Here is a 72089-nt window from a genome sequence, read left to right on the forward strand (position 1 = left end):
TACTGCTTTCTTGTCCTCGGGGGCAGGCCATTCCAGTATGGCAGATACCTTTTGCGGGTCCATAGCAATGCCATCCGCAGAGATAATGAGTCCCAGAAATTGGATAACCTGTTTTTCTAACTCACATTTCTCCGCCTTTGCGTAAAGACGGTGTTGGCGAAGTCTGTCCAGTACCTTTTTTACATGGTTTCTGTGTAGGTCGAGAGAACTGGAAAATACAAGGATATCATCCAAGTATACGATGATAAACAAATCAAGATAGTCCCGAAATATATCATTAACAAGATGTTGGAATGTGGCTGGGGCTATACAAAGACCGAATGGCATGACCAGATATTCGAAATGCCCAAAGCGCATTCGAAGCGCGGTTTTCCATTCATCTCCTTCACGAATTCTGACTAGGTTGTAGGCACCCCTCAAATCAAGTTTGGAGAACACCTTTGCCCCTCGTAACCTCTGGAAAAGTTTGGGAATTAGGGGAAGAGGATAACGATTCTTGACAGTTATCTTATTGAGATCGCGGTAATCCACACAGGGCCTAAGGGTATGGTCCTTTTTCTCAACAAAGAATATGCACGCTCCTGCGGGTGAAGTGGAGGGTTGGATGAATCCTTTTTCCAGGCTTTCATTAATGTAGTTACGGAGAGTCTCTAATTCGAGCTCAGAGAGAGGGTGGATCCGACCAAAAGGTATTTCAGCCCCTGGCAACAGTTCAATGGGGCAATCGTATGTACGATGGGGAGGAAGAGAATCAGCGCTCTTTGTATTGAAAACATCCAGGTATTCGTGGTAAACTGTGGGTACCAGTTTCAAGACTTCGGGGTCCGGGTGGATACCAAGGAGAGAGGTAACAGTAGGAGACTCCTCAGGAACACAGTGTGCCCGGCAGTAGGGAGAAGAGAAGGAAATCTCACCCGTGAGCCAATTGATGCTAGGGTTATGGGCCTTTAGCCAGGGTATACCAAGAATGACAGGAAACATGGGTGATGTTATAACATCCAGGCAAAGGAATTCTTAATGACCAGAGGAGGAAGAGCAGAAAATTGGAGCCGTCTCTTATGTCACTGGACCAGACTTGATACCAGAGCCATCAGCCAGGGGAACAACAAACCCTTGTTTCTTGGTACAGAGAGGTAGATTGTGTTGGGCTGCAAATGTCACATCCACAAAACAGCTACAGGCCCCAGAGTCTATAATAGCAGGAACAGAGATAGTCTTTTCAGGAAGTTTCAGATGGCAAAGCAAGGTGAGATGTGTTTGATTAGTCCCGGGTGGACAGTGGCATAGCGTGGGTTGTCAGCACCAGGGGCAAGGCAAGTAATTTGCGCCCCCTAACCTGCGGGATTTTAGCACTTGAGTCTCTTCCACTAGATTAGTTAAAGAAACCCTTACCCCCTAAGCACTTTAGAGCAGGCCAGGGCTCCCATAGATCCCCTTTAGAGCAGGCCAGGGTACCCATAGATCACCTTTTAGAGCAGGGTCTCCATAGATCCCCCTTTAGAGAATGGTCCCCATATAATCTATGGGGATATTTCTCTAAAGTGGGGAATCTATGGAGACCCTGCTCTAAAAGGGGATCTATGGGGACCCTGGCCTGCTCTAAAGGGGATCTATGGGGGCCCTGGCCTGCTCTAAAGGGGATCTATGGGGATCCTGCTCTAAAGGGGGGAATCTATGGCATAGATCCCCTTTAGAGCAGGGTCCCTATAGATCCCCCTTTAGAGCAGGCCTGGGCAGGTCCCCCATGGATCCTCCTTTACAGCAGGCCAGGGTGAGGTGAGGTCCCCCATATAGATCCCCTCTTACAACAGGCCAGGGTGAGGTCCCCCATATAGATCCCCCCTTACAGCAGACCAGGGTGAGGTCCCCCATATAGACCCCCCTTACAGCAGGCCAGGGTGAGGTCCCCCATATAGATCCCCCCTTACAGCAAGCCAGGGTGAGGTGAGGTCCCATCCCCCATATAGATCACCCCCTTTACAGTAGGCCAGGGTGAGGGGGATCTATATGGGGGACCCCGGACCTCACCTCACCCTGGCCTGCTGTAAGGGGGAGATCTATATGGGGGAAGGGACCTTTCCTCACCCTGGCCTGCTGTAAGGGGGAATCTATATGGAGGACCTCACCTCACCCTGGCCTGCTTTAAGGGGGGGGATCTATATGGGGGACCTCACCTCACCCTGGCCTGCTGTAAGGGGGGATCTATATGGGGGACCTGGTCCCCCATATAGATCCCCCCTTACAGCAGGCCAGGGTGAGGTCCCCCATATAGATCCCAGGTCCCCCATATAGATCCCCCTTAAAGCAGGCCAGGGTGAGGTGAGGTCCTCCATATAGATCCCCCCTTACAGCAGACCAGGGTGAGGTCCCCCATATAGATCCCCCTTACAGCAGGCCAGGGTGAGGTCCCCCATATAGATCTTCCCTTACAGCAGGCCAGGGTGAGGTCCCCCATATAGATCCCCCCTTACAGCAAGCCAGGGTGAGGTGAGGTCCCATCCCCCATATAGATCACCCCCTTTACAGTAGGCCAGGGTGAGGGGGATCTATATGGAGGACCCCGGACCTCACCTCACCCTGGCCTGCTGTAAGGGGGAGATCTATATGGGGGACGGGACCTTTCCTCAGGCCGTGAGGTCCGGACCCTGGCCTGCTGTAGGGGGGGATCTATATGGGGGACCCCAGAGTGACCTCACCTCACCCTGGCCTACTGTAAGGGGGGATCTATATGGGGGATCATGTCCCCCATATAGATCCCCCCTTACAGCAGGCGAGGGTGAGGTGAGGTCCCATCCCCCATTTAGATCCCCCCCCTTACAGCAGGCCAGGTTCCCCATAAAATAGATCCCCTCTCTGAGGATCCTCTATGAGTAGCGCTACATAATCATATGGCTCCATTTAAATACATTCTTCTGTGCCTTTTATGTCCACTGTCCACATATAGTTGCATACTATTCAGTGTTCTTCTTCTCACACACACACTCAGTCAGTCAGTCTAGTCACTACTAGCACTACACAGCCAGCCCACTGAGCCCAGTACTACTCCAGTCAGTCCTGACTCCTGTCACTCGTGACTCCTACCTTTTTTTTCACCGGCTGTCCCGAACCCGATCACAGCAGCAGGCTAGGTTTTCTCCTCCAGGTCCTCCTAGGTTTTCCTCCTGCAGCGTCACCACTGGCTCTCTCCTCTCTGGCCTGTGTCTCCTGCCACCGCTGCCAGCTTCTTCTGCTGCTGCCTGGGCTGGTCTGGTGTGGTTCTCTCTCGCGCTCAGCGCTGCGCTGGGCGGCCGCTGCACTGTCCCTCCCCCAGATAGTCCCTCGCTCTCCGCACCGCACGCCTGGCACCCCCCCCTCCACAGTGGGCGGCGACCCGGCGGCTCGGATCGGATTTGCACAGCCAGCACTGCAGTGAGAGTGAGCCAGGCAGGAGCAGAGAGCTGCGAGTGCGAGATCGCCCCCCCCAGATGTTGCGCCAGGTGCGGCTGCCCCCCCCTGCACCCCCCACGCTACGCCACTGCGGGTGGATGCATCATAGAAATCCAGTTAGAGGAGGTTCTGCAAGGCCTCACAGGAGAAGTCTGAATGTGGTGACCGGCATCGCCAAAGTAGAGGCAGAGATTGGAGCGATACCGTCGAAGACGTTCCGATGTGGACAGAGGGGATCTCTGGAAACTCTTTCATGAAGGGTAGTGAGGTACCTCTGGGGGGTTAACAGTAATGAGAGGAGTATCAGCCTCAAACTTCAGGCGGACCAAAGGAGCCTTGTTAGTTAGCCTCTCACGTAGCCTCCGGTCAATCTGGATGACAAGGTTCACCAGGTCTTCTAAGGCCGTTGGTACCCCCACCCTGGCAAGTTCATCCTTTAGGGCATCAGAGAAACCAAGAGGGAACTGATGATGGAGGGCCGAATGGTTCCACAGAGTATCGGCACTCCATACACGGAAATCTGTCACATAATCCTCCACAGGCCTTAGGCCTTGCTTTAACTTGCTAAACTTGCTTGCTTTGATTCAGCAGTCAGATGACAAAAAGGATCTGCGTATAGCTTGGACATGGCAGAAAAAAAAGAGTCCATGGTTGTCAAGGCTGGATCGTGTTGTTCCCGAAGATGGAAAGCCCAGGATTGGGGCTCATCCTGAAGGAGCGAGATAATGAACCCCACCTTGGTATCTTGTGAAGAGAAGGTTCGAGGCAACAGGGAAAAGTATAGTTCACAAGAATTACGAAAAGTCCAAAATTTTCTTCGATTTCCAGAAAAACGTTCAGGAATGGGAACCCGAGGTTCCGGGTTGAAATCCGCCGCACAGGATGTGCTGGGCTCCGTCAGAGAAGAGTCATTTTTGTGGGCCGATAATTGATCTTCGATGCAATCCAATTTTCCTTGCAGGCTTTGTACCATGTGGGATAGTGCAGAGATCGGCAAACGTTCTCTAGTGGAGAGACCTCCCTTTCAGACTCCATAGTTGGCTGACTGATACTGTCACGTACCTGGGAGGAGTCTGAGTTGACGAGGTCGGCCTCTCTTATATCTCTGGCCCAGACCCAACTGAAGGTGAGACAGAGGGTGTCAAAGGCCAGGAGGGACACGAGTGCCTGTGGTTGTTGATGGATCAGGATAGGCTGCTTGTCCGGATCCTGGAAACTGGAACATGCAATGCTGTATGGAACATGTGCAGCAGATAGCCAGGCAAGCACACGGGTAGTTCTGAGAGACAAGGTTTGAGACAGAGTCAGAGTAGTAGGAAAGCCAGGGTAATCAACAGGCGGTGCAACAGGGTACCAAATCGTAAGCAGAGCCAAAGTCAGGGACGGAGCCGGGTCAGGTTTAGCAGAGAAGCAGAAGCAGAATCCAAGTCCAAGTTCAGAACAAGCCATGTCAGCAACAGGGAAGCATACAGGTATCATCAGGTCACAGGAAACAGCTGAAGATCAGTCAGCACAGGAAACAGGAATGAACTTCCTTTAAATAGCCTGTCTGGCACCACGCCCATTAGTCATTCTTCTGGGAATAGCCTGTGCACGGCCACGCCCCAGACGTCTCACAGGGATTCCCTGACAATGTGTGAGTTACATACACCTTTTGATATCATATTTTCTATTCCGCTATTCAATCTACACCCTTGGGGTAAAAACAATTAAATTGCGGGATAGTCTGTATCGGTACGTGTGAGATACACATTTCCAATTTTTGGGGCGCATCTCATACCGCCGAGGATTGCAGGGTGCTTCAGTGTGCCTCCTGCCTGTTCCGAACTCCTCCTACTCCTCATCCTGCCTTTGGGGGTACAAAAAATATTAATCGGGGCCTAGTCTGGGTCATACGTGTGAGATACATACACCTTTTGATATCATATTTTCTATTCCGCTATTCAATCTATACCCTTGCGGTAAAAACAATTAAATTGCGGGATAGTCTGTATCGGTACGTGTGAGATACACATTTCCAATTTTTGGGGTGCGTCTCATACCGCCGAGGATTGCAGGGTGCTTCAGTGTGCCTCCTGCCTGTTCCGAACTCCTCCTACTCCTCATCCTGCCTTTGGGGGTACAAAAAATAGTAATCGGGGCCTAGTCTGGGTCTGTACGTGTGAGATACATACACCTTTTGATATCATATTTTCTATTCCGCTATTCAATCTACACCCTTCGGGTAAAAACAATTAAATTGCGGGATAGTCTGTATCGGTACGTGTGAGATAAATCTTCCAAATTTTGGGGGCGTATCTTCCACCGCTGAGGATTGCAGGGTGCTTCAGTTTGCCTCCTGTTCGGACCTCCTCCTACTCCTCATCCTGCCTTTAGGGTACAAAAAATTGTAATCAGGCCTAGTCTGTGTTTGTACGTGTGAGATACACCGTTTTATAAAATTTTTCCTATTCCGCTATTCAATATACACCCTTTTGGAGTATATTCTTCTGGGAATAGCCTGTGCACGGCCACGCCCCAGACGTCTCACAGGGATTCCCTGACAATGTGTGAGTTACATACACCTTTTGATATCATATTTTCTATTCCGCTATTCAATCTACACCCTTGGGGTAAAAACAATTAAATTGCGGGATAGTCTGTATCGGTACGTGTGAGATACACATTTCCAATTTTTGGGGCGCATCTCATACCGCCGAGGATTGCAGGGTGCTTCAGTGTGCCTCCTGCCTGTTCCGAACTCCTCCTACTCCTCATCCTGCCTTTGGGGGTACAAAAAATAGTAATCGGGGCCTAGTCTGGGTCATACGTGTGAGATACATACACCTTTTGATATCATATTTTTTATTCCGCTATTTAATCTACACCCTTGGGGTAAAAACAATTAAATTGCGGGATAGTCTGTATCGGTACGTGTGAGATACACCTTTCCAATTTTTGGGGCGCATCTCATACCGCCGAGGATTGCAGGGTGCTTCAGTGTGCCTCCTGCCTGTTCCGAACTCCTCCTACTCCTCATCCTGCCTTTGGGGGTACAAAAAATAGTAATCGGGGCCTAGTCTGGGTCTGTACGTGTGAGATACATACACCTTTTGATATCATATTTTCTATTCCGCTATTCAATCTACACCCTTGGGGTAAAAACAATTAAATTGCGGGATAGTCTGTATCGGTACGTGTGAGATACACCTTTCCAATTTTTGGGGTGCGTCTCATACCGCCGAGGATTGCAGGGTGCTTCAGTGTGCCTCCTGCCTGTTCCGAACTCCTCCTACTCCTCATCCTGCCTTTGGGGGTACAAAAAATAGTAATCGGGGCCTAGTCTGGGTCTGTACGTGTGAGATACATACACCTTTTGATATCATATTTTCTATTCCGCTATTCAATCTACACCCTTGGGGTAAAAACAATTAAATTGCGGGATAGTCTGTATCGGTACGTGTGAGATAAACCTTCCAAATTTTGGGGGCGTATCTTCCACCGCTGAGGATTGCAGGGTGCTTCAGTTTGCCTCCTGTTCGGACCTCCTCCTACTCCTCATCCTGCCTTTAGGGTACAAAAAATTGTAATCGGGGCCTAGTCTGTGTTTGTACGTGTGAGATACACCGTTTTGTAAAATGTTTTCTATTCCGCTATTCAATATACACCCTGTTTGAGTGTAAAAAATTAAATTACGGCATAGTCTGTATCGGTACATGTGAGATACACCTCTTTAAATTTGTTTGGCGCATCTCCTTCCACCGCCGAGGATTGCAGGGCGCTTCAGTTTGCCTCTTGTTCCGAACTCCTCCTACTCCTCTTCCTCATCCTGCCTTTAGGGTACAAAAAATTGTAATCGGGGCCTAGTCTGTGTTTGTACGTGTGAGATACACCGTTTTATACATTTTTTCCTATTCCGCTATGCAATATACACCCTTTTGGAGTGTAAAAAATTAAATTACGGTATAGTCTGTATCGGTACGTGTGAGATACACCTTTTAAATTTGTTTGGCGTATCTCCTTCCACCGCCAAGGATTGCAGGGCGCTTCAGTTTGCCTCCTGTTCCGAACTCCTCATACTTCTCTTCCTCATCCTCCCTTTAGGGTACAAAAAATTGTAATCGGGGCCTAGTCTGTGTTTGTACGTGTGAGATACACTGTTTTTTATCCTTTTTTCTATTCCGCTATTCAATATACACCCTTTTGGGGTAAAAAAAATTAAATTGCGGCATAGTTTGCATATTTGACTGTGAGATACACCGTGCGATACTGTTGTTGTTTTGTTCCGCTATTCAATAAACACCTTTCTAGGGCAAGATCATAAATTACAGAAATATGAGGAGACCGTCAAATAGGGGCCGTGGCCTGGGTCTTGGTGCTGCTGGTAGAGCTCCTGTTGCATGGAGAGGACGTGGTCGATCTGTGCCAGCTACACGCACAAGTGAAACACCTTCCTCAAGTGTGAGTAGGCGACAGAACCTGCAGCAGTATTTGGTAGGGCATCATGCGCCTCTAGAAGTGATGAGGCCAGAACAAGTAGAGGCGATAGTAGATTGGTTTGCTGCTGACAGTGCCTCCAGTTCCTTCACATTGTCTCCCACCCAGTCTACAGCAGAAAGGTCAGAGTTGGCACCTGCAGCCAATGTCCAACCGTCTTTCACCTCACCCCCTTGCAAATCAGGCAAGCAGTCTGAGCCCCAAGTCATGCAGCAGTCTCTTCTTCTTTTTGATGACTCTGTCAGCAGGGTTTCCCAGGGCCATCCACCTAGCCCTGCCCCAGAAGTGGAAGAGATTGAGTGCAGCGATGCCCAACCACTTATTTCTAAAGATGAGTACATGGAAGGACCATCGCAGCACGTCTCCGATGATGACGAAACGCAGGTACAACTGCTGCGGCACTCAGAATTGTGGAGACTGACAAGGAGGGCAGGGGTGAAGACTGTGTGGAAGATGATGTGGAGGACGATGAGTTCCTCGACCCCACATGGAATGAAGGTCATGCAGGTGACCTGAGTAGTTTGGAGGAAGAGGCGGTGGTTGCACAGAGCCACCAGCACAGCAGAAGAGGGAGCAGGGTGCAGAAGCGGAGCGGCCGTGCCCTAGACACTACGCCTGCTACTGCCCAACGCAGCAAGGGAACGAGCGCACCAAAGCCAGCTCAAAGGAGTTCTCTAGCGTGGAAGTTCTTCAGAAAATGTGCTGATGACAGGACACGAGTGGTTTGCACCCTGTACAATCAGAGCCTGAAGCGAGGCATAAACCTTCTCAACCTGAGCACAACCTGCATGATCAGGCATCTAAGTGAAAAGCACGAGCTGCAGTGGAGTAGACACCTTCAAAACCAAGAAAGGTCTCTGGCTCCTCCTGCTTCCTCTTCTGCTGCAGTCTCGCCCTCTCCATCCACCTCTGTAGTGATACCGGCACCTGCCACCCTGCAAACAGACGATCTGTCAGCAACACCACCACCTGGGTCACCAACCATCTCCACAATGTCCCGTGAAAGCGTTCAGCTTTCCATCTCCCAAGCACTTCAGAGGAAGAGGAAGTACCCCCCTACCCACCCGCGATCCCTGGCCCTGAATGCCAGAATTTCAAAATTCTTGGCCTTTGAAATGCTGTCATTCCGTCTGGTGGAGACGCACAGTTTTAAAAGGCTTATGTCGGTGGCTGTCCCACAGTACGTCATGCCCAGCCGCCACTACTTTTCCAGGCAAGCCATCCCTTCCCTGCACAACCAAGTGGGGGAAAAAATCAGGTGTGCACTGCGCAACGCCATCTGTGCCAAGGTCCACCTAACTACCTATATGTGGACCAGTAAGCACGGTCAGGGGCGTTATATCTCCCTAACGGCACACTGGGTAAATGCAGTGGCGGATGGGCCTGAGGTGGATAGCAATTTGGCGCATGTCCTTCCACCACCGAGGATTGCAGGGCGCTTCAGTTTGCCTCCTGTTCCTAACTCCTCCTACTCCGCTTCCTCATCCTCTACCGCCTCCTCATCCGGTCAGCGTAACACCTTCACCACCAAAATCAGCACAGCCAGGGGTAAACGACAGCAGGCAGTTTTAAAACTTGCCTGTTTGGGGGAAAAAAACACACACCGCGCAGGAGTTGTGGAGGAGCATGGAACAGCAGACAAATGAGTGGTTGCTGCCAGCGAGCCTCAAGCCCGGCCTGGTGGTGTGCGATAACGGGCGAAATCTCATAGCAGCTCTGGGCCTAGCCGGTTTGACGCACATCCCTTGCCTGGCGCATGTGCTGAATTTGGTGGTGTAGAGGTTCCTTAAAAATTACCCCGATATGTCAGAGCTGCTGCAGAAAGTGTGGGCCGTCTGTGCGCACTTTCTGCGTTCTCACCCTGCTGCTGCTCGCCTGTCAGCGCTGCAGCGTAACTTCGGCCTTCCCGCTCACCGCCTCATATGTGATGTGCCCACAAGGTGGAACTCCACCTTGCACATGCTGGAAAGACTGTGCGAGCAGCAGCAGGCCATAGTGGAGTTTCAGCTGCAGCACGCACGTGTGAGTCGCTCTGCGGAACAGCACCACTTCACCACCAATAACTGGGCCTCCATGCGAGACCTGTGTGCCTTGTTGCGCTGTTTTGAGTACTCCACCAACATGGCCAGTGCCGATGACGCCGTTGTCAGCTTAACTATCCCACTTCTATGCCTCCTTCAAAAAACTATTCGGGCAATGATGGAAGAGGATGTGGCACAGGATGAGGAGGAGGAGGATGAAGAGGTAACATTTCCAAGGCTTTCAGGGCAGTCATTCGCAAGTGGCTCCGAGGGTGGGTTCCTGCACCCACAAACGCCAGGGACACAATTGTCCAGCAGGGGCACAGTTCTGGAGGATGAGGAGGATGAGGAGGAGGAGATGGAGGAGGAGATGGAACCATGTTCACAGCAGGGTGGCACCCAGGCCAGCTCATGGCCATCACTGGTGCATGGCTGGGGGGATACAAAGGACACAGACGATACACCTCCCACAGAGGACAGCCTTTCGTTGCCTCTGGGCAGCCTGGCACACATGAGCGATTACATGCTGCAGTGTCTCCACAACGAGTTGCCCACATTCTAACTTGTGCTGATTACTGGGTGGCCACGCTGCTGGATCCCCGTTACAAGGACAACGTACCGTCCTTAATTCACTCACTGGAGCGCGATCGCAAGATGCGCGAGTACAAGCGCATGCTGGTAGACGCGATGCCGCTGGCATTCCCACCTGACAGCGGGGCCACAGTGGAAGCACAAGGCCAAGGCAGAGGAGGAGGAGGAAGAGGTCGCCAACGCAACCAGGGCACTGCCAGCACCTCAGAAGGCAGGGTTAGCATGGCCGAAATGTGGAAAAGCTTTGTCAGCACGCCACAACAAACAGCAGCACCAGCAGCTCATATGGAACGTCTTAGCAGGAGGCAGCATTTCACCAACATGGTGGAGCAGTATGTGTGCACACACCTACATGTAGTGAATGATGGGTCTGCCCCCTTCAACTTCTGGGTCTCCAAATTGGGCACATGACCTGAGCTTGCCCTTTACGCCCTGCAGCCAGTGTATCATCTGAACGTGTATTTAGCACGGCTGGGGGCGTTATCACAGACAAGCGCAGCCGCCTGTCCAGAGACAATGTGGACAAGCTCACGTTCATTAAAATGAACCAGGCATGGATCCCACAGGACTTTTCCGTACCTTGTGCAGAATAGAGATGGATACCGACCTTACCCAGCCATTGTTCTATTTTTGCTCTTTCTCACTCTTTTGGGGTGTACCCTCATTTAAAATGACTGAAAAAAAGCAGTGTTGGCTACCTCGTCCTCCTCCACCGCCACTTCCACCTACACCGCCCATAGGTGTGCGCAGCCTATTGCATTAGGGTGTGCACCCCAAAGTTTAAATACACATGCATGTGTTTGCCTACATGTATATGGCCTAGGTACATTACTCTCCCTGCTGGCAAAGTGAAATAGAAGTGTGTGGCACTTCTCTTATGGCAGAGCAGGACAGAGGGAGATCTTTCCCATCTCCTCACTGGCAAACAGAGTGATAATGCTAATGTGCCCTAGGTGATTAGGGTATGCCCAGGCACACCTGGCACACCCTGTGCGCACGCCTATGACACCGCCACATCCACCACCACCTCAACCTCCCTCCTACTCCATATGGGCCTTGTCCTTCACAGATGAAGAACATTGTTTTATTTTTCAGGGTTTTTTTTTGTTGTTTTAAGTTATTTCCCTATCCACATTTGTTTGCAGAGCACTTGCCATGCTCTTAACTACGTTTTGGTGCCATTTGCAGTACTCTAGCCCTTTCCATTGGTGTTTTAGAGCCATTTTAGTGCCTGAAAGTTCGGGTCCCCATTGACTTCAATGTGGTTCAGTGTCCGGGTAAAGTTCGGAAAAAGTCCGGGACACGGACCCGGACTTTTTTTTCAAGTTTGGCCGAACCCGCCGAACACGGACATCCAGGTGTTCGCTCAACTCTAGTGATGATTTACCTTCTTAAAGAAGTTTTATAATCCTCTCCTTTATTTCAACTGACATCTCACGTGTTGGAGCCATGATTAATGTCAATCAAGATGTGCAAGCCCTCTTTTTTTAACTGCGGACCAATTAGCAGATGTAAACTGATGCAGATGTTTGTTTTAGAACTGCAAAGTACATGGTAATTACATAATATTTTCCTTAGCATTTTTAGTGATTCCATTCTTTTTTCCTCTATTTGATTTGCAAAAACAGCTGCAATTGACTACAGTTTTCTTTCTTTTTTCTTTTTTTCCCTTTTTTTTAAGTGTTTCTTAAAGCCAGAAGGTTGGAGTGTTAAATGAAAATAGTTTTGAGGCATGTCTGTGATTAGTTTTTTTCTCTACACAATTTTGAAAACAATTGAATGAACATTTGAATGAACATTTTCCAAGAGTGGTAATTTCATACTTTTTGCCAGGGGTTGTAGCACTTACCAGATAGCAAGGATAACTTGCCACAAATTTGTGGCAGTGTTGAATTGCAAGTCTGTTAACTTGCTACACATTTTAACTGCAAGTTGTACCCTTGCAGAGCACTTAAAACACAACTTCTAATTGACTCTTTTCCAACTTGTAGCAAATTTGTGTGGAAAGTCTCTAGCAAGAGCAACGTTGCAGTGGTGAGTCTACAGCAAGAGCTTTGCAAATCTACAGCATGAAAATTCAGCCACAGTGACCCCTGTGGTGGGATGACTATTGCACAACATAACTGAACCAGAACTTGCAGCAGACTTGCAGAATATTTGCAAAGAAATGTGATCTGGAGTCATGTAATGCCAACTTGCTTCAATTGTATAACAAACTTGTGAATCCTGGCAAGTCTAGCAATAGCTTAGCAAGTCATTTTCATACTTTCAGCACAATTGCTTGCCATCTGGGTTATGGCTGCTATGCTGCCATCTAGAGTTTGTAGTTAGAAACGCTTCCCTCGCAGAAATGGATGTAGGTAAAAAATAGAAAGAACAATAAACTTTTTAGTTAAAATGTTTGGAGTCCTGTTTCCTACAGGAATCAATGACCAATTATAATGTAAGCATAGTGATTTTTACTGTATTCATTTAGCATATTTGTAGCACTTTGTGTGCATTTTATTGTATTCCTGTAACTTTAAACAGTTTGTATATGCATTTATTTTTGGTAAAGGCATATACTGCTGAATGGTTTCCTTGACTTTACTGCAGGAATTAGACAAACAGTAAGAATTAGCCAAACACATGGTGAGCAGACCTCGGTATTTAATGCACAATACCTCATCTGAGCTATATTTATCTGCTTTGCATCAGTCTGAAAATGGGGGTTCTTCCCACATCTGTCTGTTTACTAAAAGAGTATAGAAAGAGCAAGAGGGCACATCATGCCTAAAATGTTGTGCCAACTGGTCATTGCACTAGCATGAACAAAACACAGCATTACAAACAGAAGCTTCAAGTCACTCTATTACTCTAATATAGTAGAAAACAACTGCACCTAGAGCTTTTAATCAATCTCCCGTCTCCACCAGAACGCCAGGCCTTTATGCCCAGACAAAGCTTTGACACTTTCTGGCAGTGTGTAAGTTTCCCTGCCGGTCTCCCTTTGCATTTCTATTGGCTCATCGCTATGACAGGCCACCTCACTGGTCAAAAAGAATGTGTGTGCGACAGGAGAAGTTCAAGAAGATTTGATAACTCCAGGAAGTGCCAAACCTTTACTAGATCAGAACGGCTAGAATTCTAGTGGCTTGGAGGACAAAAGCTCTTAATACTTATAGTTTTTTTTTTCATGTTAAAATAAAAGTCACTATATATGCATTATGAGTGGCAGGAGAAAGTATACATGACCTTTGCCTTGATTCTGGGCATGAGGATGGAGTGCTCCAGCAAAGTGCATGATGAAAAAACTTGTTTAGTTTAGATGCGATAATCTAGTTATTTAGCTTTGTTAAACTCGGTTGATTTGTTCAATTCGTATTCGGGATTCGTATTCAGAATTCTTATTAGGAATTTATTTTATGTCTTTTTAGAATTTTCTTAAAATTTACCGATTTCTTTTTTTTAAATTTGAAACATTCGAATCGATAAATTTTTAATTGGTCGAATCGAAAATGTTTTTTTTTTTCGATTTGAATGTGGCAAAGGGAACAAACAAAAGAAAAATCTTCATTAAATGATTACATTATATTATTTTACACTGTATTTGTGCCTGATATTCTCTGTGGTAGTCCACACATTTATGGTCACACTTGTTACTGACAACAGCATTATTTCTAAATGGTACTCTAATAATACAGAGTCTTTGATTTCAGAAATATGTTTACAGTTCAAATTCGACTGGAATTTGATGCAAAATTAGATTAGAATTTCAATTTGAATTTCCAAAATTCGGACACATTTAGATGCTAGAAAGTTTAAACTCTAGAGACATTGCCCATACCCACATCCAAAAATGTAAGAAACTGAAAGAAGAAAACATAGGCAAATAACCACGTGGTCCTAGAATCCAACCATGATCATGCCTAGTTGTAGGACTTTAAAGGGTCTGAGACTGTCAGTAAATACGGTAAGCATAATAAAAGAATACAATTTTGAAACCTCGGTTCAAACTGCCAACTGCCAAAACCGAGGCAGTGGTCTATATGGCCAATTGCCAATGTTGCGCATTTTATGTTGGTAAGACCAAGAGGAAATTTGCCAAGAGAGTACAGGACCATCTTTACTTTTTGGATGCAGGTCTTCTATACACACCAATATGTAAACATGTGGGTCTCCACCATGGTTATGATCCTAGTTTCATTTGCTTCTCGGTTCTTGAAGTCATCCCCAGGAATCCTCGTACAGGTGACTTTGACAACCGTATTTTACAACAAGAGGCAAAATGGATAAATAATTTGCAAGCGACATCCTGGCCTGGTCTTAATACCGCTATGTCCTTCAAACCCTTTTTGTAGGTATGTTGTATTCTGGTATACCATTCTCAGTCAGATGGACAACGTCCTTTTTCTTTTTCCCTTCCTCTCCCTTTTCTTTAGTTTTTTTCTCCAGATGTTAATGCTAATTTCAATAATGTTTTTGCTCCTGTTCTGTATTAAATATATTAAAGATTTAATTGTATGTTTTTTATGTGTTTTTGCATATATTATGTTTTGTGATGGCTTCTACTAGGTGTGCTTTACCCGATGAGTCATGTACCTACATGGTTGTAGACTCAGGCGCAAAGCAGGGACAGGGCTTTGGAGCTTCCTGACCTGTGTCCCTTCCAGATCCATTTGTGATTGGGACTGCGAGGCACCTCGATTAGTGAGTCAACACTCGGGCTCGTCTGGTCGCTGTTGCGTGCGCAGCCGTATTGCGCCCGCACCGGAAGTGACGTAGGAGGCTGGCGGTGGCCAGTCACTTCCGGTGGGACCGGCTTTTCAGTGGTGAGCGTGCAGAGGATGCTGGCAGTCGGCTCCTCTATGCCTGCCACTGGACATGGATAGTATACAAACGGCAGGTAAGATTTTTGGATAAGGATGGATACTTATTCCCATATACCCCTTTAAAATTGGTATTTTTTCTATTGAGCACAGTTGGACACTTGATTTTTTAAGTGCCTGGACTTATGGCATTGTCAATCCCACCACCCCCTCCCCCCCCTCAGTATGGTGGCAATAAGGAATGGGTGAGGATTGGACTTCTATACAAGTAGCTTATCCCCTGCAATGTATTTCACTTTTTGGGATTTATTCCCCAGCCCCCGTCCATTTCAATCATGAACAGAGTTGTCTCTAGTATGCGGGGATAATTATTTTTATATCTATTGTTATTTTTACATCTATACTTACTTTTGCATATCCCTGGTCAAATTTAAAGCAACATCTCATGTTTTTTCATTCATCCACATGCTGTGTTTTTTTCCTGGAATCCACCGTCTTTTAGATTCATAGCATCTGCTGCCTGCTTGTTTTTGCTGTTCCATTGAGGCAAGGTCCAGTCTGGTCCAATATGCCTGTCCCTATGGTGGGTGCTATGCGCTTCCTATGGATGACAGTTTGGGGATCATGATATCTATATTGGAGATGAAGCACACCCGGTTGAATCACCACTTGTTCTATGTTCTCAAAGTATGAAGTATGGTGAGCAGGTATTTACATTTTTGTAGGTATGGTGATGTTTCCCATATACTATTTATATTGTATATTTATACTCATTGTGATTTTTTTCTTGTTCTTTCCAAGTCTGTAAAGATGAGATAGCCGCCTTTTCTGTGGTTCCTGACGAAGCAGCTATTGGGTTACACCAATTTGCGAAACGCGTTAAACGGGCTGTTTATACTACACTTTACAGTTCATACAGTTTACAATGATGATGTACTTTTTAATATTACTTTACTGGTGTTCATTGTTTTTAAACAATTCATACTTGAATAAAAAATGTAATTCTTTTATTATGCTTACCGTTTTTACTGACTGTCTCAGACCCTTTAAAGTCCTACAACTAAGCATGATCATGGTTGGAATCTAGGACCACGTGGTTATTTGCCTATGTTTTCTTCTTTCAGTTTCGGGCAAATTTAGTTTTGTTATTTGGAGCATTCAGTAAACTCTGTATACTGTAATTCGGGTATTCAGATACAGTACAGTATATTCGAATCTCCGAATAACGGAAAATGTGTCCAAATATTTATTCGAACAAAACGAACCGCACATGTGTAGTTATTTTGTCTGGTTCTAATTCTTTGCACTTTCAAGGTACAATGCAAGCAAACTTGTGCTGTGGTCACCTGCAGCTAGGTGCTAAGCAATCCTCCACATGACAGTTTGCCATCAAGAGCATGGTCAGGATATAAGCAGTCATCTGAAAATCAGTTTTTGCTGTCTTATCTCTGTTCTCTTAACTCTCTCAATTCAAGTTTGCTCTAGTGCAATTCCTAAGTCCTGTTGCTCTTCAGATTCTCTTGCTGGGTTCTCCCATACTCTAGACTGATCCGTATTGTCCACACACCTCATTTTGACCTCAGGTGTCCTGTCCACCTGCAAGGTGGGGCTAAACACACTCACACATCATTGCATGTCTTGGTTGGTTGAGCTTCCTTTTTAGGGGAAACTTGTTCCAATATCACAATGACCATTGTTGTTTGGCTTGTGCAATTTATTGGATTTAGTTTTGTTGCTGACCTGTCTACTACTTTGCCTGCCCTGACATTGATTTGGTTTCTGACTATATGCTTGTCTACACTCTGTGAAACTTTAGGCACAGTATTACTGTTCTGTCAAGTTCTTGAACTAGTTAAAGTGAAACTCTAGTGTTTTTTAACTATCCTTCAGTAATGGAGGGTATCCTCTCTCCAGTTCTACGCATTCTTTGCTTTAATGATTCCTCTTAGCCCTACTGTGCCAACCTAAAGAGTGCTGTATATTGCTAGTTGTGTCATGGAGTGTCACAGTCTCCTCCTGTGCCACCTGGCTGTCATTAGTATGAACCCCTATAGTTTTCAGGACTCCAGGAGTGATATAATTACACCAGTGTGGCTATCCCAGCACCCAATGTGGGGACAACCATGCCTATTAGCATAGTAGTTCCTGAGCAGCATGCATATTAGTTTAATGTGACTTGTTTGTACTGCTTCTCTCCATTCATGGCCTATGGAGCAGAGTTAGAGGAGTCTGGTGACCACTGCTTTTAAGGCATAGATACCTGTGGGTACGTTTATGAAGTGTCCTTGATAAGTGGGTGCTATAGATAAAGAGGGGTTCAGCTTTGGGTAAAAGCCTTAAATACTGCCCATAGCTTACAGTTCATCTGTGACAAGAGCTGCTAACCACATAAATAATAAAATGAGCGGGACATTCACCATGTGAACTTTCTATTGCTCTGGTCTTCAATTTTTATCAAACACATCTTATGTTTATGCTCTGTTTTGGTTCTGGCTGGGTGCCTTCACTGGGATGTTATGTTATTTTGGGACAGGGTGTGTCTATTTTTTATTGTTATTTTAAATTTACCAGGAGTACAACTACATGTTTGTACAGGTTACAGAAACATAGGCATTACTGCACAGTGCAAAAATCACATACATACAATATTGTATACTGGTATTCTGAGTGAGTATCAGGGAATACCTGTTAGCTAGCTAGCTTGGACGCTGGCCTGTTCCTTGGCTCACAGCTATGCATGTAGAGTCATGGCTGGGTTAGTTGACATCCTTCTTCTCCCTGGCTCCAGTTTGGCCCCCTGGCGCTTGAGTTCCCAGTGGCTGGAGGATGAGGTGGTGCAGGGGGAGTGTAGGGAGGGTATAGTGAATTTCTGGAACACGAATATGGGTACTGCTGACCCCTCTGGGAGGTGTTAAAGGCTACGCTGCGGGGCACCTTTGCGGCAATCAGGAGGAGGGTGCTATGCTGGAAGCAGAATCTGCCTATATTGCTACACTTGGCCCTGATACACAGGTATCCTGGCTTTTTAAACATAGAGAGTATGTGCTTCGCCTGCTGGACCTCACTAAAAAATGAATGCTCCATGTAACACAAAAAATATTTAAGCATGGTGACAAAGCAGGTCGCCTACTGGCATATTTGACCAGACCACATCGCACCTCTATGTTTATCCCTAGAATACTAACTTACTAGGGCCAGATTAGTGATGTTCAACTGGACATAACAGAAGCCTTTCTGACATTCTATTAAGATCTATATACTACTAGAGTCCAATACAATGAGGAGCAGCTGAGCAGCTACATGTCACAAGTGTCTCTGTTATGCACTTATAATGAAGCCCTTGAGGCAGGAATTCTTCCCTCTACCATGCGTGATGCCTTAATTATCTTACTTCTAAAGCCACGTAAAGATCCTCTTAAATGTGAATCTTTTCGTCCCATTTCCCTTGTTGACACCAAAATACTAGCCAAAATATTAGCTGGCCATTTGAATAAGGTGGTTGCGGAATTGGTACGAAGCGACCAGGGAGGTTTCATCCCTGGCCGTTCCACTAGAATGAGTATAAGGAGACTGTTTCATAATTTGCAGTATCCACATGACTGTCCTTCCACTCGTGTTATAGCCTCTTTAGACACTAGCAAAGCCTTTGATAGTGTGGAATGGCCATATCTGTTTAGTGTGTTACAGCTGTATGGCTTTGGTCCCCGTATTCTGGGGTGGATACGACTCCTATAAACATCCCCAGTAGCCCGTATCCGGGTTAATTTCCAAATATACGATTCCTTTCCAATGGCCAGGGGCACTAGGCAAGGTTGCCCATTGTCGCCCCTTCTATTTGCACTGGCAATGGAACCACTTGCAATACGGGTACGTAACTCCCCCTTGATTAAAGGCTCCCCATTGGACCCATAGAAGAAAACATTTCACTATATGCTGATGATACACTGTTCTACTTGGCTGATCCTTATGACTCTCCTAATAATCTGCTGCTTGAAATTAACACATTTGGTGATTACTCTGGCTTTCGGGTGAATTGGCACAAGTCTATACTTTTTCCACTAGATTGGTATGCAAGATTCACAAAATTCATCTGGACTCCAGACTACAGGTTGTATCCTCATTTAGATACCTGGGAGTTGTGATCTAGTTGCCTTTATCCTCATACATTAGCAATAACTTGTGCAAACCAAGCGGTGGATGAATCTGCCTTTGGACCTCATGGGAAGGGCCAATGTCATCAAGATGATTTACCTCCCTAAACTTCTTTATGTTATGGCCAACTCACCATGTAAAATTCCCAAATTAATTTTTAAACGTATTGACACAATCTGCACAGCATTCCTGTGGAGTGGCCGTTCACCCAGAGTGGCAATGGAGACACTGCGACTCCCTGCCTGGCTGGTGGGACTAGCATTCCCTAACTTTTACCTATACTATTTGACATGCCAGTTGGTCCCCATTCATGATTGGCTGCACCCAGATTCAACCAATGTCTGTACTACTACAGAGGGGGCTATTGCCTCCTCTATGTAAACTCTCCATAATATTATATATAGGGGGTGTACTTTGGATTTTCCGGATATGTCACTGCTAAATACATCCCTATCCCTACAATTTCCAAAGACTCATGGTCCACAACCCCCAATAGTCCATTAGGCCCATTTCACACTATCCGTCCGTCGGATGGATTCCGTTTTTCTCAGCGGGGGATCGATCCGCCGATCCCCCGCTGAGCAGGAGGATGACAACTGTGTCTCCATGCTGTGTGCGGAGACACAGCTGTCAGTTCGCCATGCATCTCTATGGGGGAAATCGGATGGGAACGGACCGTCGGTCCATTCTCATCCGATCCCATCCGATCTGATCCGCTGGACAGATGGAAAATAGGGTTTGACGGATCAGATCAGATCGGATGTCAGCGGACATTTCTCTGCTGACATCCGATCCCCCATAGAGATGCATGGGGGGACCGTTCAGATCCGCCAAAAAAAAACGGACAGGCGGATCTGAACGGTCCGCCTGTGTGAAAGGGGCCTTATGGTTTAATCCCAAACTCAGAGAGTTATATGTTTTGCCCGACCCACAGCGGTGGTATTCTAGGGGAGTTAAATACCTGTGCCACCTATATACCTCACCAGGGTTCAAATCCTTTCACCAGATGCGCACAGACTTTGATTTACCCGACACGTATCTCTTCTATTATTATCAACTTAGACATGCAGTGAATGCGCAGTTTGGTTCATTGGAGAACCCTATTTAGATCCCTCCCATGGAGAAAATGCTGAGACACGCTGACCCTGCTAGGGTTTTTTCTACGTATTATGCTGCTCTTATTGGTGATTCTAACTCTAGATTTCAAACTGCGCAGGCTAAATGGGTATATGTGGATATACTCCTTACAGATTCAGACTGGTCTGAATTCTGTGATAGATATGGTACTTCAGTGAAATCCTCTAGAGATTGCATTATACAACTTAAAATTTTCAACCATTCACATCTCACTCCTGCTAGACTTTTTAAGATGGTTTATCGCATTTGGCCGAGTGTTTTAGGGGTTGCAGTCGGGATGCTGACTTTTTCCATTTCTTCTGGACGTGTCCTTTGGTCCAGGAGTTCTGGAGAGACATAAACTCCTTTATTTCATCTGCACTGGGCCTGTGAAACATTGTGAACCCTAAAAACTGTCTGCTGGGTATCTTTGGGGATCTGGCCATCCCTTCTAGTGCTAAGAGATTGCTCCGTATTCTTTACTTTTATGCAAAGAAGTCCCTACTATTATCATGGAAGGGATCGATATCTTTAACAAGATCTCTGTGGTTAAAACTGGTCAATGACTCACTTCCGCTATATAAGCTTACCTTTGAGAATAGGAAAATAAATAAAACATTTCACAAAATGTGGGATCGTTGGACTGCCTGTCCTCTGACCCTTACTCCTGAATTGCCACGAGTATAAAAATTTGTTTATACATCACTACCTAATCCTATACATCACACTCGGACAAATGGCATTCTTGCTTATGGTGAAACTGTAGGTGAAGTTGTGTACATTCTATGTAATCACTGACTGTAAACTGCACATAGGATAACCTTGCAGAGAGGAGCATAGAAAAATTGTTTATTGATGGGGTTGTTTTTTTTTTTTTTTTTTTTTGAGTGTTGTTGTTTGTTTGTACATTGCACACTGCATTGTGCTAGTGTTGAGTAATCTGTTTTATAAAATTAATAAACATATCTTTATAGAAAATGGCTGGGTGTGCGCCTACTTGCAGGACTGTGCACTTTTGTGCATGTGCTTCATGGTGCGTGCACACCCAGTGTCAGTTGTTGGGGCATACCACATATTTAAAGTACAGTCTGAAGCAATGTCAGTGCTGACTGGCCTTCAGTAAATTCCCTAGGACCTGAGGTGTGCTATGTATGATTCTTCATTACCAACCTGGATCACTCCTGACCTGCCTGTGAATCTTTCTCTGTACCACTGGATGGAATCTGCTTATCCAGTTCCTGAACTTGGCTTTGTCTCTGACTCCAATTCTGCCTATGATTTGGTGCTTGACAGCTCAATTTCTGCTGACCCTGGACTGCTCTGTGACTGTCATGTACCTGGAGATGGAGCCTGATGTGAAGAGGAAGGTGATCTCCTACACTTGCAACCTAGTACCCCTAATAAAGTAAACAGGAGGCACAGAAGCTTCGAGTGGCACGAGTGCCTAGAAGTTTAGGTGGTGAAGGCTGCAGATGAAAGGTCTGTGCGTACTTGGACACAGGCTGGATCATGATGCAGGGCAGCAGGTACTTGGCAGGCTGGCGGGTGGCAGACAGCAGGTACTTGGCAGGCTGGCTGGTCACAGGCAGCAGGCGCTTGGCAGGCTGGCTGGGCACAGGCAGCAGGCACTTGGCAGGCTGGCAGGTCACAGGCTGCAGGTGCTTGGCAGGCTGGCAGGTAGCAGACAGAAGGTATAAGGATGGCTAGACATAGAGCAGGGTCAGGCAAGCTGGGTCAGTCACTATCAGGCATTTCGGGAACAAAGCAGTAGGCAGCAGAGTGGTCAGGTTCAGGCTGGAGTTGGCAACGACCATTAGACAGACAGAGGGATCAAGCAGAGACGTGGTTCAAGCCAGGGTCGGTTCAGGCAGAGTACAAGTGTGGTCAGACGGCTCAGAACGCCAAAAGAAATTAAACAGAAGGAACAGGTAGCAGGTAGCAGAATGTTGTAGACCATAAGGAAAGGTCCTAGTGCAGCAGAGGTGTTTATATAGCCCACTTGGCGCCGCTTTAGTGGCGAGTGTGCATGCCGGTGTGTGCATGTGCGGGTCATGCTAACGGAAGTTCTCTGTCCATGGGTTTGGCTAATAGGTTTTCTCCGTCTGTGGATTTGGCTAACAGAAATTCTCCATCTGCACATAACTATATACCTGGGCATATTTCTTCTTCCCTGACAGTGACTTTACTACTGCCTCTGACTTAGTCTTACCAGGTGCTTTCCCTGGTCTACTCAGATCTGGCTGCAGATTTCTGCGTGTGTTCTCGCTGTCTGCCTTCTAGTGTTGCCAACGTGCCCTGCTGTCCAAACCTACCACCAAGCGAAATTTCCTCCCTAAAGGGTACCTCCACTTTTGTTGAGAATAAAATATTCCCCTCTGGGTATGTGCAAGGATTTTAACAAACTTTGTTGCAGATTCCTACCTTTTGTTATTCTGAAGAAATGCCTGTGTGTTTGTCTGTGTCCATGTGATAAGTGAATCTAATGGGAGTGGTTTCAAAATTTTTCAACCAGCTGCTGCAGCTACAGGGCTCTAATAAGGACAATTGCATGGTCTGCATCCCTTTAGACGTCTTTTCCTATTGGGAGTATCTCACCAAAAATGAAATTTTTGTTGAAGGGGACCCCTCAAATCTGACTTGTATCTTAGTGCAGACTTCTGGGAAAATCAGTGAGCCAATCATACAAGCAGGAAATTATGTTTCTGGGGGGCATTCTGTACACCATCTTTGTACAGAACGCCTCCAGGTAGCCATATTGCATTGCACTTTACTGAAAATGACAGAGCTGCAGATTGAAAAGGAAAGGTCATTTTTAATGACATTCAAATACAATATAACTTAGTCGCAATTGTATAAACTATATTATTATTATTTTTTTGCTATTTTTTTTCCCCTGACAAAAGTAGAGGTAGCACTGTCCCCTTAGGGCTTTCTGTATGATGACTTGTTGAGCCTCCTCTGATTACCAGTACACAGTCTCTTAGGGAACTGTTCACACATCCATCCTTATTCCCGATGGCTCATCACTCAATAAACAGTCCACGGGTATTGGTTTTTAGTGTTTATTTTAAAACTTGGATGGGAGAAGGGAATAGTGGGATACTCCAACTGTAACTATTCACAATGGATAAAGACAACTCTCACTTGGCCTCACCAGTTCTCTTGTAGAAGCAGTCACACTGCCTAATCCATACTGCCACATGTATGGTAAGGGTTAAGTCTCCCTATTCTCTCTCCAGCAATAGACTTGGTGAATCTACATTATCTTCGGGACACTCATTAGCATCCCCTTTACTGACATCTGTCCACTGACTCTTCTAGCTGCAGGGGTGGCCCCCCTCAGGTCAGGTCCCCTGACACAGATCTGTAATCACTGTACTGCAGAATCAGATCCTCCAGTTTCTCCCCTCTCAGTCAGCTTCCCAGGACCCCTGGGTTCAGTTCCTCTCTAGCCCTCAGGTGGACTACCTGAGACCGCATGGCACCTCTACAGAGGAGGAAGCAGCTGCCCCCTCCCTCCGGGACTCCGCTATCCAGCCAAAAGACCCCGAGCACATGGGCTCCTGGCTTTTATACAGTATCCCAGCATGCACAGAGGCACTTTTCCTTAGCCATTTCACCAGGGCTGTATCAAAAGCCTGTGCATTCATTTGTCAGGTTTCCTCCCACTGTCCAATATGCCTCCCTATTGGACCAGTGTGAAACACTGCGACAGAATGAGTTGCACCTGAGCACAATGAGCAGACCTTACTAACAGATCTGGCTCTCTTGTAGGCAGAGAAAAATATCAAGTTACCTGCAGTCTGTCAGGTTTATTGGGGTGATTAAATAATAGAAAAAAAAATGGATTTAAAAAGCCATGTATATTCCATCTTATGCATATAGATTTTGAACAGTGCAGCATCCATTTTGTTAGGAGTTCATGGAAAGTTCATGTTCTTTTACAAATTGCTTTACAGTGTCTTAAGTTCTACAGAAAATCTTTGTCTATCTATGTAATCGTAAATAAGTGGTACATGGACATCTCATCAGATAAGACATAATGGTAGTACCAGTCTGTCTGTAAGTATTTTCACAATGGACAATAGCCCAGTGTACTTAAATCAGAAATTTAAAAACGATATAAGTTTTAAAGATACGTTATATCATGTGTAAAGAAATATGAGTAATAATTATACGTATATATTTAGGAATGTTATATCACATTTTGGTTTTATATTCTTGCTACAGTAATAATCTTACTTAGAGTGAATACTAATTACCTAATTTTAGAGAAGTTTGTGTTTAAGTTTTTATGGCCATATAGATCCTACAAGCCAGACGCAATGTCTGAAGTGTTTGACAGAATCCAAATAATTAATGGACTTTCACTAGCCAAGAGGTCAAAGGTCATCAGATAGTAATAGTGGTCTAATTATTTTGTATGTTGAATCTAATGAACAGTACAATACTGCCCCCTTTGGAGATGCTACTAAATGCAGTCTCGGGGTAACTCAGTATTTTCCAATATAAATATATATATTGTATTAAAAAACTAATTATTGAAATGGCATTACCAGATCCAATAATTGCCAAGATGAGTGATGGAGATATAGATGGACATTTATGTATGTACTGAGAGTATGGACAAGTTTATATATTGCTTTGATGATTACTCTTAAATATAAAGAAATGATCATTTACCGTATTTTTCGCCGTATAAGACTCACTTTTTCTTCCCCAAAACTGGGGGGGAAAAGTTGGTGCGTCTTATATGGCAAATACACATTTTGCCTGCCAGTGGCGGAGCCAGAAGTTCAGTGAAGGAGTCCTTGCCATGCCCCGCTCGCGCCTCACGCTCTGTCATAAGCGTGATTAGGTGCCCTGCAGCGCTACCGGTAGTTATCCTCACTCACTGTGACTGTCTGAGCCGAGCGACCCGCACGATCGTTCTGTTCGGCTCCTGCTCCCCCGGCCCCGGCTCCCCCCCCCGTGACGCTGTGTCAGAAGGAGCCGATGGCTTCGTTCTGACACTGTGAATCTCCGAAAAGGGTGGACCCGAGGCACAGAGAAGTGCGCCTCGAGCCCGCCCATTTGTGTGACAGTAGCGAATGAAAATTCGCTACTGTCTCACGGATCCTCCTCCTCATTGGCCGAGGAGGAGGCGGGACGCGGGAGGACTCGAAGAGACGCGGGGACTGAAGAGGAAGCCGCCGCTAAAACAGGTAAGTCAATTGCACTGTGGCTTGGTACGCTGTTCACTCTGCATTCTGGGCACTCCGCATTGAAAGGGGGCAGGCTGTGGGCACTCCGCATTGAAAGGGGGCACTCTGCATTGAAAGGGGGCAGGCTGTGGGCACTCCGCATTGAAAGGGGGCAGGCTGTGGGCACTCCGCATTGAAAGGGGGCACTCCTCATTGAAAGGGGGCAGGCTGTGGGCACTCCGCATTGAAAGGGGGCAGGCTGTGGGCACTCCGCATTGAAAGGGGGCAGGCTGTGGGCACTCCGCATTGAAAGGGGGGCACGCTGTGGGCACTCCGCATTGAAAGGGGGCAGGCTGTGGGCACTCCGCATTGAAAGGGGGGCACGCTGTGGGCACTCCGCATTGAAAGGGTGCACTCCGCATTGAAAGGGGGCAGGCTGTGGGCACTCCGCATTGAAAGGGGGCACTCCTCATTGAAAGGGGGCAGGCTGTGGGCACTCCGCATTGAAAGGGGGCACTCCTCATTGAAAGGGGGCAGGCTGGGGGCACTCTGCATTGAAAGGGGGCAGGCTGTGGGCACTCCGCATTGAAAGAGGGCAGGCTGTGGGCACTCCGCATTGAAAGGGGGCACTCCGCATTGAAAGGGGGCAGGCTGTGGGCACTCCGCATTGAAAGGGGGCAGGCTGTGGGCACTCCGCATTGAAAGGGGGCAGGCTGTGGGCACTCTGCATTGAAAGGGGGCAGGCTGTAGGCACTCCGCATTGAAAGGGGGCACTCCGCATTGAAAGGGGGCAGGCTGTGGGCACTCTGCATTGAAAGGGGGCAGGCTGTGGGCACTCCGCATTGAAAGGGGGGCACGCTGTGGGCACTCCGCATTGAAAGGGGGCACGCTGTGGGCACTCCGCATTGAAAGGGTTGACATAAAATTGTTCTTAAACTGCTGTTAACTTTATACAGTTGATATAAAATATTTTACTACAGTATTTGGTTCAGAATCTTTTTTTTTCTAGATTTTCCTCCTTTAAAATTGGGTGCGTCTTATACGCCGGTGCGTCTTATACGGCGAAAAATACGGTAATTTTATTATCCAAAGTATTGGGTTAATTAATATGGAGGCGTGACTATGACCTCACCAGTTAATGGGTAGAATATCCCAACCAATGGGGATAATGTTCCTCCCTCTGGGTTTAACTTATGGTAATTTTAATAGTCCTTTGTTCAATACCATATAAAAAGGAGAACCCAGATGTGAGACATTACACATTACATACTGACAACACCCATTACACCTACAACATACACACTACTACATCCATCTATATACTCATCTAAACAAACTCCATCTTGCTCCATCATTTATCTGAAACTTTGAGGGACGCCAAACGAAACTCCTCCCTAACTGGCCACCATTTTAAGAAGGCAGCCATTTTTGGACTCTGGTAACGACCATTTGAAGCTAGCAGCCATCTTAAGTGTGGTAAATATACCTTGCTGTGCTATTTGATTTTATTCAATATTGTTTATTTCCTTCCTTATATGTTTTATATTGCATATTTAAGGGAAACAAGATTACAATCCCAGCCGTATAAACCATGGTAGATTTTTCTCTAAAAAGCTGATCTGTGTTTTTATACATTTTTATTCATATCAAATTCAGCGCATTATTGCGATTTTAGTCTCTCGTTTTGCATAGCTTATTTTCGCTCCATCTGCAGTGGAGGGACTGTCGGCTGCGCCATTCGCAGACATTTGTGGTCTGATTATTTAGAATACTTACCTATGGTTTATGCTATACCTGGGGAAAAGGTAATCTTGCTTTCATTTTGTTTTATTTTTACTTTCATCATTAAGCTAAATATCACATTGCATTTATTGTTTGAAGTTTGTATTTTATGTAAAGTTATCCCTTTATGTTACCTCCATTTTGATCATATATTGTGAATACATGTCTTGTGAATAAACATTCTTATATATATATTCCATACTGTTGACTGTTTTCACTAAGATTGGTATATGCTTTTAAAAAGAAATTAATCAATTAAAAAGAATTCGCTACATATTGATTTGTGGAAATAAGTTAAGATTCTCCTACCTCACAGATCTTTGCTTATTGACATAAATAGACACTGTTATATTCAGAGCAGTATAAATATTCTGACAAGTCCTTCTGGTAAGCAGACAGGACTCAAAACTATACGTTCTTTCTAGCACCTACCTAGGAGGGTGCTATATAGAGTTACCCTTTAACTTCTGCTGGTGCTTCTTGTGTTGCCATCGACTACTTGCCAGATACTCCTGTCTGCACACCCTTCTGGTAACTCCCATTTAGCATTATCAGGCACTTGCATTCAGCCTTTTCCACAGCACACCTGTCTCACTTTCAGGAGCACTTGGGCTATTTATATAAGGCTGGTAGCCATAATAATTTCAGTCTCCTATCTAGTACATGGCAGTGAACATGCTTCTGTACCAAAGAGGTGGTCTCTTCTCTGCTGTGTCTTAGTCTCTGCATCAACTAGGAGGTACATTGAGTGTAAGTGCATGTATGTGGTTGGCATCCAGCAACACGTTGGCGCAATTCCAGTAGATTTCAAAATTTTTATATGTGGAGGGAAAGAGGTAAATGTGTGCATCTAGATGAGGTTGGGTGGTAAAGGATGGGCAAGGGGGTGTGTATTAAAAGCAGATTTAATTGGGCGAAAGGGGTCCAAGCAAGGGGAAAGGTAGAATGGTGTAAAATTTGTGGTGGTAGAATAACTGGATTATGATAAGAGAAGAGGGAGGCAGTAGTGGTCAGGGTTCGTAAACAGTAGTGGAATATCATACAACTTTTCTAGAGCAAGGTTAAAAAAGGGGGTCTGAATCTGATTACTCAGTTTGCCTCTTATGTCAGCATATCTTTGTAATGAATAGAGCCCAAAATTCTATTCATTCCATCCACTCACTAAATGTAGCAAAATTGGAAATTGAAGCTCCACACCACTGCTAAGAATTCTAGATACAAGAAAAGACGGGTATGGGGGGGGGGGGGGGGCAATCTAATCCAATACAATCCGCATTTTGGGAGTCCAGGAGTTCCTCCTTCATCAGGGCTTGATTGACAACAATGTAAATAGATTAGAAATTAACTGGACTTTTAGCCATTTGACCTCCGGAAGATTTTACCCCCTTCATGACTAGGCCATGTTTTGATATTTAGCACTGTGGTTCTTTAACTGGTAATTGCGTGGTCATGCAACGCTGTACCCAAATAAGATTTATAACATTTCACACTTTTTTACACAAATAGAGCTTTATTTTGGTGGTATTTTCTCACCACTGGGTTTTTTATTTTTTGCAAGTCCAAAAATAAAAACTGAAAAAAAATATATATAAATTACATTTGTTTATACATTTTGGCCAAAATGTATTCTGCTACATGTCTTTGATATAGAAAAAAAATCCCAATAAGTCTATATTATTCGGTTTGCTTAAAAGTTATAGCGCCTACAAACTATGGTGTATATATACTGGATTTTTTTTTTTTATACTACTAATGGCGGTGATCGGCGACTTATAATAGGACTATGACACTGCGGCAGATAATCTGACACTAACTGATGCTGGGGGGGACTAACTGCCACTGACATTACCAGTGACAATAGTACAGTGATCAGTGTTAATATTATACACTGTCACTGTAATAATGACACTGGCTGGGAAGGGGTTAACATCTAGAGCGATCAAGGGGTTAAATGTGTGCCTAACTGTGTGGAATATGTGTAACGTGTGCTGCTTTTACCAATAGTTCTCTTAGTTTCTCAGGGATGAGAAACAGTGAGATCATTCTCTCTGTACAGAGCTCTGTGTTGTGTTTGTGCATATGAATCATTTGCTGGGACTTGCTGACAAGCTCCTGCTGTACACACAGTGGGTCCCTGGGGAGGGGGGGGAGGGGGGGATGCATGCGTGCAACCTAAACCTGGAAGCAAGTAGCAACATACAGGTATGTCGATTTGCCTGTGTGGGGTACAAGTGAATAATGTAAATACTAAATTAAAGGTCCAGTTCCCCTCTAGTCTTTTTACAATGTTGGTAATTAAGCTCTGATAAAGGGGGCACTCTTGGACCCCCAAATAATGTATAATTTTTGGATTCTCTTCTTATTGTATTGGGACCTCTTAGCAGTGGTATGGCTCTTCAGCTTCCATTTTTTTTTTACATTACACTACAAGCCAAGGAGACCATAGAGATCCTCTGGAGTGTAGAAGCTGTCTGCATGGGAACCGGATCATTTACATCAACATCAGTCTCAAAGGGGAGATGTCAGGGGTCTGTTTATATATGATATCTCACCAAAGCCCACCAAAAATGATAACAAAATTAAATTGTGAAAAAATTATAAACAAAATTGTAAAAAAAATAACAAAAATAAAATATATATAATAAAACTACTGACACCATCCCTCCCCCCCCCCCCACTGCTCTACCCACACTGTCCACTGCCCCAACCCCCTCCCCCCAAAAATGCATTGTGAAAAAAAGAAAAATGAATTAAACTGTAAGAAAATAAATACATAAAAATAAAAAACTACTGACACCATCCATTGCTCTGCTAACACCATCTACTGCCACTTACACTCCACACTGTACATTCCCTATTTAACATTACTGCATTCTGCACTATGTAAGGCATCTCAGACTCTATTAAACCACACCCTCTTTAAGCCACGCCCAACATTTAAGGAAATGCAGGCCACGCCCATATTTTGCTGCGGCGCGTGTAGCTTTTTTTTCGCTTGGGGCACGCTTTTTTATCATGCACACGGCCAACTGTTTTCATGATACACCCCTGCTTCCATGCCATTTTTATCAATGCCCTGGGTCAAGACTGAGGCTGTCGTGGGGAAATAGTCAACCTTAAGATGGGCATCTGCTCTTAGAGAGGAGTGTACTCTCGCACTGTAACTGTTCTCCAGGTAACTCTTGGGTCCCCATGACAAAGTACACCTTCTCCGTAACTTGCATTTAGGAGGGACATGCTGAGCCTTGTCAACGTCCACCCGTTCAATGCATTACCATCACCTCACCCCCAGCAACAGCACTGGTCCTGCCAAGCATACAGCGCCATCTCCATCTGTACACCTCACCCCACTTAACGCATTCACAGCTGGGCAAAGGTGTGGGACCTTGCTATGGGAGACAGACTGCTCATGTAGAGAATGCCGACAACAACTCCCTCCTTCATGAGGCTATTCCACATCCATCCATTTGATCAGGCTTAACAGGCTGCTTAATAATCTTCCATTGCCCTAGGTAAGCACCTGTGTATTCACACCAAAAATGACTCCTTGTACTGATGTCTTCTTACCCCAAAGTACCTTAGTAACCTGAACTGTATGAAAAATGCAAGTTACTTGCATTACACCCCTTTAAGTAACTTCAGACCAGGTGGGTTCAACGTTTTGAAAAGCTATACTAGTAAAAGTGTCAAAAACATGACAAATTCCAACATGCGGGAACATTATTCCTTCCCACGTCCCTAGCCCTAACTCAGATGATGTGCAGCCCCGGCATACCTGCAGAGGTTCAGTCCATGTATAATACAGAGTTCATCAGTGTTATTCTCCAGCAGCTGGTGTCTTTGGGGCGACCCCCTAGTTCCGATGACATTTACTTTTTTTAATTTTTTTAATATATGTTTATTCAAGAAAAAAAAAAGTGAACATACAAAAACAGTATCATAATAGACGTCATAAAAAACGTATAAGATGCACAATCAACATAGTGATAAGCGTGTGCATTACTGAGTACCAAACACAGTTAATAGTATTAAAACAAAATGCAAGGTCTCAGTAAGTCATCTAGCAACACATTTAGGTAATGAGAGTGTGATGTTGACAAGCATGAAATTGGTAAGATATAGTAAAATAAGATAAGAAAAAAGAAGAAAAGAAAAAAGAAAAGCAAGTAAAAAGAAACAAGAGGGAAAGTAAAAAGGAGAGAAAGAGTTGCAAGTATTAGGTGGTATAATGGCCTATAAATGGCCAAAGTAACGGAGTAGACAAATGGTACTTGTGACACAGATGGTAGACAAAATGATCAGGATAAAAGTCCAATTGGAACACCTTGCATAACACAGTTTAATTAACTTAATATAAACGCCTTATAGGTAGAGGTAGTTTTAAAGTGAAATCAACCAGCCCAGATAACAGACTGTCTAGTAGTGTCTCCTCTAGATATGTACAGTGGGTACGGAAAGTATTCAGACCCCCTTAAATTTTTCACTCTTTGTTATATTGCAGCCATTTGCTAAAATCATTTAGGTTCATTCTTCTTCCTCATGAATGTACACACACAGCACCCCATACTGACAGAAAAACACAGAATTGTTGACATTGTTGCAGATTTATTAAAAAAGAAAAACTGAAATATCACATGGTCCTAAGTATTCAGACCCTTTGCTCAGTATTTAGTAGAAGCCCCCTTTTGATCTAATACAGCCAGGAGTCTTTTTGGGAAAGATGCAACAAGTCTTTCACACCTGGATTTGGGGATCCTCTGCCATTCCTCCTTGCAGATCCTCTCCAGTTCTGTCAGGTTGGATGGTAAACGTTGGTGGACAGCCATTTTTAGGTCTCTCCAGAGATGCTCAATTGGGTTTAAGTCAGGGCTCTGGCTGGGCCATTCAAGAACAGTCACGGAGTTGTTGTGAAGCCACTCCTTCATTATTTTAGCTGTGTGCTTAGGGTCATTGTCTTGTTGGAAGGTAAACCTTGTAACGTTCATGCGTTTTTGTTAATGGATGGATTTACAGCTGCAGAATTATTACACTCAGTATCCTTGTAGAGAATCTGTTGAACAAACATATCCAACTCTCAGGACCTCATCACCGTGTACAGCCTGTTATATACTATATATTTAATAGATGTTAAATGGAGGGATAGAATATATGAGGATATATAGATGAGAGACAGGTTATTATGGTGAGCACTAGAAGTAGTAATAGGAGGGGGGCGTGGCTTGGCGCGCAGACAGCATGGACGCTTAGAGAAAGAGCTCCGGGGGAACACTCGCTTTACGGCCGCATTTAAGCTTACTGTGGACCCACATTGGGGAGACCCTCTAAGCCCTCTAACAGCACCAAGACCCAGCGCACCTCAGGTTCTTCAACGCAGCGCAACATACCGGCTATATTCCATACAAAACAGAACCGTCGGAACACTGTGTCTGCAGGCAAGATGGCGACGGCGCGCCATGAGGAGGACTCGGGAGACGAATCACTTGCACCCTCGGATGAGTTGGTAAGAGACACTGACCGCTCTGAGACACCACTCATGCTGACCGAGATGACACACATAGCTGCAGATCTAAAGAGATCCTTTACAAGTGCCATTACTGACTTGAGATCGGATCTGCTGACCTTATCCGAGCAAATGGCGACTCACAAGAAGGCAGGGGCTAACAGAGACAAGGCCATATCAAGGCTAGAACAGGTCACTGAATCTCATTCCACCCACCTTATTGCCTTAAACAGACACTTGGAGGACCTCGATAACAGAGGTCGAAGGCACAACATAAGAGTGAGGGGGCTGCCTGAAAATATAAATGCGGAACAAATCAGGCCTGCTATACAATCCATTTTTAATAATCTCCTTGAACGGCCAGAGGACTCAGCCATTGAGCTGGATAGAGCGCATAGAGCCCTTAAGCCCAGGTCAGCAGAGAATGCTCCTCCAAGGGATGTTATCTGCTGTGTCACCAGCTTTACTTTAAAAGAGGAGATCCTCAGGAAGGCAAGACAAAATGAACTAATCACATTCAACGAAGAGACTATACTCCTGTATCAGGATCTGTCACCTATAACACTGAACAACAGGAGAGCGCTTAAACCTCTCTTGACTGCTTTAAGGGAAAAGGACATAATATACCGCTGGCGTTTCCCATTCGCCTTACAGGCCACTTACAAAGGCAGACAATATACACTAAAGATGCCTGCTGAGCTGACAGATTTCTGCAACAACCTACAGATACCGGTGGTAGAAGTACCGGAATGGTATGCAGAATTTAAACTACCCGCACCGGCTTTAAGAAGCGCACAGTCACCAGAGAAGTCAGCCACCCCTAACTCAGCCCGCAAGAAAGACAGACAAAACAGACAACGCGGCAATAATTCCGGTTTTTCTTCCCCCAAATCGAAGCAGTCCAGATTCAGGGAGGACCCGGACGATCTTTGATTTCTGTATAAAATCTTTACTTCAGGCTGACATACTGGATATTTCCACTATGTCACCTTACTTTGTAGATTTCCCCAGACGCCTCTGAGAAGCTCACTGCGACAATCTACTAAGAAGACACGTGTATTCCAAAGAGGCACTAAACTCTGTAACATACAGACAGACAAGATGATCTTTATGCCCCTTCTGGAAGAAACTTCTGGGTAAACCGACATGGAATAGACTACTTTCTCCGCTGATATACTGGAACTCGATTACCATTAAAGGAGCTCATGTTACTGATTGAGCCACGAACCAGCAATCACAGGTTTACAAGTCTATCCCCAAAGGAGAAATGACTCACATAGGATCATTTTACCCATTGATTATGTGCACCCTCTCATAGTTGTCCCACGACGTTAAGACGGAACTTTACTGTCTTCTTGGACCTGTTCTATATGAGAGGAATGTCTAACACAATGAGTAACAGACTGTATAATGATCCTGCTCTGCTTACTATGTTTTTGACGGTTACCCACATGTATGCCCTCAAAGAAGAAGGGACTCTCATAGAAGCATACTGTCCATTGATCAGGTGCATTCCCTCATAGTTGTCCTATACCGTTAGGATGGAACTTTACTGTCCTCCTGGACCTTTTTTGCATGAGGAGAATGGCTAGTCAAGGGAGTAACAGATCCCATAATGTGCTTGTTATGTCTGTTATGTTTCTGAATGTTACTATATTTTTCCCACAATGTTCACTTTAATATCTGCAGGCACAAGCGAATCCATACTTGTTAATGGTTTATATGACTTTTCTACATGCACAACGGAATGCTAAGTGCCTTATATTTCAATGTATTGCGGCCGTGGGCGGGATGTTATCCCGTGTTTAATGTGGATATATCTAGTGTAAGTTAATCAGTCTATATCAAGAGGTCTTTAGGTGCATGCGGTAGTCCATTTAGGGTACGGTGTACACCTGAGACCACACACAAACTAGAAAATATATCTACCCTGCTACTGACACCTCCCACCAACCCCCTCACCCTAGTGGTTTAAACTGTTTAACCATTGACACAAGTTGTCAAAGGTTGTGTTAATCTATCTCCTTGACTTTTTAAGTCAAGACCCTTACAACCTAATTCCCTTTACCTCCCCCCCATCCTCTAAAGTTCCAACACCCAACGATCCTCCATTCCCCTCTTCTCTTCCTCCTTTCCACCCATTTCTATCCCATTCCTTCTCTTCCTCTCATCACCGCTTCCTTCCCCCTCCCACCCAACCTCATCTACCTGTTCCTACTTCTTCTAACATCATGGCCTACTCTACATCTCTGGGCAATGAACCTCTACTAGTCTCACATAATATCAGAGGCATGAACACTCCAGAGAAGAGGTCGCAAGTCCTCACTGAGCTTAAGAAAATCCGACCTAAAATAGTGTTTCTACAAGAAACGCACTTTAAATCGCACTACATCCCTAATTTAAAAAACAGCTATTTTACCAAATCTTTTCATGCCACGAATCCCTTAGCCAAGACCAAAGGAGTCTCGATCCTAATAAGCAAAGACGCAAATTTTTCGGTAACAGAACAAATGGCAGACCCAGAGGGTCGTTTCTTATTTCTGAAGGGCACCTGGGCAGGCAAGCCGGTAACGCTTGCAAATGTATATTTTCCTAACAAATCTCATATTTCTTTTTGTAATAGGTTAATGGACGAGCTGAAGGGTTTTGCTTCAGGTTGTGTGATACTGGGCGGGGATTTTAATGTCCCGCTGAATCCCCTCCAGGACACCTCAAATGGCAAGACAGCAATTGCTTATGGAGTTCTCAAAAGAATCAAGCAGGCATTAAGATCCCTTCTAATGGTGGACATTTGGAGATTACTACATCCCTCAGGTAGAGACTTTACTTGTTTTTCCCCCCCACATAACAAATACTCACGTATCGATTATATTTTTGTTACACAGAAAGACCTCCCTGTTGTAACAGAAGCTCATATAGGCATTCAATCTCTTTCAGACCACGCACCCATCTCATTGCACATGAATCTGGAGGAGAGGCAGGAGAAGGTCTTTAATTGGAGGCTCAATCCAGCACTACTCTTAGATTCAGAGATCTTTTCAGATATCTCAACCACAATCAAAATGTTCTTTGAGACAAATCCACCAGAATTAACCTCACACATTTTAAACTGGGAAGCGCACAAATGTGTAGTAAGGGGAGCACTGATAAAATGGGGAGCCAGGAAAAAAAGAGAAAAACTGAAAAAAATTGCAGAACTGTCCTCCACCATAAACGATCTCGAAAACGCACATAAACAATCACTCGCAAAATATAAAAACATGGCAAAATTGAATGACGCAAGGAGGGAACTTCGTGATCTTCTTGACGCGGACTACAAACGGGCCCTTTTCTTTAGGAAAAGGGTATACTACGAAAAGGGAGATAAAAGCGGCAAATTACTTGCTAAGGCGTTGAAAGAGGCTAAAATGGTGGAGAACATCTTTGGCATTAAAAACAAGAAAGACGAAGTAGTACATGACACCAAATCCATTGCGGACGTGTTTCACGAGTACTACACTAAGTTATATAATTTACCGGCACAACACAAACCCTCCCATGTATCTCATGACAAGACAAACGCCATTAATGATTTCCTTTCAAGCAGTAAGATACCCCATCTCTCTGCTTCCGAGACCCAATTACTTGAAAGACCCATAGAATCTCAAGAACTATTAGCGGCTATTAAAAGTCTAAAAGCAGGGAAGAGCCCAGGTCCGGACGGACTGACGTCTCAATACTTTAAATCCTTTAAAGAATTATTAATAACCCCTCTGTGCGACACCTTCAACTGTCTTTCCAAAAGTCAGGACATCCCCCCCTCCTTTCTCAAGGCCCACATAGCCGTAATCCCCAAGAAAGACAAAGATACATCAGACTGCTCTAACTACAGACCGATATCGTTGTTAAACAACGATATTAAATTGTTTGCAAAAATTCTGGCCAATAGATTACGCCCCTTACTTGGGAAATTAATCGGCCCAGAACAAGTGGGATTCATGCCGGGCAGGGAGGCGAGGGATAATATATCCAAGGCGCTCAACCTAATATACAGAGCTAGGAGGGGACGTATTGAAGGCCTTCTCCTCTCGACAGATGCGGAGAAGGCCTTTGACCGGGTCTCTTGGGAATATATGTTCTCAGTTTGCTCACATGTTGGACTGGGCCCTTCGATGCTTAGCAGAATTTCCTCCTTGTATCAACATCCCACCGCCAAGATCAAAATTAATGGATCTCTATCAGAAGATATCCACATACACAATGGCACAAGACAGGGATGTCCCCTCTCCCCACTCCTCTTTATTCTATCACTAGAACCCCTGATTAGAACAGTTAATCTCAATAATTCCATACGAGGTTTCCAACTAGATGACAGAGAATACAAGGTTGCTGCATACGCAGACGATCTCCTGTTTTTTCTGTCTAGTCCCCACATATCCATCCCAAATTTATTATCTGACTTTAAAACATTTTCATTCCTTTCCAACTTCAAGATAAATCATAACAAGTCCGAAGCAATGAACATTTCCCTACCAACTAAAGTCAAAAACAGAGCACAGAAAAACAGTTCATTCCGATGGGTACAGGATTCCCTCAAATATTTGGGCATCTTGCTGACCCCTCAATGGGGCGACCTTTACAAACAAAACTACATTCCATTAATAAACAGGATTGACTCAGATCTTAAGAGATGGAACACGAACAATTTCTCTTGGTTTGGAAGGGCGGCCATTATAAAAATGGTAATCCTCCCAAGGCTTTTATATTGCATGAGCGCCCTCCCAATCAAGCTCCCTCTCCTTTTCTTCAAAAAGCTACAACAACTTCAAAGATCCTTCGTTTGGGCAGGCAAAAAACCTAGGATCAAGTTCCAACTCATTACCCGCTCGAAGAACTCCGGTGGCATGGGCTTACCGGACTTCAGGAGATACTACTACGCTATCATAATTGGTAGAGTAATAGACTGGAATTGCCATGCCGATGACAAGGACTGGGTCAATCTGGAACAATCGCATGCAGATATACCACTTGGCCTTGCTCCTTGGATTACCAAATCTTCCTATCCAAATAAACTGATGGAACACCCACTTATCTCTAACACCTTGGAAATCTTCCACAAACTGACGGTAAATTTCGACCTGGCCAGTGTCCCGGGTCCCCTTTCCCCGATCTTTAACAATCCAGAATTTCCACCTGGTTTGTCCTCACACCTGTCACTTAAAACAGCAAATAACAAACCCCTACGTATTAAACAATGTCTTAAAGACTCAAAGTTTATTACCAAATCTGAACTACAAATTATTTGTAACAACAAAAAAATTCCATTCTGGACCTATTTCCAAATACATAACTTTCTTACCACACATAAGAAAAAATCTCAATTTTCACATGAACTCACTGACATAGAAAAAATCTGCTTATCAGGCAAACCTATAAGGAAGACCACATCTCTAGCCTATTCTTGGCTACAGGCTAAACACGACGATACCCCAGACAACTTTAAGAAGCGATGGGAAATAGAGCTAAATTTATCAATCTCTGAAGATCAATGGAGCACAGCTTGTACCTTGACACACAAATGCTCCATTAGCACAATAATGCAAGAATCATCTTACAAGCTACTCACACACTGGTACGCCACACCAGACAAGCTTCAGAAATGGTTCCCGCGGACAAGCGATAGATGCTGGAGATGTGGTCACGGAAAAGGAACATTGCTACACATATGGTGGAATTGCCCTTTAATAACCACTTTTTGGTCGCAAGTCTGCGACCTCATACAAGAGATCTCAGGTTCTCAGACACATAATGACCCTGCCCGCTGCCTTCTTAATGTACACTCTCACTCTATCACGCAATACAGAAACACTCTGACAAGACGCTGCGAAAATACTTATACCGAGGAAATGGAAGTCGCAGGACGTACCCACAATAAAAGACTGGCTAGTTGAAATTGGGAGAGTTTACGAAATGGAAAAGACGCTTACAATGTCAGATGACAGACTTTCTAAATTTAGGAACATCTGGGCCAACTGGCAATTGTTTACCCTCTCTGATCATTACGCGGAACTGATGCCTGCTTGATCCTGGAACTGTATTAATTGTTTTGTACCACTGGATTAATATTACGTAATTCATACATTCCTTACCTGTATTCTTTGAAATGCTCAATGTACACACTGGACTCCTATTTATATCCTCGGTTCTACTAACCTCTCTAATATCCCCCTTCTCTTCACTCTCATCCCCCCTCTCTCCCCCCCTGTTCCCCTTCCTTTCCCCCCCACCCCCCCTACAAACTCTAACCCTAATTTTTACTCTTTATTCAGTTTTCTTCAATGCTTAAAATACTAAATTAAACATTATGGAAAAGTCTTCTTTTTTTTTTATGTCGTTATGACCTCACCGGTCAAGTAGTACCGGATGTTGTTTACATTTAACTAATTTCACGCTCCTGCGAAACATCATATGGCTAAATGTTATTAATTTGACAACGCTGTAAAATTACATTCCATTGTAACGTTTTACAATTTGCTGGTTCACCAATTTACATGTACTTCCATGTCAGGAAGACCGCAAAGTTTTTGTTATTATTTTCTTTGTTCATTCTCAATAAAACATATTGTTGAAAAAAAAAAAAAGTAATAGGAGAGTTGCAGGTGATGGTGAAGCAGATAGGTTCTGATGTCAAGTATAGTGTAGATGGTAAGAGGACACAGATGGAGTATACTTAGACAGAGTAACCTAGTGCAAGGATAGTTGAAGGTAGTCCCAAGAGCTAACAGTCTATGCAGATGATAGTGAATAGATAGATACAGATAGTCTTGGTAGTTGCAGTAGATGACAGTAGGAGATTGGTTAGTAAGAATCCCCTGCGGGGTACTTATCACTTAGAAAGGGTTAGTAGTAACAATGTCCATTGGAGAAGGGTGATCCCGTAGCAAGATACGGATCACCAGCGAGGTTTCCGGCTTCAGGTTCAGCGAGGAGAATGTCAGCAGCTCCGACTTCACAGGAAGAGGTGCGGTGAACATGTGGTTTGAACGAGCGATGAGTGAAGGCAAACCGGCGATTGAAATAGCCGCTCATAGCGGCGCTCGGCAATGATGTCATCCGGTCTTAAAGGTATATGCGTCTTTTGTTATACAAGATGGGACGCAATTAGCAGAGGAGAAATATGGAGACAAGGGTACCAGAGGTACCAGAACATTACAGTACCCCCCCTTAAGGCAGGCTCCGGAAGGCCTCTAGAACTGTTTTTTCCGGATATTTCGAGTGGAAATTGCGAATCAGTCTAGGGGCATGTATATCGGAGGTATCCAGCCAGGTGTCGTCTTGGGGCCCATAGTTCTTCCATCGTACAAGATACTGGAGTCTTCTTCTATTGAAACGGGAATCCAAAATTTCTTTTATCTCAAATTCTTCTCCCCCTTCTACTTGTACAGGAGGTGGAGGTGAGATAGTAGGCCTTATTCCTTGGTTAGGAACATGGGGCTTCAGTAGAGACACATGGAAGACAGGATGTATCTTGAGATCTACTGGCAATGTGAGTTGTACTGCAGCTTTTCCAATAAGCTTCTCTATTGGAAAAGGTCCCAGAAATAGAGGTCCAATTTTTTACTAGGGATTTTTAGTCTCAGATTTTTTGTAGAAAGCCAAACAAGATCCCCAATGGCATATTGGGGAGAGGGTTTCCTACGGAGGTCGTAGTACTTTTTTTGTTGGCTATGAGCATGGGATATGGTATTGTTGAGTAATCCCAGAGAATCCTTTATCTGGGCAAGATAATCAGATGCCACTGGATTACTTGATGGCAAGATACGTGGAGGAAGGAGTGTGGGATGAAACCCATAATTCAGGTAAAACGGACTTAGCTTAGTAGTGCTATGAGTAGCGTTGTTATAGGCGAATTCCGCCAGCGGGAGGAGATCTGCCCAATCGTCCTGTAAATACGAAGTATAGCAACGCAGGTACTGCTCAATGCACTGGTTAACTCTCTCTGTCTGTCCGTTTGTCTGAGGGTGGTAGGGAGAAGTAAGGTTACGCTCTATTCGCAGTATCTGACATAGAGCTAGCCAAAACTTTGCGATGAATTGTGAACCACGGTCAGACAGCAGTGTTTTTGGAATACCATGTAACTTAAAGACATGTTTCACAAGTAATTCCGCTGTTTGTTTGGATGATGGTAGTTTTCGAATAGGAGTGAAATGTGCCATCTTGGTCAGATGGTCCACTGACACCAAGATGGTGTTGAATCCTTTGGAAGGTGGTAGTTCCACTATGAAGTCTAAGGATACTACTTCCCACGGAACCTGGGGTATCGGTAAACTACAAAGTAACCCCGATGGTTTCGTGTTGTCAATTTTAGACCTTGCACAGATATCACAAGATGAAACAAACTTTTTTACGGTTGTCTTCATGTCTGGCCACCAAAATTGCCTAGTGAGTAGATTGAGAGTTTTAGTCATACCCATATGTCCTGCCATAGGTACATCATGCGACAATTCTAAGATCTTGGTTCGCATATTAGGGGGTATGTATAATTTATCGTTGTAGTAGAGGAAGCCTTCTGCGTCAGTAGTTAGTTGTGGTGGAGGTGAGTCCAATCCTATGCTGTGCAAAATCTCCTCCTTCAGGGAGTGAACGACTCTGATAATACGTTCAAGTGGTATTATAGGAACTGAGGGAACCTCAGTACAATCTTTCTCGGCTAGTCGTGAGAGTGCATCCGCTTTTTTATTTTTGTCTGCGGGCGTGTAAGTCACTAAAAAATTAAATCTCAGAAATAATAACGACCACCGTACCTGCCGGTGGGAAAGAGTTCTATTAGTTTGAAGGTATTGAAGGTTTTTGTGATCAGTATATATCAGGATTGGCAATTGAGTGCCCTCTAGGAGATGTCGCCAATTCTCTAACGCCAATTTTATGGCTAATAACTCCTTCTCACCTACTGGGTAGTTCACCTCGGGGCTACTTAATGACTTTGAGAAGAAAGCGACTGGGTGAAGAGGTGAGGTGTTTGTTGGTCGTTGTGAGAGAACTGCTCCTACTGCCATATTAGACGCATCTACCTCCAAGATGTATTGAAGGGATTGGTCTGGATGGCATAGTATGGGGGCAGTAGTAAATCTCGATTTCAGCAGAGAGAATGCTCCACTTGCTTCTTTTGTCCAAATAAATGGTTTCTTCGTGCTTGTAAGTTGTGTGAGAGGTTTCACAATCGCAGAGAAGTTCTTAATGAATTTCCTATAGTAATTAGAGAATCCTAGGAACCTTTGTAATGCTTTGCGAGTGGTTGGCACAGGCCAATCCAGAATGCAGGATATTTTGCTCATGTCCATTTTGATTCCACTTTTAGATATAATATATCCTAGGAATAGTACTTCCTCTTTATGAAACAAACATTTCTTTGATTTAACATATAAGTTATGGGCAAGTAGTCTTGACAACACAAGTCTCACATGTTTTATGTGCTCAGGTAAGGAGTGAGAATAGATAAGTATATCGTCCAAATATACTACCACACAAACATCAAGCAAGTCTCGGAGTATCTCATTTATAAACCGTTGGAAGGCTGCGGGAGCATTACATAGCCCAAAGGGCATTACAAGGTACTCAAACAGTCCGTATCTGGTTCTGAATGCCGTCTTCCATTCATCCCCTTTACGGATTCAAATTAAATTGTATGCCCCTTTTAGGTCCAATTTTGAAAAGAAAGAAGCCCCACGCACTTGTTCGATAAGTTCAGGAATAAGAGGTAAAGGATAACGATCCTTTATTGTGATGGCATTTAATTGTCTGAAATCAATGATAGGCCTAAGGCTAGAGTCCTTATTGCGGACGAAGAAGAGCCCGGCAGCAGTGGAGGAAGTAGAAGGTCGGATGAATCCTTTTGCCAAGTTCTCATCCAGATACTCCTTAAGATGAGAGAGTTCATCCTGTGAGAGAGGATAAACATGTCCGAAAGGCAACTTGCTATTAGGGAGTAGATCGATACAACAATCATAGTCCCTATGGGGAGGTAGCATTTGAGCGTTTTTCTCAAGGAAAACCTCTGATAAATCCTGATAACACTTGGGAATCATGTCATCTGGCAGTACAGACAGGATCCTATCATGTGTGGGGAGGTTGCACGTCGTCTCACAATAGTGAGAAGAGAAAGCTAACGTTTTTGTTTTCCAATCGATAATTGGTTGATGTATGTGTAACCAGGGAAGTCCCAAAATGATTGGAAAATGTGGTGAAGTTAATACATCAAAGGTGGTGGTCTCCACATGACTCTCGTCAGCAGTTACAAGGAGTGCCTGTGTCTGACTGGTAATAGGACCAGAGGATAAAGGGGTACCGTTAATAAAACTAATGGAGACAGGTTTGGGTTTTGAAACAATAGGTATATTATTAAGGGAGACAAAACAAATGTCAATGTAGTTTCCACAGGATCCGGTGTCAATCATAGCCTTGGTGGTGATCCTAGTTTGGTCCCACTGCAATGTTAATTGAACAAAAAGATAAGGATTAGAAAAGGAAGTTGTGAGTCCCCCTAGCAAGAAATTTGAACACTCACCCTCTTTCCTGCGGACAAGAGGACAGTCGTTTACCAAATGATTCGGGGATGCGCAGTACATGCAAAGATGTTCGGTTTTCCTCCTGGCACGTTCAGAAAGGGTCAGAGGTGGGCGTATCATTCCTACTTCCATAGGAGTAGGGTCAGCAGGCAACATCCGAGAAGGACTGGAAAATGGTGAGCCCATCTTCTCAGCCTTTCTTTCTCGTAGTCGTCTGTCAATATTGATACTGGTCTGTATCAGTCCCTCTAGAGTGCCAGGTAAATCCGCTCGGGCGAGCTCGTCTTTGACGGCCTCAGATAAGCCGAGTCTAAACTGCGTTCGCAAAGATGTGTCGTTCCACCCTGAATCAGGGGACCATCTTTTAAAATTCGCCACGAAATCTTCAACAGGTCTCCTTCCTTGTTTTAAGGCCCGTAATTGGGTATCAGCGGTACTCTGCTTGTTGGGGTCTTCATATAAACTAGCAAGTTGTGCTAGAAATAAGGGATAAGAATTAAGGAGTGAATCATCCTTTTCAAAGAGAGCATCTGCCCAGGCCCGGGGTTCACCCGTTAAATAGGAGATGATGGTACAAACCTTAATTTGGTCAGTGGTGTAGGTTAAAGGTTTTAACAAAAAAACAATCGACATGCGTTTTTAAATTCACAGAATTTGCTCCGATCACCAGAAAACACTATAGGAGGGTTTATCTTAGGCTCACGGGGCTGAGCAACAGGAGGCTGTGTGAGACGGCCAAGCTGCTGTCTCAAGGTCTGATTTTCATTTTGTACCTCTGTAAGCGCAAGGATCAATGCATCTACTTGCTGTTTTAATTGTAGTACATGAGTGGATAATTCTGCTGAATCCATATTTTTTTTAAAGGCTTGTTCAATCTGTAACGTTCATGCGTTTTTGTTAATGGATGGATTTACAGCTGCAGAATTATTACACTCAGTATCCTTGTAGAGAATCTGTTGAACAAACATATCCAACTCTCAGGACCTCATCACCGTGTACAGCCTGTTATATACTATATATTTAATAGATGTTAAATGGAGGGATAGAATATATGAGGATATATAGATGAGAGACAGGCTATTATGGTGAGCACTAGAAGTAGTAATAGGAGAGTTGCAGGTGATGGTGAAGCAGATAGGTTCTGATGTCAAGTATAGTGTAGATGGTAAGAGGACACAGATGGAGTATACTTAGACAGAGTAACCTAGTGCAAGGATAGTTGAAGGTAGTCCCAAGAGCTAACAGTCTATGCAGATGATAGTGAATAGATAGATACAGATAGTCTTGGTAGTTGCAGTAGATGACAGTAGGAGATTGGTTAGTAAGAATCCCCTGCGGGGTACTTATCACTTAGAAAGGGTTAGTAGTAACAATGTCCATTGGAGAAGGGTGATCCCGTAGCGAGATACGGATCACCAGTGAGGTTTCCGGCTTCAGGTTCAGCGAGGAGAATGTCAGCAGCTCCGACTTCACAGGAAGAGGTGCGGTGAACATGTGGTTTGAACGAGCGATGAGTGAAGGCAAACCGGCGATTGAAATAGCCGCTCATAGCGGCGCTCGGCAATGATGTCATCCGGTCTTAAAGGTATATGCGTCTTTTGTTATACAAGATGGGACGCAATTAGCAGAGGAGAAATATGGAGACAAGGGTACCAGAGGTACCAGAACATTACAAACCTTCGGCCCAGTCTATGGTCCAGAGCACTCTGGAGAAGGTTTTTGTCCAGGATATCCCTGTACTTGGCCGCATTCATCTTTCCCTCGATTGCAACCAGACGTCCTGTCCCTGCAGCTGAAAAACACCCCCACAGCATGATGCTGCCACCACCATGCTTCACTGTTGGGACTGTATTGGACAGGTGATGAGCAGTGCCTGGTTTTCTCCACACATACCGCTTAGAATTAAGGCCAAAAAGTTCTATTTTGGTCTCATCAGACCAGAGAATCTTATTTCTCACCATCTTGGAGTCCTTCAGGTGTTTTTTAGCAAACTCCATGCGGGCTTTCATGTGTCTTACACTGAGGAGAGGCTTCCGTCGGGCCACTCTGCCATAAAGCCCCGACTGGTGGAGGGCTGCAGTGATGGTTGACTTTCTACAACTTTCTCCCATCTCCTGACTGCATCTCTGGAGCTCAGCCACAGTGATCATTGGGTTCTTCTTTACCTCTCTCACCAAGGCTCTTCTCCCCCGATAGCTCAGTTTGGCCAGACGGCCAGCTCTAGGAAGGGTTCTGGTCGTCCCAAACGTCTTCCATTTGAGGATTATGGAGGTCACTGTGCTCTTAGGAACCTTAAGTGCAGCAGAAATCTTTTTGTAACCTTGGCCAGATCTGTGCCTTGCCACAATTCTGTCTCTGAGCTCTTCAGGCAGTTCCTTTGACCTCATGATTCTCATTTGCTCTGACATGCATTGTGATCTGGAAGGTCTTATATAGACAGGTGTGTGGCTTTCCTAATCAAGTCCAATCAGTATAATCAAACACAGCTGGACTCAAATGAAGGTGTAGAACCATCTCAAGGATGATCAGAAGAAATGGAAAGCACCTGAGTTAAATATATGAGTGTCACAGCAAAGGGTCTGAATACTTAGGATATAGAAAAATAAGTCGCGCTGCGTGATGTGGGTAAACAAATAAATGTCCAAACAAATGAGTGTCCCAAATATCAACTTGAGTGACGTTGAAAACAGTGAATAACTCCACGGTCTCTTTAGGAAATGCGCTTACCCAAATAGCCACTAAAAATCAGCAAGATTCATGAGCCAAGATGTAGTCACAGATCTGGGAGATTGGAGTGATCAGAGTCCTCAACGAATGGTGTTAATGGTGTACATAAAAGAAAAAAACTTGCATAGTGTGATACTGTACAAATAATGATCAAAATTCCACCACCAAAGGAAATCCCTTATCAATTGTGCAGCAGCTCACCAGATAGATGAAATTATGGTCAGTGAATGTCCCAGTGTCAAGGAACAAGATATAGAAAAGGAACCACCACCGATTGCAAAGCCTCTTACCAAAAGTTAATTTAAATAAGCAGACAAGGTCAATCCAGAAGAACCAAGAAGCCAAGAATGTCACTCAAATAGCACTGCAAGCCTCTTACCAGACGATAAAACAATCTGTGCAGTATGATCTCTTAACGCCTTCCCATCATAGGTATAGCTTCATGACCAAACGGCATCGATAATGTTGCTGTAATGACCATAATTTCATCTATCTGGTGAGCTGCTGCACAATTGATAAGGGATTTCCTTTGGTGGTGGAATTTTGATCATTATTTGTACGGTATCACACTATGCAAGTTTTTTTCTTTTATGTACACCATTAACACCATTCGTTGAGGACTCTGATCACTCCAATCTCCCAGATCTGTGACTACATCTTGGCTCATGAATCTTGCTGATTTTTAGTGGCTATTTGGTAAGCGCATTTCCTAAAGAGACCGTGGAGTTATTCACTGTTTTCAACGTCACTCAAGTTTTGTTTGGACATTTATTTGTTTACCCACATCACGCAGCGCGACTTATTTTTCTATATGCTATTTAAGGGTGTGGTCGCACTTGAAGTCGCTGCTTTTTGATTTTTCTTGTTTACCTTAGCGCGGTTATTTCTCCTATTTATATTTCTGCTTTCTGACCTCTAATTGCAGCTTAGGTTTATCCATCACATGGATATTTTTGAATACAGAGACTCTAGATCTGTTAATACAGATGGAGTTTTTGAATCCATTCCCACTAGTGAGATGGACATGAGTGGCCTATTCATGCGATTGAAAAATCTACTCGTGTCAGAAACACACACTCAGTGGGATATTTCCTTCTTGGACACTTACACCAAGAAGTCTATGGTACCGAGAAGCCTCCGGTGGGAGGTTAGTCCTCAACTAGACGAAGTGGACTTGGAGGACTGGTACAAATATTTCAATGAAGCTGGAGTCAATTTTTTAAGATATTTGACAGGCAGGAAAAACGCCAAACTCTCCAGATTGGATGAGGAGATCAAATTAGTCAAAGAAAAATTGACTCCCTTCAAAGAAAGTGAGGAATACAAAAATGCCTCAGCGGAATTATTAAAGAATCTAGAGAAAGAAGAAAAGGACCAAAAAATAAAAAAACGAAAAAAATATAATAGGGATTTACAAGATTACTTGACATGTACTGTTTTTGAATGGCAGAAAAAACTACTTGGCAATTTGAATGTTGAGGAAGAGACAATGGATACATCAGCCACTCAAGCAGTGGGAGTACCCAAGGTCCCCCCGACTGCACAAAAACAAAAGAAAGGACCCCGTAACAAGGGCCGACGTCCATCCTTTAAATCCCCTTTCAGAGGGCATATTGTGAATAAGGACAGTCATCATCAACCATATCAAGGGAGACCTAATGGAAATCATAATCTTCCAGGCCCTAATATGAGTTGGCAATACCAGAATCGAGAATACTATGATGGTCCAGGCTATCAATCAGGGACCTACACTCAGCCCCCTTACTCCAATACACCTCAATGGAGACGGGGACCTGACCAATATTCAGACCCTCGCCACTCACAAAGGAATCAGGGGCCTGATTATGGTCCACAAAGACAGGTCCAAGGACGTTTTGATTATAGTCCTTCAAGATCCGGCCCTCAATGGTTTGACCCTCCCTCTGAGCTTATGCGAGGAAGAGGAATTGACCGTCAGTGGCAGGATAGAGACCGTTCATTCAATAGGGCAGATAATCGTCAGTACAATGTCCCGATACAGAATAGATTTTACCCACTTAAGGATAATGAAGCCCCTAGTGGTGTACAATCTTCTCAGAAGGCTAACACAGTAGGCTTTTATAATGACCCCACCCCTCACTCTTCAAGGGAATTAGTAGGTGATAACAACAAGTCCCATAGCTCCAATGACCCAAACTCAATTTACCCAGGTTGGGGTTTTCCCAGGGCTCTGCAAGGAGTAAAACGCCCGGCAGAACCAGAAGAGGAACTAGAGGAGGCAGGAGGAGTCAACTCAAAAAAAGCAAAAAGCTAGCAGGTACGGGGATTTTTAATCTGAGTAACACTGAATTGAGTAATGAAGAAAAGTTAATTTTAGATAAGGGTTTGAAATTTGCCCCGCCTAAAAGGCTGGACAAGTTTCAGACCTATATGGACATTCACAGATTTGTCCGTAAGGTCAACATTAAGCGCTATGTTTTGAGTAACCCCATTAAAGAGAATAGAGTGGTCAGTACGGAGTTTCAACATTCTGGTCTTGCCAACGCATCGCTATTCAATCCCCCTGGTGGCCTGGCACCTTCATTGAAAGTGTTTAGGGATGTCATGTTAAGAGATTTGGATAGCATCCAAGTGCATAAGTCTTCTTTACCATCAGATCTACAAAAGGGATTAGACTCCCTGTGTGCACGTAAGGACTTAGTGATAAGGCCTGCAGACAAGGGGGGAGGTATTGCGGTACTGGATAAGAAAGATTATGAGAGTGAAATGCAACGTATCCTTGGTGACAGACAAACATATGTGTTGTTACCTAAGGACCCTAAAGTCTCATATAAAAAAACTTTACAATCATTGGTAGAGAAGGGTTATAACTCCAGTATCCTTAACAACAAAGAAAGGACATTTTTGGTCCCTAAGTGCCCCCTCACTCCAGTGATATATTATTTGCCAAAATTACATAAAAGTCTTGTTTCCCCCCCGGGGCGTCCCATAGTCAGTGGCATTGACTCTGTGACGTCCCGGGTGGGGAAATATATAGACACGTATTTGCAACCTCTAGTTCAGGCCACACCTTCATTTATTAAGGACACTAAACATGTCATTAATATGTTGGCCGACTTAAGACCTACTGAACATTTATGGTTGGTTACAGCTGACGTTTCGTCCCTCTATACGGTAATTCCGCATGAGGTAGGCCTCAATGCCGTTAACATGTTTCTAACTCGAGATTCCAACTTACCAGAGGCTCAAATTTCCTTTATTATGGAGTTACTTAAATTTGCAGCACAACACAATTACTTCTGGTATAACGGCCAATTTTAACGTCAGATCACTGGCGTGGCCATGGGGGCTAAGTATGCCCCGTCCCTTGTCAATCTCTTCATGGCCCAATGGGAGGAGGACGTCATCTATGCATATCATCGCCCACAAATCCTTTTGTGGGCTAGGTATATCGATGACGTCCTCCTCCTGTGGGATGGCACACAAGATGATCTTTCTTTATTTTTGGAGGATCTCAACTCCAATGATAGAGGCATACACCTGAATTACGACTGCAGTCAACTTGGTGTCAACTTTTTGGATTTGAATATTTCCATTAGGGATGGACAATTTGTCACCTCCACCCATTTCAAATCCACCGACAGGAATTCTTATATTCCTGTCGAGAGTTGCCACCACGCCCCTTGGTTGCGAGCCATTCCCAAGGGCCAATACCTCCGTATCAGACGGAATTGTTCTGACATTCGTGACTTTGATAGACAGGCACAAACTTTAACAACTAGATTCCTAGATAAGGGATATAATGAGGAAATTCTTCAACATGCTCTGTCTGAGGTGAGATCAACCGATAGACAGGTCCTGTTGAGCAAATCTAGAAGGCAAGACCAGGCTGACCCCTTTACTCTGCCATTTGTGACAACATATTCTAGCCAACATATGACCATAAAAAATCTTATTGCACGTCACTGGCATATATTAAACAACGATTTGGTGCTTCGAGAGAGCTTACCCACTAAACCTAAGGTGGTTTTTAGGGGTGTTCCCTCTTTGAGGGACAAGGTGTCTCCCAATATCTTAGAGCCCCCTGTCCCCAAACCCAGTTTTTTACAACAACTTACTGGATATTACAGGTGCAATCGTTGTCAAATTTGCACCCTCAGTTCCAATAAACGAAGAAGAGTTCAGGAATTTGTATCTAGTAGTACAGGACGTAAGCACAATATAGAGCCCTTCATATCATGTACAACTACTGGGGTGGTTTATCTTCTTCAATGTCCATGTGGACACCAATATATAGGCAGGACAAAACGCCCACTTAATGTTAGACTAAACAAACATGTGGCAAATATAAGGAAGGGCTTTCCTAAACACTCAGTATCCAAACATTATGCAGCAGTACATAACAAAGACCCTAGACATACCCTTTTTTTGGGCATAGATCGTTTTGTCCCACATTGGAGGGGTGAGCCTCTAGTGAGGGGCATCTCGAAACTCGAGATGTCCTGGATACATCGGGTAAAATGTTATGTACCGCATGGCCTCAACGTTGACGTTGAGGTTAATGCTTTTTTGGACAACTCTTAATCCCTCACCTTATCTATATTGTTTTTTCACCATGTCTTTTTTTCATCATATTTTTTCATCATAAAAAAATTTTTTCAAAAAATTTTTTTTCATTATATTTATATAATTTATCTGAATGATTTACATATGGGGATGATACGTCATATAATTAAACCCCCAGATGTAGATTATATTCCTTTTCCACTATTTTACATAATATAGTGTTTATTGAGATCAGAATTAATAATACACATTTTTGTTGTATAACATTTTAATTATGTTATTATTCATTTGTTGGGAACATGTCCTATTGCTGATATAATGAAAGTGTTTAGCAATTGGTTTAGCCTCCTATATATATTTTTGTAACATCTAAATATTTTTGTAACATCTAAATATGTGGTCTAGCTTGTAATGTCGATCTCTGGTTGGAGTTCGAACACATTCCGCTATAATCTGACCTGTAATTACTCAATAAGGTTAACTGGCCCTTTTTTGCGGTCTTTAATGCCGTTTGCCTTAGTTGTCCTTTCTGAGCGCTAGATGGCGCTGTTATGCCCATATCTGCTTGCTCTTATTTTAATTTTAGTTTATTTTAAAGATAATTTTATATATTAGTCCAATTCAATTTCACCTCGGTTGTGCCAAGTGATATGCAGCAATGTATATTCGCATACCGTAAAATGTGGTTGCCCTGGATTTGGGACACTATGGGTGAGTGAATTTGTTTTATGCCCTTATTCAAAATGGTGGGGTAGTTTACCCTGTTACGGTCACTTGATGTCCGGTTTTCAGCTGTAGAGCGGAACTGTTCAAACACTTCCGGGTATCGCAATAAATTTTTCTTATATAAGAGATGGCGTCAGCACGCCGTCCGTACCTTTGATAACGTCTTCTTGGAGGAAACGCCGTCAGGTCGCGGCGTGCCCGGAAGTTATCCTAGGAACGGATGCGCTTTGCCGTCCGGCCGGCGGCTTCCCATCCTTCACGTTTTTTATCTTCTTCGTTTGTAAGTGTTTTCCTTTATTTTAATAAATCTGTCAAGATTGTATCACACTATTGGTGCTCTCTCTTTTTACTCTGGCTGGTGCATCACACTCTGGCACTGAGTTTACAGCAACATTATCGATGCCGCTTGGTCATGAAGCTATACCTATGATGGGAAGGCGTTAAGAGATCATACTGCACAGATTGTTTTATCGTCTGGTAAGAGGCTTGCAGTGCTATTTGAGTGACATTCTTGGCTTCTTGGTTCTTCTGGATTGACCTTGTCTGCTTATTTAAATTAACTTTTGGTAAGAGGCTTTGCAATCGGTGGTGGTTCCTTTTCTATATCTTGTTCCTTGACACTGGGACATTCACTGACCATAATTTCATCTATCTGGTGAGCTGCTGCACAATTGATAAGGGATTTCCTTTGGTGGTGGAATTTTGATCATTATTTGTACGGTATCACACTATGCAAGTTTTTTTCTTTTATGTACACCATTAACACCATTCGTTGAGGACTCTGATCACTCCAATCTCCCAGATCTGTGACTACATCTTGGCTCATGAATCTTGCTGATTTTTAGTGGCTATTTGGTAAGCGCATTTCCTAAAGAGACCGTGGAGTTATTCACTGTTTTCAACGTCACTCAAGTTGATATTTGGGACACTCATTTGTTTGGACATTTATTTGTTTACCCACATCACGCAGCGTGACTTATTTTTCTATATGCTATTTAAGGGTGTGGTCGCACTTGAAGTCGCTGCTTTTTGATTTTTCTTGTTTACCTTAGCGCGGTTATTTCTCCTATTTATATTTCTGAATACTTAGGACCATGTGATATTTCAGTTTTTCTTTTTTAATAAATCTGCAACAATGTCAACAATTCTGTGTTTTTCTGTCAGTATGGGGTGCTATGTGTACATTCATGAGGAAGAAGAATGAACTTAAATGATTTTAGCAAATGGCTGCAATATAACATGTCCCATATGGCTAACGTGGAATTAGTTAAGGGTGAGGAAGAATGAGATATACTTCTAAAAGCTCTAGGTAGCCATGGGATAACCGAAAGATCAGCTTTACACATACTAGTCTCCATTTGTACCCTAGTTTTGTATTCTTTGCATATTTCCAAGCCTGCTATCCAGTTCAGAACAATAGCGTGATAATAGATTTTAATGTCGGGGAGAGAGAGACCTCCAGAGCGGCTCGGTCGGGATAGAGTTAACCTCAAAAATACTTGGGTGTCTCTCCCCAGACATAACAGGAGATCATGGTCTCTTACTTTGAAAAAATGCCAATAGGAACCCCTAAAGGAATCATTTGGAGAAAAAACAAAACACGTGGTAATATATTCATTTTTATGACATTAATTTTTCCCAACCATGAATGAAAAAGGGAGAACCATCTATGGAGGTCGGTTTTAATGGAATTTAATAGGGGAAGAAAGTTATGTTGAAAAAGAGACGAAAGGTGAGGAGTTAAGTAAATACCTAAATACTTAAGCTTGGTGGATTGCCATACAAAGGGGAACAGGGGCTTCAAAGAATTAGCTTCCACAGTTGGAACATTGATTTTAAAAAGTTCAGATTTAGTTAAATTTATTTTTAAATTAGACAAACTTTGAAACAACTGAAAAGTCTCCAATAAATTAGGTAGGGATATGTGTGGGCATTGAATAAAAGACAGAATGTCATCTGTGTACGCAGCATATTTATGGGTGACCGCACCTATTGTCACTCCCTTAATGTCACAATTATTCCTCACTGTAGTCAAAAATGGTTCTAAGGCTATTGCAAACAATAAGGAGGATAACGGACAACCCTGTCTAGTTCTGTTGTGCAGAAAAAAGAATCACTCAGAAGGCCGTTAATTTGTATTTTAGCCGTGGGATGAGAATAGAGAGATGATATTCGATCGTGCATTTTGGGACCCACTCCAAAATGACAGAGTGTCGTCAGAAGATAGTCCCAGTCCACCCTATCAAACGCCTTCTTGGCGTCAGTTAACAAAAGAAGGGTAGGCTGGGAGAACCTACGAACAAAGTGCACAATAGAAAAAGCACACAGAGAATTATCTCTGGCTTCCCTACCTGAGATTAAACCAGTTTGATCTGCTGAGACCCACTCCAGAAGGAGACTTAATAGCCTAGTAGCTAAAACTTTTGACATCAGGATTTAATAAAGAAATTGGGCGGTTGCTACCGCAGCAAGTAGGGTCCTTACCCGGTTTGGGGATGACCGTAATATGAGCACAGAGAGTTCCAGGGCTCAGTCCCTCAGGACTATGGATCAAATTAGCATATTTAGTCAGGTAGGGTAACAAGACGTTGCTAAAGGTCTTATAATATAAAGCTGTAAAGCCGTCTGGGCCCAGGGCCTTCCAGAGGGGTACCGAAGCCAACGCGAGCTGAAATTCTCAATTGAAAAATCCACCTCCAATTGCTCTGATTCCGCTTTGGGAAGTTTGGGGAGATTAGTGCGCTCAAGATAATCCTATATTCTTTTATGTTTATCCTCAGGGGAGCATGATAAGAGATCACCTTTGATATTATAAAGAGCAGCATACAATTCCTTAAAGGCCTTAGCAATATGGGGAGAGGAATGAACTAATTCGCCCGAAGGGAGCTTAATTTTAGAGATAAACGTCACAGATTTCCTATCTTTCAGGGAGTGAGCTAATTACTTTCCCGGTTTGTTACCCCATTCATACATTTTTTGTGAAATGAAGAAGGATTTCTTCTTAACCTCCAAGTCAAGAATGGCCTTGACTTCCTGCCTCTTTTCCGTCACAGCCTCAAGGTGAGAGCTATGTAAAGACAATTTATGAGCCTTCTCAAGCTTGTTAACTTGTTGTAAAGTGTCCTTAAGTAGTTGACCGTGTTCCCTCTTCTTCCGCACACCAAGTTCTATCAGTTTACCTCTCATAGTGGCTTTGCGGGCCTCCCAAAGCAGCGATGGAGAGATATCTGTGAAGGTATTATCCAAAAAATATTGACGCATAGCCTCAGACAACATGACAGTGTTAATCGGATTCGATAAAAGGAAATCATTTTCCAATTATTGGTGCAGGGGCGGAAGAGAAGGGAAAGCCAAACAGACAAATACCGGAGCATGGTCTGAGACAGAGGCAACACCTATAAAGGCTGAGCGGAGAAGAGGGAGGGGGAAATGATCGATGAGTATATGGTCTATTCCAATGACATTTACATCACAGCAGTAGCAAGCGACTCCTCCTGGGTGCTGTTCTCCAACTTTCCTTACAAGCACTGGGCCCTGGGTCTCTAGTGGATCTCTCTGCTCAGGGGCCTTCTTTGGAAATCTCTGTTCTAGACCACTGTCCCTATTTATATATCACAGGACCAGGGGGTCAGACCCAAAAAAGCCCTGCCAAAATCAAGATTCAGGAAAGTATTAACGCTTACCCTCCCCTCCGAGTAAGCATCCAACTAGTCTAACTTTTAACACAAGTCAGAAAAAAAAGTACATTGTTGTATAGGTAGAAGTCACTGTATTTTAAGTTACCTGGGGATTTTTAAAAAGTTGTGTGTGTATATATATATATATATATATATGTGTGTGTGTGTGTAGCAGGATTTCCAGGTATTGGGCCTTATGTGGGTCTGCCATGGTTACCGGAGCTCCGCTGGTCCTCTGCACCGGATCCTCTCTGCACCTCAGCTCAGCCTTCTGTCCCCTCTCACTAAGCAAGCCGCCTGGGACACCCGATTCCTCTGACAGGAGAAGAGACAGCCGCACTCTCCCTCCTGTGACTCTGCTTCCCGCCAAAGACGCTGCGTCATGTGCTCCCCTCAAACCTATACCCACTTTGCGCTGCAGTCAGTGCAAAACTGCTGGAAAAAAGCTAGACAGTGGATTGGAGTCAGTGGACTACTGCTGTAGTAGTGCGCCACTCACTGCTGCAATAATTTTAAATCACTACTACAGTCACTAGTCTGCGGCAGTAGTCCACTGACTCTCCACTGTCTAGCTTTTTTTCTAGCAGTTTTGCACTGACTGCAGTTAGTAATTTAAAATCATTGCAGTGAGTGCACTATTGCAGCAGTAGTCCACGGACTCCTCCAATCCACTGTCTAGCTGTTTGTTGTTGTCTAGCTTTTTTTCTAGCACTTTAATTTGCACTGAATGCAGTAGGGATTTTAAATCATTGCAGTGAGTGAGTGCACTACTGCAGCAGTACTAGTCCATTGACTCCTCATATCCACTTTCTACTAGCTGTTTGTTGTTGTCTAGTTTTTTTCTACCAGTTTAATTTTCACTGACTGCAGTGTTACCTTAATAATGGTAATAAACAAAGATTAACATGTTCAGTGACAGATTTGTGCCAAAATGTGTGTTTATTTTGCAAAATTTTAAATGTACAAAAATATCTGCCAATATCAGCCGATACCGATATGCATTAGCCAAAATATCAGTATTGGTATCGGCAACGAAAAACCGATATCGGTCGATCACTAGTTGAAACCCTTATCAGGTTATTTTTTGTGTGCTTGTCCTATTGGGGGAGATTTTCATACACAGCCTGTCCTGGAGACAGAGGGACCCGAGAAGAGGAGAATCCAGGCTGCTCTGTGCAAAACCAACTGCACAGAGGAGATAAGTAAAACATGTTTGTTATTTTTATAGGAAAAAAGACGAGACTTTACAATCACTTTAAAACTGCTGTCAATTTTTTTTTTGACATCTGTGTCTCTTTAGGTAGATTTCTCTTCACTTTCTGTCCTACAGATTCAACAAAAAGTGAGCGGATATATTTCCAATGTGAGAGATATCCCTCTTTAACATTTGATGTGGAAATAATTGTCCCCACTGGAAGATTTCTCCTCTATTCCTATTCTGCTGGCAATTCAAATTTTGGATTTGCTCCCCCCCCCCCCCCCCACCAATGACATTGGTGATCAGACCAGTAACAAAGATTACATTCCCCTAATGGGGACAGAGTGGACAGGGAGGTTGTAACCCACATCACTCCATCCAATTCTAAAGGGAAAAAAAACGGCTTTGGTTAATATTAATGATAATATTTGGCAAATACATTTATAAATTTCATTTTATTTTTATTTCATAGGTCTTTCTTTATACTTTTCTCCATCTTTATATACAGGTCAAGCCAAGGGACAGATGGGACAAACTAGGTAAAAAAAAAAACAGGTAATAAAGCTTGTTACTGAAGGACTTCAAACATCTATAATGCTACTGATACTTTAATATATATATACTGTATATATATGGTATAAACTCTATATATCTTCTTACTTTAGTCTTTACTTAGCAACTTGGATTAGCCACAATGCTTGGGGATGGGCCGATTTACCTCTAGGTGGCACTCCAGGAACAAGGAATTGTGCTATGCAGAGTGAGGATGATCTGAATTTACTTTATAGCTGTGTCCGCTGTCTTTGACTATGTCATTCATTCATGTTATAAGCTTGAACAGCAAGGTATGTGTAAAGAAAAAATATACAAAATCCAAACTACTAAATAGCCCTCAAGGGAAAAAAACAGGTTGACACTTTTCCCTGCAAACTGAAAAGCTTGACTTTTTTTTAAACTCAAATTATTTTAGTGTGTTTGCAATGTTAAAATTTTGAATTCTACAGTATGTTGGACATATCTCCTCTTATTCTCAAGTAGCAAATCATGACCATGCAGGTGAGACTGCACGCACATTTCCATGTATTCCTATGCGTCGCGTGTATGGCAGCCCATTCATTTCAAAAAAAGTCTCTGGCTGTTTTGCCAAATCACGCTGCGCCAAACCCAACCGTCTTTGCGCACACCTGTTAGCAGATGTGTGGAATGCCAATAAAAATGAATGGCACTGCCTTCTAAAGGATGGTGCGTTTCTGTGCATTTCATGTGTGATTTTAGCCTTAGGTTTGTTTTTAATTATGAGTTGCGTTAATGCACCTGCATTCATACAACACACAATGCATTTCCACGCATTAGGTCTGCTGTATTAAAATAGTCTATTCAGTCTGAATAGGCTGGAAGCGCATGTTTACGCACAGAAAATCATACCTGCCATGTTTTTGTTTAACACAGCACACCACAATGTGAGGTCAAAACAGTTCTATGTTGTAAACCAGGTATTTCCCTCTTTTTGGAATCTTTGATGTGATTATACGTATATACAGTGCCTTGCAAAAGTATTCGGCCCCCTTGAACTTTTCTACCTTTTGCCACATTTCAGGCTTCAAACATAAAGATATAAAACTGTATTTTTTTTGTGAAGAATAAACAACAAGTGGGACACAATCATGAAGTGGAATGAAATTTATTGGATATTTCAAACTTTTTTAACAAATAAAAAACTGAAAAATTGGGCGTGCAAAATTATTCAGCCCCCTTAAGTTAATACTTTGTAGCGCAACCTTTTGCTGCGATTACAGCTGTAAGTTGCTTGGGGTATGTCTCTATTAGTTTTGCACATCGTGAGACTGAAATTTTTGCCCATTCCTCCTTGCAAAACAGCTCGAGCTCAGTGAGGTTGGATGGAGAGCATTTGTGAACAGCAGTTTTCAGTTCTTTCCACAGATTCTCAATTGGATTCAGGTCTGGACTTTGACTTGGCCATTCTAACACCTAGATATGTTTATTTGTGAACCATTCCATTGTAGATTTTGCTTTATGTTTTGGATCTAAACCAAAACCTTGGTTTGAGCTACTCTCAAACCAAGGTTTTACTGTACCAAAATGAGGGACAAATAGGGAGGAAAGAGGAACAGAGGAACAGAGAGACTGAATGAGGGACAGTCCCTCAAAATCAGGGACAGTTGGGAGCTATGCCCACCAGCTGCCATCCCCAATCCAATGAGATAGAGCCTCAGGGGCCACGAAAGGTGCTCTTGCTATAGGTTACCTTCATGCATAGAATGCATGAAGGTAGAAAACCTTGAGCCTTTACAACCACTTTATAGTGGTAGTAAAGTACAGTAAAACCTTGGATTGCGAGCATAATTCGTTCCGGAAGCATGCTTGTAATCCAAAGCACTCTTATATCAAAGCGAATTTCCCCATAGGAAATAATGGAAACTCAGATGATTCGTTCCACAACCATTTATTCATAAATCCTTCAGTTTATAGTCCATATAAAAAGATTATAGCATTGCGATAGGTTATATAACCATAAAATGTCCATCCACAAATAGCCGCTTCCACAAGGGAATTGGAAGCAAAATCCAGTAGGAGCTACAGAGTATCAAAGAGAAGAAAGGCGCCTCTAAGTGTAGCAATATGGTTCCATTTAATGAAGGTACAACATTTAGCAACTCACATGGTTGATGAATAAAACAGGCACATCTAAGTATGCAGGCATCCGGGGTAAAGCTGTCCACATGGACTATCTTCTGCACCGCCGGCTGCCAGTCTGTAATCCTGACCGGGAAGACCACCCTGCAGTAAAGGGATCTGAAAGCGAGGGGCAGCATGGAAGGGATGACGTAGATGGCGGTGAGGAGGATGGTCTATGTGGACAGCTTTAGCCTGGATGCCTGCATACTTAGATGTGCCTGTTCCAATCATCAACCATGTGAGCCTTCATTAAATTTAACCATATTGCTACACTTAGAGGCGCCTCTCTTCTCTTTTATACTCAGCTGTGACTTGAGGCTACTTGTATATCAAGACATCGCTTGTAAACCAAGTCAAAATTTATTTGAAAATTTTGCTTGTCTTGCAAAGCGCTCTTAAACCAAGTTACTCTCAAACCAAGGTTTTACTGTATTTTTTTAAGCTTGTAACCTCAGGTAAGCCTATATTAAAGGCTTACCTGTAGGTACAGTGATATCTCCTAAACTTGCACTGTTTAGGAGATATTTACATTGCATGCAGCTGGTGAAGTCACCAGCACATGCACTCTGAAGGGACAGCATACCCATGCTGTCCCTTCTGAGCTCCATGCCACGGCAGTGACTCCCGCGTGCATGTGCAGGAGTGACATCATCAGGGCTCGGCCAATAAGACAGCCAGAGTATGCAAACCAAGAAGGAAGATGGAAGCCCTGTCAGCGGTGACAGCTCGCCGCTGAAGGGCTTCATTTTAAGGTAAGTGTTCCATAATGTGCTAGTATTCAATGCTTATGCTGTTATCTTGCAGGTTTTTTTTTGTTAACAGGCTGCGGTTTACTGCTGCCTTAAGTAGGTGAGCCCTTATTTACATTTATTCTTAAGGATAACACTATCCAAAATGTAGAGTTTCTCAGCAGGTCACAGAAAAAAAAAGTTTTAAAGTGGACCTATGCACACTAAATTATTGTACATTTGACAAACTAAAAGCACTTTTAATCAAGCCCTTATTCACCTTTGTAGCTATTAGCACTGAGAATAAATTCATATTCAAAATTTAAAACAGAAGCACTGAAAATCGTACTTAATTTCAATGAGCGCGGGATCTCTGCACACAGCCAGCTCTCCAACTTAAACACTCAGCGGGTGTTTCTACACTATTAGGGCTCATTCACACTTGCAGCAGCCTTTGCTGCCCCTCTGAAAAGTGATCCACACTGGATTGTTTTTCAGAGGAAGGTTGACAGATGGCTGAAAGGCTGCCATCTGTCAACCCCTAAGCAGTAACTGGTGCATTATGTGCGGTTGCAAATCTATTGCGGCACAACTCCATTCACTTGTGGGACATGGGGTATAATCATGTTTTCCATAGTCACTAAGCTAAGCATTGCAACCATGGCATGTGTACCACTCTGTATGGCTGCCATTGTAGCTTATATTCGGCGGACAGCGAAAGGTAAAACCAAGGGACAGTTGACTATTTTTACTGCCCTCCAGCCTCAAGTGTGAACAAGGCCTAAGAGACAGACTAAAGGTAGGTTCACAGTGGAAAAAGGTTTCTGTATTTCTCTAGGGGTAGTAGGGGGGAGGGGGTGCCTCGCGTTTTTACACAGCAAGGCACTGTTTCTCGTTATTTTTCCTGGAATGTCCTGCAGAGTGGTACAAAAAAAAATGCAGACATGTTGCATTTCTCTGCACCGCTCTGCCCCGCAGCTGACAGCAAGGAAGTGCAAAAGTGGCATACAAGAAAACATTGTTTTCTGTGTGCCCTTGCAGAGGGTTGTGTTTTCCTCATGAAGTGTAAACCTGTTCTCAAACCAAGCTTCAGAATCTGTGTTGTGATCTTTGAGAATAAATTACTTCACAGTACAAGCAGCTAGAGAGGACAGGGTTGGTCGTTTAAAGTTTTTACACAAAATTCTCACTCTCTCCCACAAATCGCTACACTTGCCTAGATCTCACTGCGGGCATTGTATGCTAATATCTGTGTGTGTGCAGTTTGGCCCCATATACTTCTATGGGGCTGGTATATAGATCTGCTGGCAGCACTAGGGTCATCAGTTCAAATCCCAACCAAAGTAATACCTGACTGGAGTTGGCATGTTCTCCCTGTGTCTGTGTGGGTTTCCTCTGGGTACTCTGGTTTCCTCCTACACTCCAAAGACATACTGGTAGATTTTTGTTTTTGTCAGAAAAACTTTATTAGGTTCGTAAAAACATACAGGTTTCAGAACTAACAGATATCCGAATACTTCCTTTGCATATAATTACAACATTATAAACACTCTACTGACATTCCATTCCAGTCCAAAATGAATAAAATTGATGCCCACCATTCCAAGTCCCACTTCTCCCCCAAAGTCAAAATCAACCAACTGCAAAAATTAGCATACAAAATTCCATTGACTTGGATTACACAAGCATTTCAACAAATAACGTGCAGAGACCAGCAACACATTACACCAGCAATCTATCCATGACCAGTTCCACAAGAGCCAGTCCAGGAATATCTAACCATCCCCCCATTCTTTTTCATATTTAAACAGGCATCATCTATGTTGGTAGATAACCCATTCATAGCTGAAAGTGGTGCCCATATGGGATACCGGTTCTCTATGGCTAGGAAGGGAAGCATTTTCCAGTGAAGCAAAATGACTCGGCAGGCCTGAAACAGGGCCCTGGAGACTGCTTCCTTAACAGCATTCCTCTAAGCATCTGAGATTACTTCATCTAGCATACCTAATAAACAGCATTTGGGATCCAAGGGTATAGTAAACTTAAAGTATAGCTAAGAGTAAAACTTTTTTTTTTAAGTTTTGGACAGACTGGGGATATATTAGAACCCCTGTCAGTTTTTATTGCTGTCTGTGCCCCCATTAGGGAGATTCACTCTCTCTATTTGTCTTGTTTATCATTATCATTAAAAGTGAAAGAAAATCCCAAATTCCCCAAAAGTAATAGAGGGAAAATCTTCCAATGCGGACACCTGTTCCAATGACCTGGGGGTCCCTAAGTAATTCTCTTAGTTTGCAGGGATTTTCTTTCACTTCCCGTTTGGCTATGGGACAGGAAGTGAAGGGAAATTTCCACAGATGGCAAAAAAAAGTATGACAGGAGTTATAACCTTTACTCTATCCAAAATAAAAAAAAAAGTTTTTACCATAGTTCTTTCATTAAATGATTGGTTAATGATAGAAGATATGGATTCCCAGTATCTATGTAACTTTGGACAGTGCCATAGCATTAATAGAATAAGATCTCCAGGGTCCATGCTAAGGACAGGTGGGGTCAAACATTCTGGTTAGGTTATTGGCTCCCGTCTAAATTGGCCCTAGTATTTGTATGTATGAATGTGAGGTAGGGACCCTTGAGGGGCGCTATATAAGTATCTGTAATAAAATGAAAAAACAAAGCAATCCATCTCCCAGCCCCATAAAGGTCTATACAAACTCGCTAAATAATGTAGAAAAGCACCCTGCACTCTGGCTTTTCACAGACACCCTTGTTTCGAGTCCCATTGTGCAGAGATGATAACTATGTTCCAACCCTCCCACTGGCTATTCTAATATTTTCCTGAAAGTCCTGTATGCACACATCACTCCCTTAAAACCCAACTCTAGTTCATAATAATAAAAAAAACAGTGGCTAGCAGTAATTAAAGTAAAAAAAAAAATTGCTGCGGTACTCCTCTCCCAAAGACTCGTTGCTCCAAGGTCCAGCGTTGGCCCTCTTCTAGGTTGAATGATGCCCAGCGTCATCCAAACTGCTTCCAATAATCCAAGTCTATTAAGGACCCACTTCTTCATCATCAAGTGTGGTCTGGACTCACAGAAGAATGTGAATTACATTTTCTGCCACCATAGGTGTGTGTAGCCTATTGCATTTGGCTGTGGACCCCAAAGCTCAAACACACGTCTTTCTCTGCAGCCTCAGCTGCACTGGACAGTGAATGAATGGGAAGTGCTCTGTGCTGAGCGCCTTCCTGTTCATTCACAAACTGAAGCATAGTAATTACAGATTGTGGAGAAAGGCTGAAGTACACAGAGAGATAGCCGCTCAGGTGTAGAAAATCCAGCAGTCAGAGGTCAGGGGCACGTTAGATCCGCAATCCCAGCAGCAAATTCACATAAAAGACAAAAGACTGCACTCCGAATTGAAAGTATTGGCAGATTTATACACAACTTCATAAGACAGAAATAGACTTCATGGACAGGATCCAAATGGTTGACGCGTTTCACGAAAACACATTCACTTAATCATAACTATAGTTACTATCTTTCCTCTTTTATGTGTATTACAGATTGTGAGTGTGTTCATTTAGAAAAGTAAGGGGCTGTTAAAAGACACATTGATTACCCCTTCCCCCACTCTCCGTCCTGAAACATCCCCCGCAACAACCAAGGGGAGAAGAGATGAGGGAGGCCAGAAGTACTGCAGTGTGGGGGGGGGGCGCAACACAGGGGGAAGCCCGGGCAGTAGGGGGAATAGGCACACAAGTGATGAGGGTGTGCCCAGGCTACAGCATTTAGAACTGTCAGAGGAAGAAGAGAAGGAAGAGGACCCATGATGTCACCTAACTGGACTGAAGACCCACAAAAAAAGGGTATGTATACAAACATTTTTTTTTTTTAACGTTTCTGGGGGAAAAGGGGGCCAACCTGGACCTGGGCATTAAAGCAGAACTCCAGGCACTAAATATGAGAACTGTCTTATCTGAAAAAAAATTTGTAATAGGTGCTTTTGTGATTCGTGCAACTCTGCCACACAATAGGTCAAGGAGGGCAACATCTTTTTTCTTTGTTAGAGATAAAGTGGAACTTCATTCAAAAAGTGAAGTCATACTGGTTTGCTCCCTCCCCCAAGCTTATAACTGAGTTACAGATTTTTTATGGAGCATCCGATCAGGTCAGCCTGAAAAACTGACAGGCGGATTGGATCGCCCGTGTAAAAGGGGCCTTCCTCTTTAAGTATTATAGTAGTGTCACCTTCCATCCCATGGCCTGCTGATTAGACAATTAAGGAGAAACAGAAAAGCGATAAGTCCTCAACTTTGCTCACTCTGCTCTCTCCACCAAGTCAGTGTTTACTATCAGCACATATGCAGCAGAGTCTATCTTAAATCAGAACTTCACTCTCAGCATTGACTAATTGTAATCCTTATTCTGCTAGCATAAGACCCCGTTCACATTGGGGCCATCCGTCTTGCCGGGGGGAGCCTAACAAGTCGCGGCGCGCAGCTCGCACCGCGACCTCGGAGCGGCCGGCACGTACTTCATAACATTGAAGTCAATGCAGGTCGCTCCAGGTCGCCCCAAAGAAGCTCCGGACCCTTTTTCTAAGTCGGAGCGACTTGTGTCGCTCCTATTAGAACGGGTTCACAGCTTCTCTATGGCAGGCGACCTGTCAGGCGACCAGGTCGCCTGACAGGTCGCCCCAGTGTGAACGGGATCTTAGTAAACAGATAGACAATTATATCATATTTACTTATTTTGAACTTTTTTTGTTTTTACATTTCTTCATTTACTTTCTGGTTTCCAAGCTTGGCAAATAATGTCATAGATCCCAGGAGTCTTTAGGAGGGGAGGAGGGGTTTTCTCAGGCAAGCACACCCTCCTGCCTGCATGCCTGAGCCAAGGCCAGATACATTTGATTCTAGGAAATAAATGCTACATAAATCTGCCCATACTCAAGATGGCCATGGTCCGAAATGCTAAGGTATGTTTTTCAAATCAATTTCTCAAGAAAATAATGCATGGGGGCATGGATGGATGTGAGAGTTTGCTTTGAATAACAAAAACAAATAAATGGCGTATTTGGTTTGTGGTGCTCAGATGCAGCGTAGTTCCATTAAAAACTAAACTCATTGATTTAACAGTTTTAAAAAAAAAAAAAACATTTACATTCCTGGCACGTGCTGGGGATGTAACTGGTACATTGCTTGTGCTCTCAGCCAAACTGTCAAACTATCAAATGACTGGTGTCATAATTGATCAAATGTGCAGCATCATGGCAGTTGGAGAACAAACTGAGGCCAAGATGGCAGCTTCCTTGGCTGAAAATGATCGCAGGGTTTACTTCCACTTTAAGGTACTTATGCTAGTTGTATTTAAACATACATTTATTGTTTTAGGAATACACCACTTCATTAAATGGTGCCTGAAGTTCAGCTTTATAAAGGTATCACATTTTGGCAGGACATGCCCGGGACTGACCTCACTGCACAGCATGCACCTCACATCTGTCTGGCTGTCCACGCGTTTCACAAACCCCCATCTCAGCAGCCACTAGGAATGGTCATGTGGAGGCACAAGAGAGTGCCAAGGGCTGTCATGCAGTGCCCATCACAGCAGCTACCCAAGCAAAATAAATCAAGTAGGTAAATGAGAGCAGTATAAAAAGCAACACACAAAAGACATTTTTTTTAAAAAAAACTGTTAACATCCCCCTTTACAGGTTTACAAATAGCTCTAGGCATTCAGGAATGTTTTCATAATTACTACAGATGTCACATGAGTTTTGAAGCCTCTACTTTGATTTCACTTGCTGTCCATCACTCATGCTTTTCAACAATGTTGAGCATCCAAGCCACAAGACAAAGATATCAGAACACAATGAACACTTTGAATTACATACAGTAAGTAGAAAAATGAACAGTATTCAGATCAGCCATCAGAAACTTACTTTACATTATCCATATGGAAAATAAAGTGGAACCAAGTGTTTTTTTTATAGACTAGGGAAGTAAAACCTTATACTTTGTTGCTTTTGTCTATGTTCCCATGGAGTAGAGTCAGGCCACGTGATTTTAAAACGTATTTCTACTTATGCAGCCACATTAGGTAACACCTATTTTATAACTGTTTATTTTTTATATTTTATATGTTCCTATTCACATAGCAAAACTTAAATACATATTTAAAAATTGCTGCTTTTAAAAACCCTAGCATTCCCTTTCTATGTGTAGCACCCTCCTAGGTAGGTGCTAGGAAAACCTATAAAGGGGGCCCTGTCTGCTTATCAGGGGGGCCTGATTGTTCAGCTAGGCTGTCATGTGTTCCCAGGTGTGCCTGTTGAGCTTGGGGAGTCTCCCCACTGTGTCCAATGAGTGCTCTCATTGGACAGTGGAGGAAACCTGGCCAATAGCACACCAGGGCTTGTATCTATCTCAGAGGGCAGAATCTGCCACAGTGCATCCTGGGAAGGGGTATAATAAGTCTGAGAGGAGCACATGACAGGGTATCTTTGGCAGGAAGCAGAGTCCCAGGAGGAGGGTGATGGCTGTCTCTCCTCCTGTCAGCGGTAGTGAAGGTGTCCTTGGCGGTCGGCCTGTAGGACAGAAGGTTGAGCTCAGCTGCAGAGAGGGATCCAGTGTGCTGAGGACCGAGTGGAGCTGCTGGGGCAGAAGTTTCCAGGAAAGCAGTGAGTACTGTAAACTGCCCAGGGGTCTGTCTAGGATAGGGGACCACTCCAGAGGGTCGGAGGGATCCAGGAGCCAGCTAACCAGTAAAGAGGGCTTTGAAAGGGGGTGCCTGTGCTTAAGCCCTGAAGATAAGTGTGTGTGAAAGAGGGTGCTGGTGCAGGCCCTGGAGTGTTAAGCAATGGAGCAGTCTTATAAGTAGCTACCTCAATGAAGAGGGATAAAGGAAGCTTTAACTAGGACCTTGTGCCCCATGACAGTGTCAGAAATCAGTTCAGCGTTAACCATCGTCATCCGGCGTTGACCGACATCCAGCAAGCGTTAAGTCAGCGCTAATAGGCGTTTTTCAGTTGTCCCACTAAAGTTGTGCATAGTTGAGCCAGAGGAGTATCCCACTCATCCCTTCTCCCATCCAAGTTCACAATAAACATAAAAAATCCAAAGATACTGGACTGTTCCTTGTCTCAGTGCTCACACTTGGAGAACATGCATAAATGTGCTGTTGTTGTTAGTGGTAACCCTGGTGGACCCATAACCAGCAAAACGGCTGGGAATCCTGCTACATATGTAATATTCAGGAGGGAGCAATGGAGTTATGTTTGTAGGTAGGAGCCTACTTTATAAAGTGTTTTTGCTGATAGTTTAAATTCCCATTTTTCAAGGGCATCTATACAAGAGTCTGGTGTGGGAGCCGGTGAAGACCTGTGCATTATGTGATCTGCTTTTCTGACCACATTCCCCTCCGATGGGACCCATTTCTTAGGGAATCCATGTATAAACTGACAGGTGGACCTGACCGGTCTGCTAGTGTGAAAGGGGCCTTAGGACATGAAAGAATATCTGCTTGTTTTGGCACCAATTTATTTCTGCTTAAAATGTTAGCTCTACATGAACATTTTTAGGTTTGTTTACAGATGCAGCAGGATTTATTGGAATTGGTCATTTCCAGTCTAGCAAATGGTGTCTTGGCTTCTGCTTACATTATTGTATTTACATCGGTATTACTAAAGCAGGCCATACATGTTTCTATTTCTTTTGTTAAACCATACAATAGAAATCGAATGTTGAACATAGGAAATCAAATCCCCCAGAGCTATTGTTTTCCAGCAGTGGGGGGACTTCTCTACCGTCAGAATACATTCATCAGCGTCACCAACCAGTGATACTGATTGAGCAAAAAAATTTACAACAGGCTGGTTGTACAGGAGTCGATCAAGAGATCAACTTCTATACAACCAACCTAGCCATAGATGGATGAAAATTTGTTCAGTCCCTGCTGAAGTGGACAAATTTAGATTCAACTATGGCTGGCTTAAGGGTATTGTTCACTTGGAGCTCTATCCTTTTGTGGTTGTGGCACTTTGGGACAATCATTTCAACCACAGGAGAATCTTAATGCTGAATGTTACAATAGGGTTTTTTTTAATGCAATTAACTTTCTTTTCTAAGATATTTGGTCATTCCCTGTCTTTGTTTAAAGCTGGATACACACTATACAAATTTTGTTGTTAGATTTCCTTTAGAATTACCTTCAACTATGTAGTGCAAGGGCCTACCTGATTGCATACAAATTGAAAGTGTTTGGGTTTGACCTCATATTATTTGGTTTTGGTTAATTTTAAAGGAAAAAATCTAAAGAAAATTGTATAGTGTTTATCCTGCTTAACACTTAGGTTAAAGTAAGACATTTTCAGGGTAGCCCAACAGAGAGCAAAGGCCTACAATGTCTATAACACCAGTTTATTTGATTGGAGTTACTTCTCATATGATATTAAATCCCCTTGCTTAAACAAACAGCATTATCTATGCCACTAGTTATTTTTCCTTTTGAGGGCTCTGCAGAACTTTCTTTTAGATTTATCTGAAATGTATCAAACTGGTTGTTTCCATGCTCATTCATCAAAACCATTATCAGGAGTTTCTTTATTTTTTTTTATAATCATTTTTTATTGAAGTTTAAATGAAACAAAACAAGAAAAAAAAATATTACCAGGAAAAAAACTAATTTACAATCACAATGAAAAAAAAATAACAGATGTTCTATCTATAACACGGCACAAAATTTCTAAGGTGTCAAAATTACAAAGGTAGGGAGCCCTCCAACATGAGGAATAGTCCCCCCATGCACAATGACAAATATATTTGTAAGACGGGGGGGTAAAGATATAGAAGCAATCAAAGGATTTCATGCAAATACCACACATGGATACAAGAAGAGCTATTAACATTTAATTTGTCTAAAAACATTACAATCAATTCCGGGGGTTGCAGGCTTTGAAACGCATCAGGGCAAAAAGAAAAAGGGAGAGGGGAGGAATTTTAAACAGGTGTGCATAATGAGTGAGTCGCTTCATGACAAAGAAATAAACATTTAAGCATCAGGTATCTCATTGGAGTAGTACATCCAACTCATCCACACATCCCTAAACTTATCCTGTTGATTTTTAACTGTGTGGATCCAACGTTCCGCCCCCATTATATCATTCACCTCCCTTTTCCAATCAGTTAACGAAGGACACCTAATCTGTTTCCAAAATCTAGTGATTGAGGATTTTGCTGCATTTAACAAATGGGGGTGTGACACTCTTCTTATAGGGTTTAATGGAGGAGGGGACATAATGAAACAGGAATCGTAGGAGAGTAATATATAATAAATAATATAATCCATAATATTGGTATTACTCTTAAAAAAGCCGATAACCCAGCATTACTATTGAGATAAGACGGGAAGGGGGGAAAAAACGTGACTTTGTGTGAGGTGTGTGGAGTCGGTTGGCATATAAAATGGTACAGTCACCTGGTATAAAGTAAAAGATTTAATAATAAATATCGTCTTATTGACTCAATTGAGTCAATTGCCTTATTGCCTCAATTGTCACATGTATGTATCATGCATTTATTGCAATGTTATATTATGACGATATTTATTATTAAATCCTTTGCTTTATACCAGGTGACTGTACCATTTTATATGCCAACCGACTCCACACACCTCACACAAAGTCCCGTTTTTTCCCCCCTTCCCTTCTTATCTCAATAGTAATGCTGGGTTATCGGCTTTTTTAAGAGTAATACCAATATTATGTTATGGATTATATTATTTATTATATATTACTTTACCCAATATGCCGATTCCATTGTACCCTTCTAGTTACCTATTCTATTCCCTCCCCCTCCAAGGATAGATAGTTACCACTTCATGCCTTAGATCGTTCACATTGCCCATTAGAGCTTAGTCAGCAATTTTACCTAGGCTTTTTTTTCACAAGGTGTCCCCTTTTTTTGTCACATGTTGGTGGTTCTCCTTTATCAGAATTTTAATTGGAGTCTGTCCCCTAAAGATGTTGATGGTGCTGGACATGCAGCTGCTACATTAGAAATGCATGAGACTTGCATTCAGGCTTTGGTTAGATGGGTGTCTACAAGCATAAAACCCTATACTGATCCTGCTATTTGTATTTATCATGCACGTCCCCTCTTTTATAATAATTGAAAAAAAAAAAAACAAATTGTATGGATAGTTGGGCATTCATATGTTTTCTGGGTGCAGAGGATTTTATTTTTCCTGCAGTTGCAATTCAAGTTCTCTTGCAGGGTATACAGGACACGTATTGGGGACAGCTGGTTGACCATATACCCTATTTGTTGCAAATGTCAGATCTGCTGTGTCAGATATCCTTGTTCTTCTTCTGGAAATAAATGATTTAGGTTCAAAATCTTGGGCCTTCTATATAAAATGGAAACTGTTCTGTCCACAAGTAAGCTGCAATTGCCACCAACTCCTATTGTTTGTTCTAAACTGGTGCCAAAAGTTTTGTGGCTTTTGTAAGCCCAGGCTTCAGATCATTTTACAATAAAATAAGAATTGATTGAGGTGTTGCTTTATACTTAGTATTGGTAATTTCTTATTTCTCTTTTGTTAACTGGAGGGTTTCATCTGAGGTTTCTTTAGCAGTGTTTGATCATAGCTCCCAACTGTCCTTCCTGCAGCCTTGGTTATCCTTCTTTTTGGGCTGTCGTGTACATTTCTGTACAGATTAACTATTTTGCTACCAAGGGACGTGTCCTTTGCAATACTGTTTGCTAAAAGGTGTCCCTCTTTATGTTTTTCCCCTCCAATCGTCCTTCAAGTATGGAAGAAAGTAAACAGCAGAAACACATTTGTGGTCCGCTAGTTCCTAGTATGTATTGATCATCTACCCTGAGACATCATGAGAGTTATGCAATCTACTTAATACTAATCAAAATTAAGGATTAGTTTGATCACTAGGCAAACAGCAACGTTCAATATGCACAATAAGAAAATATAATAAGGCACCACTAACTTCCATCGGTGAACAAGAATCAGGTCGCTTCGCTTCCTGCCGTACCTCATTACCAAGACAGGAAGTGCTGGCACATGTAAGTTCGGCAATTGGGAGTACCCAATAAGGATAACTATTGAGTAGTTGAGTAAGGAAAAGAAGGAACAGGAAAGAGGAAATATAGAAGAAGAAGAAGAATAAAGGGGACCCGACCCCCCCACCCCGCACCCCACGTTCCCAGGGCCCATACAGCTGGCAACAAGCTTATGAGTTACCAGTAAGGAAACGGAGCCATGGCTCCCACACCTTATCAAACATCTTCATTTTATCGTTTAATATGGCAGACATGCATTCATTGACCATAATCCAAGAGAGTTTATGCCTGAGCTGGTCGAATGGCAGGACAGGAGACCTCCAAGATCTCCACTTACACTTACTTATAGCTGCGTAATTTTCGCAGCTATAAGTAAGTGTAAGTGATTAATCATCTCTGGGCCCTTGTGGCTGTCTCCACCTTGAGACCCAATAAGGCCTGCTGTGGGGATTTAGTTAAATTAATTTGGGTGAGGGTATAAATAAAATGATACACCCTTATCCAATAGCGTCGCACCTTGTGGCATTACCACCAGATATAGTACATCGTTCCTTCCTGACCACAGCCATGAAAGCACAATGGGAATGCCTCAGGTACATAAGTAGCTAGCCGCGCCAGCACCATATACCACCGCAGAAGCACTTTATAGTTTGCCTCTATAATGAAAGTGTTAATTAATGATCTCGAAGCATCCTGGGCCATAATTTTCCAGTCGCCCAGCTCAATGTTGTCCTGTATATCTGCCTCCCACTGCACCATATAGGTCAACTTAGTAGAAGAGTCCGTCAATATATTATATATTTCAGCTATGTGGCTTTTTGACTTATTGAACTTCCGACATAAAAATTCCATGGGGGACATCATGACTAAATCAGAGTGCTGTGACAGGGTGCGCAAGAAATGCCTGATTTGAGTAAAGCAGAAGGATTCAGACAAAGGTATGGCATATTTCTCAATTAACTTCTGTCTTGTTAAGATACCCCTATGATCGCAAAAATCCACTATGCGTATAAGACCTTTGTTGGTCCACCATGCAAATGCTCTGGGAGAGAGGCCCGGAGGAAACCCGCTATTATAGAGTATAGGAGCCAAGGGGGTGTGAGGTGATTTGT

Source organism: Pelophylax lessonae (genome assembly GCF_965119305.1).
Source record: "Pelophylax lessonae genome assembly, chromosome: 1".
In the NCBI taxonomy this organism is placed as follows: Eukaryota; Metazoa; Chordata; class Amphibia; order Anura; family Ranidae; genus Pelophylax; species Pelophylax lessonae.